Genomic DNA, 72089 nt, shown 5'->3' with positions numbered 1-72089 from the left:
GAAAGACCTTATGATTTTAAATTAGAGTTTCTCTTAAAAAGTACCAAATGTAAACTTTTATAGTAAAATTGTAAAATGTAATACTTTAGTGGTGAAAATGCGAAAACTAAAAAAATGATTGTAGCTAACAACTTCATCTTTTATATATATAATAATAATAATAATAATAATAAATAATTAATATTAAAGCTTTAACTGTGAAATTGATGGCGAATTTGATGAAGATTTGACCCAAAACTCCAAAAGAGTCAACAACTTTTTTACTTTCTAGAAGTATTCTCGTTAAAATATGCACCATTGTACCATCACGACAGGCCCTTCCAAAATTTGTGTATGTGATTGCCATGTTAAATATGAACTTATCATCATATTATTTAGTGGAAAGGTTTATTCACAACCAATAGAAAACAGATTTGTAGACCAAGAGACCCAACAACACCAATTGGTTTGTACCTATGGTCTATGAAACAGCAAAACTTATGGGGATGGTCGATGGTCAGAAATGGAGGTGGTGGCTGCAGACATTATGTTTATTCTATATAAAATTATGTTTATTCTAACAGATGTAATAAACGAGGTTTTTAAAGATATATTATTTTATTATTTAGTATATAAAATTAATTATTTAACCCGTGTAATAAACCAGGTTCTATCGTAGTATAATATATTTAAAACAATTTAATATATAAAATCAATTTATTTAACCCGTATAATACACGGAGTTTTAATAATCCATTTTAAAACATAGTGAATACGCTGTAATTATTATTATTATATATTATATATATATATATTTATATATATATATATATATATATATATATATATATATATATATATATATATATATATATATATATATATATATATATATATATAATAGATGAGATTCTTAGCTATGGTGCACCTTTTGTCCTTATGTGAATTTATTTTTCTTTTTCCTTTTTGTCTTTTTTTTTGGAAAATTGGTTTTTAATAAACTAACCTTTGTCCCGTTGGTAAATAATAATCTTACCTACGTAATTGGTATACAATAATCCTACCTATCAATATGTTGGTACTCAATGAACTTCCGTTAATTTTTTTTAACTGAAGTTAGTTTTTAAGTTTTATTTATTACACAAACAGTCCCTGTAGTTGTAATTTACTAGTTTTAACTATTTTAAAACTAGTAAATTACAATCCCTTGAAGGTTTTTTGTTTTATAAAATAGTTAAAACTAGTAAATTACAACTACAGGGACTTTTTTTGTAATAAATAAAACTTAAAAATTAACTTCAGTTAAAAAAAAATTAACGGAAGTTCATTGAGTACCAACATGTTGATAGGTAGGATTATTGTATACCAATTACGTAGGTAAGATTATTATTTACCAACGGGACAAAGGTTGGTTTATTAAAAACCAATTTTCCTTTTTTTTTTGGTTTTTGCTTTTTTTTTCTTTTTAATTTTTAACCGCATTCGGTATTGTACAAGTAACAAAACAAACCGGCTTGATACCAACCGAACAATATTAGAAATGGTATTGATTTTTGTTTTTATAATTTATGACCGAATTCGTGTCACGCATATTTACAGATTTTTTAAAGATTTAGTTTTTTATTATAATTAATTTTGAGTATGTATTTTTTTTTTCTTATAACTTATAATATATGATGTATTTTAAAATTATGAGTATGTCGATGCAACGTGCCTATTTTTATCTACGTCTCGATAAGCGCAAAAGTAAATATTATCTAAGTGACCTCGCATTATATTAGCATCGTTTTACTATCTTCGTTATTCTAATAATATACAAGATTTTATAAAGTTCCGAGTCAACCGTTGAGACGTGCTTAATTTTATGCATATATAATTTTCATTGATAAAGGAGTTTTATTCACGTTAGAGTATATTTTTATTGTAAGCCACAATCAGTGTTGATACGGTGCCCGTAGTGGTACCATGATGAGCCAAATTTATGTTAACGACTGAAAACATCGATATTGGTATTGGTATGTCAACCAAAAACATCAATTGTGGATACGTTTCAATTTAAAATTTGTTAAAAATAGGGTAATACCGTCGCAAAGTACGGGTGTAACCCACTAGTTGATATACTCACCTCACCAATAAATACATACATTTATATGTGAATTAAATAATTTGTTAATTAACATTTAGTGATTATTATTTAAACACACAACACATGTGTATATATTAACTAATTTATGATATTAGTTAAAATTATATATCTATTTTTTTAATATGAGATCATATTTGATCTTTATTTTGTAAGTGTAGTTTATAACAATATATACCCAATAAATTATAATATTATAACACCGTATATCTATATAGAACACGCCATTGATGGTTAACAGATTACTCATCTACAATCTCTACAATCTCTATACTAGAATAATGAATAAATGCTATTCAATCCATTATTTTTTTAATAAAACACTTTATTGATGGTTAACCTTTCAACATATTTTACTTTTGCATGTATACATACACACATGCATGTTGTAGTTTAGGCACTTATAAGTCAAACACACGCCATACACATAATCTTTTCTTATTTATTTATGTTTAACTTTGATGGTCAAACCACCACTTCACCGGTGGCTTTCTGGTCCCATTGCGGCAAACTCCGGCTGAAATACGACGCCACCACCCTTGAGTCCAGCAACTCCATTATCGGAGTATAGCTAACGCACCTTGGCACTTTATACTGGTTAATTGATGCCCCTCTTGACAATGCATGATCCATCAAACATTCAAATGTACCATTTTTCACCACCCGGAGCTCCAATGGCCCGATCGATTTGCACTCGACCCGACCCTGTCGGTACACTGAGTTCAGAGATTCCTCCATCACCAAACAACACTGCTCAAGCACCTCATCTGTTGGATAGTTTGTTGGATCCTTCACTAACAATTCCCAGAATATAACGTAATGCCCGGGTATGCTTCGGGTATCCGCATAGCTTGTGTACTCAACCACATTTGTGTCGAACCGGTTCAACAGTTTGGATGCATTGTCGATGGCAGATTGGAGTTCGGGTTCAGTTGTTTTGTCTGAATCGATGCTCAGCAACACGCCTTTCCGCCTCACGAAGTGAAACTTTGGGGCGGAGTTGTGGAACCCTGTGACACGAAGAATGTCACCTACGCGGTATCTGTATAACGCGTAGGTGGTGATCACAAGCTCATACTCCTTCCCTATTTCCACATTCACAAGGTCGACCAGAGAAACATTATTACTGGTCGACCCTGAATGTGGATCACAAGGAAGGAACTCGAAGTATGCCATATTTGGCATTATGGTGTACGAAACTTCAGACGGTTCGCACAACGGGTTCAGGTTGATACCAAAATAACACTCGGACGACGCATACATGGTGCACACTTTCGGTAACCCACCGCTATAATAATCAAGGGTGGGAATATATTGGGCCATTGCACCCGTTACGATTACTTCAAGATACTTGGCATTAGGCCAAATTCGGGTGATGATCCCTTCCCAGTTCTCCTTTGAGCATTCAGATTCTATTACGTTTGCAAGAGCGTGGTCCGGCCTCAGTATCCGGACCATGCAATGCTGGATATCCGGATCAGATACCCTCTTATCAAGGGTACCTGTGCGGATATCCTGACAAAGTTCCTTCCAATAAAGATGAAGGAACCGAATGGCTCGAAGAAGACCAGAAGCAAAGATGGCTCCGATACGGAGTACTTGCTCCCGATCATACAATCCACAAAGCATCTGAGCGTACATGCTCTGGAATGAGTCCGGACAGAGAATGGCCTCATTCGGGCTTGTGTAGACGTTATACGGGTCGTATGGTCGGGCCTTGAAGCGGTCACTCTTGTAGTAGCTTGTGAGAACGGGTCGGGCCAACAGCCCACCCGGAGTTTTTGTTTCGGATTTAACGAACAGAAAATACAAGCCTTTTCCCTTATCCAGACCCGGCATGTAGATGTTCATTACCGGCATCAGAAGACTGTAAAGCAGTTGACGTCGATCCAAATCTTCATTAATCGCCGGCATGAGTTTTCTTTCACCAGCAGAAGTCCCAGAACTGTACAAAAAAGCACAACCTAACGTCAAATTAAGCAATCAAATTAAATTGTTTGTTTGTTTTAAGTGTTAAAGTTAGTGAACTTTTTTTCTCATTGGGTTCTTCTTTTAAATTTTAGCTAGTAACTCTTGATAGTTTCTTTATTAGATAGTAAACTTAATTATCTTAGTTTATTATGTACTTTAGGATAAATTAAACTTATAATTATGCGTGTATGTAAGAATATTAGGGAAGGGTTACGTCGGTTGGCAGACACCGTTTCATAATGACGGTTATTCCCGCCAATTATAACCGTTCATCATGTATATAAGTGAGACCTCCTGTAACAATGGAGATCACCAAGATATTTTCAACATACAATATCCATTTTCATATTTTCTCTGTACGTATACATTCATATCAAACACACACGAACTCGGATATGATGTCGATTACGATGATGGCTTCCGCTAACATTCTTGTCTATCTTTGTTTGTTTTGTTTTTGCTCTATTTATTTTTCATTATATAAATGTTTGTTTTTGCTCTATTTATTTTTCATTATAATAAATGTTTTGTTTTTATTCTATATATTTTTCATTATAATAAAATTCTAGTCACGTTTTCTCTATACATGTTTATCGATTAAAATAAATACCTTGTGAGGAATTCGGAAATGGGGTGAGCTGAAAGAATTGGAGAACGATCGCCATTAGCGATGCGTTGAATAAAAGGCTCAAGATCTTCGTAAGTAACAACCGGTATTTTGGATTTGAAAGTTTCACGATCCGTAGCTCCGGCGAGATTGTACAGCTGGAGATACTCCGTTTCGGCGTTCCGCCGAAGTATCTCCGCCAACACGTTCGTCTGAACCGCGTCGGCGTTGGCCGTCACATCCTCAATGAACTGAATCACCGCCGCATCATTCTCGAACGCCGGCAAACACTTGTGAGCATCAGTCGCCATTTTGTTTTTGTTAACAAAGGTTTGTATGTTTTGAGGTGGTGAGAAATGGAGAGGGGGAGGGTTTATATAGAATGGATGGTGGGGCATAGAAGGATTTACATAGGATGGATGTGGGGTCCACAAGTGGTCACATGACATGTCACGGGTAGAGTGGCCCACATGGTATGGTGGTCAAAGTAGAATCGTTTGGGCCGGTTTAACTCTCGTGACCTCAACACGCCGCTCTTTCATGGTGAAATGTATTACCCATTTTGGATCGTGGAAGACTAATTGAGAACATGCGTAGTGGGTATTATTGGGCATTATTGAGCAATTAAAGACGTCTAATCAAGCCCCCTCCTCACACTCTGGGTATTATTGAGCAATCCCCCCCCCCCCCCCCCCAGGCGTTTTTTAAACAACGCCTTCTCCAAATTTCAACCACCAATCACATTTAATCTTCATTTTTCTTGGGCAATAGCTTTTTTTGTTGGTTTTTTAATTTTTATTTAATTCTCTACACTCTTTTAACATAATGCTCACATCCCCACTACACCCATTTTAGAAAAACGCCCAATAATGTCCCTTGCTGACTGTACTGCCACATGGCGGAAAACGCCCAATGATAGGGGCATTATTCACCCTTACCACTACGCATGGTCCGAGAAACTTGAAAAACATTTTTAAATTATACATTTTTCCTGTGTTTTTGGTAATCTACACATTTTTTCTAAGCTTATATTTTTTAAAAATAATATTGACCCGGTTTACATCAGAAAAGTATATATATTTTTTACAAAAGAAATAAGTTATCTAAACGTCTTAATTACAAAATAAAAAAATTACTATTTAAAAATTAAGCTTGATTACTTAAGTTTGTAATAGTTTGGGGTGCAAACGAGCCGAGCGCGAGCTTGATTAACTTATGAGAGCTCGGGCTCAAGCTCGACTCAATTCGAGCTTTGTTTTCAAAGCTCGAGCTCGGCACGTTGGTATTTTCTCAAGCTCGGCTCGGCTCGGGCTCGACTCGTTTATTATCTATAAATTAATATATTAAATAAAAATAATATACTTTTTATGCTCGCGAGCTCGATAAGTGAAGCTCGTGCTCGTTTACTAAATAAGCTTATTTTTAGGTTCGAGGTCGGCTTGTAAACAAGTTTAAAGCTCGGCTCAACTCGGCTCGTTTACAGTAGGGCTCGACGAGCCTAACGAGCTTCACATGTGAGGCTCGAGTTCGGGCTCGATAAACAAACGAGCTTTATTTTAGGCTCAAGCTCGGCTCGAGGTCGATAAGGCTCGGCTCGTTTCGAGCTTTTTCTCGAGCCTATCTCGAGTAGCTCGCGAGCCGCTCGGCTCGTTTGCACCCCTAGAAATAGTGAACTTTAAATCAATAAAAGCTTATGTTTAAATTTATATTTTTAACCCAATAACCATTAAAGTCTCATGTCTAATTGTTTATTTTTTCGTATATTCAAGTGATTTTATATTTTTATTATGTATTTTTTTTTCAATAACATTGTATTTTTATTATATGATTTGATTCGACCCTACCTCACAACCCGATCCAAAACATTTTGACTCCATGTTAGTATAAATGCGAGTATCGAAAAGAATAACACCACGGAAAAGATTTGTGCCCCGCCATTGCTAGCCTGTGGACTAGGTGGTTTTTCTCGTGGATGACATGGAATAGCCTCAAATTTAAAATGGCTGTGAATGATAATTGTGAATTTAAAACTTTGTTTTTATATGCCTCAAATTTAAAATGGCTGTGTGATAATTGTGAATTTAAAACTTTGTTTTTATATAACACTTGCAGTTATTTTTTATATAAATATATTTTATATACTTAATTGTTTTTTAAAGAAACTATATAATAAAATCAAGCATTTTATTCTTTTAAATTTAAGTATAGTGTTACTTTAATTTAAAATGGCTTTCTAAAGACATTGAATAATGCATATGTTCCACAGTCATAAACACGTGATTAATTATGTGGGGAACTTGTTTGTATGCTTCTCAAAGTAAAAACAACTTTACGTGTATATTTACATGTATATAGGATAAGAATCATTATAAAACACTAATGATTGTGAGAACAAAAATAACAACTCTAAATCATTAAATTTTAGAATTTAAGGTTTATATATATTTTTTAAATTTTATGTTTTTTACATTCATATGTGGGAGTAGGATCAAATACAAACCACGTTTCGCATACAAACTATAAGAACCATTTAAAAAGTGTCATGTGACATTTAAACAATTATAGAGAAATGGTAAAATAATATCACTTATATTGAATTCCCTATAATTATGCTAACAAACAATTAATTATTTATTTAGATATTTCTTTTGTTTTCAATGTGCTAATATAATTTTTTATAAAGAAAAGTGCTATATCATTCAGATATGTGCTAGAATCAATTATCTTGATTAATTTTCATGTACTAATATAATTCAAAAGTGTTACTTTTATGTATGTATTGTTTTAGTATTTGCTAATTTAACTTTTTTAAGTGCTAGTTATTGTCCTCACGGTTTGTAGGATAAATATGGTTTATACCGGAACTAACCCCTTCATATGTGTATGATATATACATAAAAACCATATATTTTACCTATACATAGCCTACATACATGTAGCTAATTTACCCTACACATAACCTACATATGTATATAAAAACAGAAAATTTTTCATATTTTATTTTGAATTCTAGTGTGAGAAACAATAAATCTTACATTTGTAACATTTTCATTTACTTTTTAGGCTTTAGGATTAAAGAAATGAGTGATTTATTTTGTTCTACATGTTCTCGCAATATTTAGTGTTTTGCATAGAACCTTCCCCTATATATATACACACACTCACATAAATATATGTATATATCTATATAGCTAAGGCATGTACAAAGGACCTCTTATCTACGAAGTGTTTTACACCCTTAGATCTGATTTTGGTTGAGATAACAATGGCAAAAATATAATTTGTCTTGTAATTTTTATATTTGTTTTGACTTGATAGGGGTATAAGTGTCAATAAACATTATTTAAATTAAGAAACTGTATAACTTTCATCCCTACAATCACGATCATCAAGAACAAATTCAAGGAGATTCTCTCTTCTCCACCCTACCCCGCCGTTAACCACTACCTCCAGCCATCGCAAAAAAAAAAAAAAAAAAAAAAACACACACACACACCTGTAAACCTCCTTGTAACGACATCGACGACTTCTTTCTTACCATGATAATACAGATGGAAAACACCATGTGTTAATGCAAGGTTTTAAGTCATGGTGTTTAAAACAACCTGGAAACACTATATTGTGATTCAAGATACAATGTTTTAAAATCTGGAATGAATGAATTACTATTCAAGTCATGGTGTTTAAACAATTGGAAGGATTGTATATGATTCAAGACATGGTGTTTTAACAAGTAGAAGGAATTGGAAGTCCATGGAATTGCAAGTTCCAAAGACATCAAGCTGAACCAACCCAATCATTTACGAGGATCTTCTACTGTGAATCACTCTTTAAAATACGTCAGCTTTCGTTGATAAATACAGTTAACATAAACAATTTATAAAACAATTAAATTATTCATGAGACCATTATCTTGATTTTGTTAGTTTTACTGCTCGTACATTTGGATTCAACGATATATTGGATATACCATCATACATATCACCAACAAATTACTGTGTATGCCTACATACTTTTGCATCGTGACCATTATCTTAATGTATATGACCAATACCGACATATATGTATAAGTAGGCTCAGATACTTTTTCACAACAAGCAAACGGAAGTAAAATTGAATTATCACATGTATGAACATTCACCGATTATTGTGATAAAACAACCAAGAGGGTTTATATTAGCATATGTTAGTGCAGTGTGTGTGTGTGTTAAATATTGTATAGTTTAGAATGTGAATAGGACCGAAGACTGATACGCAACACATGAGTCCTGCGTAACACAGAGTCGTGCTTGCGTATCAGTGGCATGCCAGCAGTGGTGCGTTGGTGTATCTATTAATAGGGTAGTCATGCGCTAGATGTCATAAGTTTGACATTTGTGGAGTTGGATCACTTGATTACTCGTGGAGCTTAAACGATGTATATTCTTTCGGTAGCTAAGAAATATATGTGTTGACTAAACGTTATGCTGCCGAAATTGTATTAGATGTCCAAACTTCTGTAACACCCCAAAAACGGGTTTGGTAATTTAGACCCGGTTACTATTAAGAAATGGGCAACGTACCGTTAATGAGAAAAGTTAACCTGAAAAAAATGAGGATTAGCTAGGAATAATTAACCTAGTTGAGTATTGGTCTCGTTAGTAGTAAGCGGAGAGTTGTAGCCTTATTTGATTTAAACGAAACATGAGGGACCAAAGTGGGCTAACTTGAAAGTTGTTATATTAAATGAAAATAACACACACACACACACACATTTTCGTGTGTTCTGTACGTGATCAGGGAAGGCTCTAGAGAGCCAAACCCTAGTTCATCATATATCAACCAATTGAAGCATGAATCGAGGCTCAAATTCAAGAAGGAACATGAATTAACGATCACCCAAGTTAGGGGATCATAAGGTATGTTGAATTTTGATGTTTAATGAAGTTGAGAAATCTTGATGAACATCACAAGTAGTGATTTATGTATGAATTGTTTAGGTTATGGCCAAATTGACAATGTATGCTTGCTTAGGAACGAACCATAAGTGAAGATTTTGAGTAAATTGCTATAAATTGAGTATTTTGATGATTTACTACACCTAGCTAAGTGGGTTTATGTCTAATTCATGAAAGGGTATGAAATTGATTGTGAAAATGTGTAGTATGTGATGTGTACATGCATATAGATTGAGTATGGTATATAATTGTATGATGTTTACTTGTATTGATGAATGGAAGTGATAACTAGGAAGGAGAACATGAAATACTTGTACATTATGCTTAGGAGGTAGTACGCACACCAAGTGTTTGATGAAATGTCTAAAAGACAATAACAAGTGAAATTGTATGCAAGTAATGGGTAAATAGATATAATTCATGTGAAGATTATCTAGGGATGATGTCGAGTATACCTTATGCTTGTTTAAATGAATTAATGATGAGGAGTATGCTTCAAGTGGGTTGTATGTTAGATGTGAATTTGATATGGTTGTTCATATGTATGAGCATATATGCTAATAAGAATGTGAATGTAATGACATGAGTGTATAGGAATCATGTCAAGATGGATGGGAGCTTTGAAGGCTAACGGGCTAAGAGGACTCAATCAAGTAAGCGAACGAGAATACGGACGCGCAAGGTAAGTGCACCCCGAACTTACTCTTTAGTTGTTAATGTATTTATGATATGTGATTATTGTTGAAGGCAATGTAAGAAGATATGGATTGATGCAAGTAGTAAGTTAAGTTTTTAATGGAATGGGTTAGAAGTGGTTAAGAAAAAGATTCGATTTGGTTTGGGTAAGAAAGGGAACTTACATAATGAAATTATGCTTGAATGAATAAGATGAGTTATGTATATTTGAGGACATGATCATGTGAATGGAAGCTAATGTACTAAACGCTTTTCTCTTGAGAATTAATGTGTAGTATAGGCAGGGTAACAAAGGATGTGAAGGTTGACTCCACAATCTGATGCGAGTAATCGAGTGGATGGATGAAGGGGCTAGTATAAGAAAAAGCATGAAATGTTGACACGCTATTATGCTTGTGTTAAGATTTTTGTATTATGTCACCGGTTGCTAATAATGTGTTTGAATGTGGTGACTGCAGGCTATACATGTTTGGATGTTTCATCTAGAAGCGTACGCGGTTGAAGATCGAGTCAAGACACGGATTGTATGTGGGTGTATACGTAGTCACTTAATTGAGTCAAGTATGTTAGTTTTTGCATTAAATTATAAAAGAGATTAATGTATTTAAATGAAAGAAAGAATATCATGAAGGAAATTTCTAGTTATGTAGTGTCCGCTGCGAATCTTAGGTTAAAAGCGTTTTAGGGCGTTACAACTTCCGTCTAAACACCGTGCGTAAAGTTTAAAAATCCTACACCGGGAATCTACAGTGGTATTAGAGATACGGTACCGATTCAGTCGATCTAATCGTTGATTGAATCATCTACGCTCATGATGTATGTGTATAAGACGTAAAACCACAGGCGCCGACACGTTAAACTCTAAATTAAAAATCAATCCATGGTCATAATGTCATATTGAAGATATAACTGTGTTTATAATTGATTTCGGCACCTGTCTGTGGTGGTTTCATCATCAAATTCGCAGAAATGAAGACTTTGGATTGAAAAATTGGAAACACCACGTGGTACGCACGCATGAACTGAGAGATAATGAAAGTAAACAAAATATGGTGATAGCAAATTCCGAAATAAGGAATTGAGAAAATATGTTTTTGTGATCGTATTGAGGAGACGGAGACGAACGTCCAGGAAAAATATAGTGACAGAATTTTTTTTTCGAAATTTCAGTGTGAAATACGGTTTAGTCGGGGACACGTCAGAGTTTTTAGAGAAAGCTGAGGATGATGAAATCACAGATGTTGTAATGATAGTGGGGTAGTCACAGAGATTAGAGTGAATGCAGTGACTATTATGGGCCAAACCAAAAAAGTCAAATATTCAGCAAGATGAGTACTGAGAGATGGTAAAGGTCAGAATTTGCAAAAAAATGAAGGAGAATAAAAATTTCAGTGTCATATATTAAAATTCCAAACAATTTATAAAATTCAAACAGAGAGCGACAAAGAGAGTATTGAAAAATATATAGGATAACATCCTTTTTTAGGATTTAAGACTTTGTATTGTAGTATGAATTATTAAAATTTTATAATTCTTCAATCTATGACTTTGGTTGAGCATGTTTACTAAGAAGTCTTATCCCATAAGTTAAGGGTTGCTAATGAACATCCATACTCTTGGTTTAAAACATGGAACACTTGCATCTATAAGGACTGACACGGTTACAAGTTAAAATGATTTAAGAGGTTAACGAATATCCTCACTCTTGAGGTAAAATATGTGACAGGTGAACACCCCATGGACTAAAATGGTTAAGAGGTCAAAATTAAATTTTTTTTTTTACCGTGACATATATTGGATGCGTTTGTAGTCAACTTGGAACAACTTAGTGCTACGAAGTTTCATGATATATATGTCATATGTCGATTTGTGACTCAATCAATCCCTTAAAGTATACTAGTCTAACAAATCATGGGAACACAATTGACAAATTCTTGGTTTTAAGATTGAGGTATCTATAACTGCTATTGGCATTGGATATACATCAACCATATTCGTTATCCAAGATAATCCACCTAAGAAACCTCCTTGTGAGGAATTTGAGAAAAAACAAATCTATAAACATTTATAGAAATATGCATAAAAGAAGGAACACATAAAGGTGGGAACATTCTTAAGAAATGGTATGAAGGCATGATGATTCTCAAGATATCTCCAAATCCAGTTATAAGCCACGCATTTTTATAACAAATTTCAAAAGTCTAAATTAAGTTATACTCAAATGCAAAAGTACAAAAAGTCTATAAGATAAAAGAGACGTATACTTAATCATTCAGTTATTTAATCATCACGACTCCACTAACGAGAACTAGTTTCACATTCTTCAACTTATCTACCTTTATTTTTTGATATGTTTGAGGAGGCCATAATAAAGGAACATAACGATACGAGAACAAAAACATAGTAAAAGTGTTGTAGATATTAAGACAGTTGTACTATATATTTTTAAGAGGATATTAAAGAAATATATACGAGAACAAAAACATAGTAAAAGTATTGTAGATATTAAGACAGTCATGGTTGCAAAAGTCGCTAGGTGCTCCCTAGTCGGTCGATCGGGGAGTACTCGGACATGTTAAATTATAAAGAAGTTAGTTTTCAGAAATTAAATATATGTCAAATAATATAAATTTACTAATACTTATAACAAAATACGTGAAAATGATATTCATTCTTTAATATGAAAGACATAAAAATTATGTTTTATTTTTTTAAATTAAACTCGACCCGAATTGACCTACCAGATCCGATTCTGGTCGGGGTTGACCGAGTTTGATCGATTCCGAGTAATTAGGCGGAGTTGAGAAAATTCGCCTTGGCAGATAACCTAGTAGCGACTACTCGGAGAGTACTCGGCCTTGGAGACCTTGTTTTACAACCATTAGATAGTTATAGTATTCATGTGAAGCTTCATATTGCATACATATCTACTTCGAAGTTATATTTACTAAGATAAAATAGATAACGTAATGTAATTTATTATCACACGAAGATATATCATGTAACACTTTTTTTTTAATATTTGACCTCTAATATTATAGATGAGTAAAAGTTGCTCTACAACCTGGGCATAACTAAAATTATAAAATTGTTAACATAAACATTAAAATATAATAAAACCAAGAAATTAGAGCTACTTTCTTGATTTTCTATATTATCCATCCTAAAATGCAAGTTGACTTGTTTCATTTTCGATTTTTAACTCCAACCGTGTTGACTAGTTGCCTTCTTTTATTGTTGAATCTTATAACATGCATAAGTCAAAAAGCAACGATGATACTTTCAATTATTGCTTCTTTGGGAGTCCGTTTTTATCAGTTTTTCTTTGTTAGGTCTCTATGGAAGATACATTTCTAACAAATTTGGAACAAACATGCAAGTGGGCCATGTTTTGTTTTTTATGGTACAAGTGTACAAATGAATATCACACACACGATTAAGTTAATAAGAAAATCAATAAAACATTACATAAAACATAAAAATAGAGAAAACTATTACTAACTAATCATAATCTTTTTACTTTTACTTTTTATTTATTTTAATTATAAGGCTAGTATTAAGCACAATACTAGCACAATCACGTATTCAACCTTTTTAAAAAGATAATAAATATGAGTTATCATAGGAAAAATCAAATTAAATAAAAACTAAATGGGATCATTGGAACATAAAAAATTTTAATATAATAACATAAAATGTTTATGTTACTATTATTAGGGTTCTAAGCTAATATATATTATTGTGTGCGTGATATGGCAGAAACTTGATTAGTAGCGGCTCGGTTCGTGACGGTATCGCTATGGTACCGACATACGATTTTAAAGTCAATGATATGCACAAAAGAATGTGTTTTACATTGAAAACTATAAAAAAGAATACCGATACTAATGTGCATAAAAAGCCATATAAATAAATACTGGTTCCGGTTTCCATATTAACAAAACAATATCGATACCAATGCTGGTATCAATTTAGTTTGTTAGTGTACTATTTTGAATACATTTTTCAACAAAGTTTATACAAGAATGCTGATAAAAAAACCTAGATACGATCGTGTATTAAACATTTTAAAGAGATAATGGACGCAAGTTAAAAATCAAATTAAATAATAACAAAATTGATTAAAAGTGTATACTATTTAAAGTATAAAGTGAAATCGAAAGAGTGAATTGCAAGTTTTGTCCTTTATCTTTAGGCCATTTTGCAAGTTTTGTCCTTTATGTTTAAATTTGATGAGTTTTGTCCTTTATGTTTGAAAATCAAGCACGTTTTACCCTTTGAGACAAAACGTGCTTGATTTTTAAGGACAAAACGTGCTTGATTTTTTAAACATAAAGGACAAAATGTGCTTGATTTTCAAACATAAAGGAAAAAACGTGCTTGATTTTTAAGGCCCAAAGGGTAAAACGTGCTTGATTTTTAAACATAAAGGACAAAACTCGTCAAATTTAAACATAAAGTACAAAACTTGCAAAATGGCCTAAAGATAAAGGATAAAACTTGCAATTCACTCGAAATCGAAATTAAAAAATAAAATAGTAACATAAGAAATTCGTTTAACTATTCATCAGAACTTTTAACTTACACTTATATAAAAATTTAATGTATACTTATATAAAATATATATAATAATATAATAATCTATTTTATATAAATAGTATATATCATTATTATTATTGTGATTAAACTAATTATATTGATATGCATGTTAAAAAGTTTTAGATCATGTAAAAAGAACATTTTTTCGTGAGAAGTGTGAGAATGCATAAGAATTGACATGTAGGTATCGTGTTTTGGATTTGGGCATAATATTTTGGGTTGTTTTAGCAAGAAAAACACCAAATATAACAATTTAAGACACAATGCAATGAATTCTAGTATTAAAACTTAAAACACCATCTGAAGAACGTTAAGTAGTGTGTTTTAAGTGTTAAGCAGTGTGTTTTAGTTGTGTTTTAAATTTCACGCCCATAATACGTTGCATTGTGTTTTAAATTGTTATATTTTGTGTTTTTCTTGGCAAACAACCCAAAACATCATGCCTAAGTCGAAAACATGATGCCTATATGTCAATTTCTATTCCTTCTCAAGTTCTCATGCTTCTCATGAAAAAGGTCCATTTTACAGAAACTCACCCTGTATGTTAATATATTATAAAACAATAATATAGTATAAAACAAGGTTGACCTATACTACCAATGTTATTACATTATTGTAAAACGTTTTACTTCTAATTTCTGGAATCATCGCATGAACTCCGATTTGAGGGGCGGACCCAAGGGCGGACCTAGTAAGAGACACGGGTTGGTAGGCGTATCCTTTTAAAAAAAAATTAGGGTATTTTATAAAGTAAAATTCTGCCCACACCTCTTGAAAATTTGGTTAAATCTCTCATCCGCACCTTTTGAAAATATTTTATGGGTCCGCCACTGGACGGACCTACCTCTTGACAAGGGGTAACCTCCGTTGCCCCTTAATGCTTCGACGGTAGTGTAAATTTTGGAAAAAATTGACGATTTTTTTTATTTCGTTACCTTTTTTTTGAAACGTTGCCCCTATAAAGTTTTTCTAGATCACCTACTGTCGGATGTAAAAATAAACTTAGTTTAATACATGAATAATTATTTATTTTATGATTAAATTCATATACTTTTTAATTACATAAATAACTTTTAGCTTTTAAAAAGACCAATTACCAAGAATGTTCAATATCTATCATTTACAAATACGTTATACATAACAAGTAACACTTATATCAATAGGCGACTCATTTCGAAGATATTAGTGATAAAATTAGGATATGTTTGTACAGGGTCATTATGGTTCAAAAAAGATATATTATTTTTTCTAACAATACGTTACTGTATTTGTAAGAGCATTTTTAGTGTTAGTATTAAGAGTTACATAATAGAATAACAAAACGAGAGAATATTTCGGAACATGGTGATACTAAAAATAAATTGCTCCCATGTATATAAAACTAAAACTCCTTAAAAACGGTAAGGGTCCAACATACATAGAATCAGATGTGGAAACGAGGTTGTGGTGGCAGACAAGTAAAAAGGGGAAAGGTGTCAATGTATTGGAGCGTGTATATATAGTGGAACAATTTGTTACTAGTCAGTCAGAAAATATTTCATGGTCGGCTCATATATATGGTGAGTTAACAATTAGGGTTTTTAACGTAGAAAGGTGAATAAAGGGTTTTTCACCTACGCTTTAAGGCTAAACAGTGTGAGTGTGAAGGTAGAAGATGCATGGAGTGGTTGTGAAGGTGATATAACCAATCACAAACCTCCACCACCTTTACACTTTCACCACACACGTGGATTCTTTCAAGCCCCATGGGACGCACACTTCACAACGCCACACACGGGGCGGTGTTGGCAGCGTGGATCGGTTTAAAATTTGTTTCGATCGTGTCCCTGCGGGGAACCTAAGCCACGACGATCGAATAGAGAGCGCAAAGATCGAGTGGAGGCACGACGGGAATCCAGAATTTAAGTGGGATTTAATATGTAGTCTTAGGATGTTATGTAATTTTGTTAGGATTTAATAAGTAGTCTTTTTTATGTTTTAGGATTTATTAAATACTGTTTTTTTTTTATTTTTTAGAATGTTATGTAATTTTTTTTTTAAAATAATATAAGTTTGATTTTATTTTATAAATCTCAACTATTTAAAAAAACATAAATAAAGTCAGCCAATATGGTTGCCCAATGCCGCTAACCCACGCCGCTTCCACACCCTACTTTTTTTGGGGTGGTTCGGTAAACCCTACTATCGCCACGTGTCGAGCAAACCTCCCAACCTAAGACTCCACTCCCCGCTGTCTTATAAAACGAAGAAGCGACAAAATTCCAAAAGAAAAAACATTTTTATATCATGTGCTTGGGTTGGGTTGGGTTGGGTATAAGTGGGCTCAGCACATTATTTAATTACTAATGGGCTCAATATTAGTAATGCCCATTCGCTAGTTCACTTCTCAATCCAATTTAAGAAATTAACGTTTCTTGTATCTTGATATACGCTCTTTCAGTTCTTCAAACGGGTAATGTATTATGTATGTCTACCGGGTCCATTGTGTTTAGAGGCCAAGAAGTGTGGACCATTGGGTTAATACATTGGATGAATGAGATTACAGTAATATCATTGAATTGTGGACCATTGGGTTAATACAAAAAAATTACATCGAAATGCTAATAAAAATAAGCACGGTACTAATTATTGCATATCATAACACGGAAATTTTAACACTAAAAATTAATATAAAAATAAGGGAAAAGATCAAATAGGAAGTTAATTTTCGCTAGGAAGGATAGGAAGCCACAGGATTATGACATGTCGCAAATTTTAAAACAAAGAGAAAGGGTATTTTAGTCAATCTCATCATTTCTTCTTCCTTCTTCTCCTCAGTTACTTCAAAACCCACCATTTTCAAAACCCATCATCTCCATCCTTTTCTTCACTTACTATCTCAATAATCACTACATTATAGTGTGACTTTCGTCATCAATCAATAATTCAACCACCCGATCAACGTGTTCTTCAGCTTTTTTTGAAAAAAACCCAGTTTAATTTCATTCAAAATCTCGTTTTTTCTGATGATTTTGAAGATAATCACTTGATTTGTTCGATTCAATCGCTGATAAGTGTTTCTATCATTCAAATTTCGTCAATTGATGAAGAAACCGGCTTCGATCCATGTAAGAAATTCTTTAATTTCATTTTCACGATCTGGGTTTTTATTTAGTCATTGCGTTTTACGATCTTGGCGGGGGTCCGGGGGCGGCAGCCCCTGGCGGGGTCCAAGGGGCAGAGCCCCTGGCAATTCAGACAGTTCACAGACAATTCAAAACAGTTCACAAACAGTTTTATGTGCCCATTGCGTTTTAGAAATAAGAGAGTTTTATGTGTTTTCTGGCTATTGCGTTTTAGAAAAAACACATTTTTAAGTATCTTTAGTCATTGCGTTTTAGGTAAAACACATTTTTGAAGTGTTTTTAGACATTGCGTTTTAGGTAAAACACATTTTTAGGTGTTTTCAGTCCATTGCGTTTTACAGAGAACACTTTCTTTTGTTTTTTTAGGTCATTGCGTTTTAGAAACGAGACATTTTTAAGTGTTTTCTGGCATTGCGTTTTACAAATAAAACATTTCTTTGTGTTTTCTGGCCATTGCGTTTTACAAATAAGACATTTCTTTGTGTTTGTTGTGCATTGCGTTTTAGGTAAAACACTTTTTATGTGTTTTCAGTCCATTGCGCTTTAGAAATAAGACATTTCTTTGTGTTTTCTGGCCATTGCGTTTTACAAATAAGTCATTTCTTTGTGTTTTTGGTGCATTGCGTTTTAGAAAAATGTCATTTTTTAGGTTTTTTTTTCATTGCGTTTTACGTAACTGGTGGTTTTTCTATTGCGTTTTACAGAACTGAGTTTAAATTTTTGAGTAAACTGCCATTTTGGTCCCTGTGGTTTGGTCACTTTAGCCACTTTAATCCAAAACTCAAACTTTTTGCATCTGGGTCCCTGTGGTTTCAGTTTTATTGCCATTTTGGTCCAAAAATGAAATCAGGTCATATTTGCCTTATAAAATCCTGCTATTTTGTCATTTTCCGCAGGGGCAAAATGATCATTTCTCTTTTATAAATAAATACCATATTTTATAAGACAAATATGACCTGACTTACCCCTGAGGAAAATGACAAAATTGCAGGATTTTATAAGACAAATATGATCTGATTTCATTTTTGGACCAAAATGGCAATAAAACTGAAACCACAGGGACCCGGATGCAAAAAGTTTGAGTTTTGGACTAAAGTGGCAAAAGTGACCAAACCAAAGGGACCAAAATGGCAGTTTACTCTAATTTTTTTTTAAATATAGCAATAGTATACTCGTTTTAAAGATAAAAAAACGCTCGTTTTTTTGGTGCAATTTTTATAAAAAAATAATGTCGTATGAAAGAGTTATTAACGTTTAAAAAATGGGGGCGAATTGGAGGAGAGAGAAACTATTGGCTTGAATTGACTAGAATGTCCTTGAACAAACTCACGCGCCTCTTTTCTTCCTTTCAATTTCCTTGATTTAATCTTAGCCCTTGATTAACTTAATGGATGGTCAAGATCATTTCCTAGTCTTCCTAGCCAAATAAACTACCTATTGTATCTCCACCCATAAAATTAATACATGTATAACAAAACAATAATAAACTCTTAATATAAAATTGGGTAAATTACTTTTTGAGTCCTTGTGTTTTATTGGTTTTAACTAGTTGAGTACAAAAGCAAAAAGTTTAACGACCTGAGTCCCTATAAGCATTTTCTTTAACCATTTGAGTCCAAATTTCTAACTCCGTTTAAATTTTCTGTTAGTTTTTCATTAAAAGACTAAAATGCCCTTTTATTATTATATTATTATTATTATTATTATATGATGGTGTTTTATTTGTAGTAACTACGTGGTGTTTTGTGTATGTTTTGCAGGTAATAGTTCATATATTACTATTTAGTCTACCAATCTATTTATAAATAAATCGATGAAGATAATAATGGAAGGTTGAGTAGGAGAAGTGTATCCTTGGACGATACTTGGTTTCTTATGTAAGCTATACTACTTACGATGAGTACACTGCCCATTGTGTATATCTAGTCTAAATAAAAATCATTTTTATAAATTTAAAACGAGATATTGTGTTCCAAAGTTATTAAACTAACTACAACCTAAACACACATCAAATTTTGGTCGTCATTGTTGTGGATACGTTTGATTTCAAAGAAGACCCAAGTTATAATTTTGACCATTTTATTTTCTCTCTTTTTATTTCTTTTTCACTTTACCTTCACTTTTATTTTTGATACTCGCATTCGTTTTCTTCTTTTGAAGATTTCTTTCAAGGATGACCACCGTGAAATTTGTCATAAAAAAATGACAAGGGGGAAACAAATACCAGTTTTTTTTTTTCTTGGAAATTTTTTTTCTCCAACCGTCTCCACTCTCACACATGATACAGATTACTTGCCAGGTACATATTACTCATCTTTTACACATTATACTTGCTCTTGAGCCTCTGTGCAGTCTGTTTCACCATATTCTAGTTTAGAACCCACTTTTTACTAAAATATTTGATTTCAAGCATTAAATAGTATGTTTTCAAAGGTCTCAAATTCGAATCCGATCCTAACCGAGTTTTACCACAGTGGTCATTCGGGTCGCGGGTTTCCCCGGAACTAGAGATGGTAGGCTTGGGCTACCCAACGCCATTTGCAGTCGCGGGCGTATGAGACCGTCTTTTGCTGTTAAAAAAGGGTGCTGGAATCATCCATCAAGATTCTATAGGAGCCATTTGGTAGTCAACCCTAAGTGGTGAGTCATAAATATGATACTAGCTGTAAACAACACTATTAGAGAGAAATCCACTCATTTAGGAATACAAACACGTTTATTAACTTCACAAAATCATTGTCTTTTGAGAATTCAACATTACATAACATATAAATACCACAGAATTATAGCTTTAGATTCAAATCAATCATATGTTGATCTGAAGGCTGAGAAGCTGTTTGAAGTTTATAGTAAAGACCTCCACGCCATTTCAATTGCACCGTTTCTTTCCCATCATAGGCCCTTACCAAGTTAACTCCAATGGCGCCATGATCACCAATCCTTTCAACAGTCGGTTCACCATATTGACTTGTTGTGTGAGCCAGTGAATGCGCTTGAACCTCCAGCGATTGGTTAACCACAAAGCTAAGTGCCAAACTAGTAGTGTTTGCTGCTGACAGGTATCTTCTAGCTGCATCTCTCTCCCTCTTGTGAGCATTTTGATGACCGCCTAATGCCTGTGAACTGTAGAACTTTCGCTTGCAGAAGATGCATGTGTATACCTTCATAGGTCTTGATGCTGAGTAGTTGGCTGCTGGATTGTTTCCTAGGCTAAGACTCAGCCACCCTTTGCTGTTTTCTTCATGACTTCTCCCTTCCCTTGTCTTCATACAAACCACCCAATATTTAAGAATATGATATCAAAGAGATGAGAAGAAGTATTTAAAAAAAACCATATATATATAAACAAATTTAAAGCATGAGAAGAGGGTGGCAACTGTTAAGTCGTAAGTGATTCTTCTCTCATACATACCACGATTGCAATAAAAGTAGAATGATGTCATATACACACAAACTATAGATGTCATATCTGTTTGATATGGCCATAAACTATATATTGCTCCATTCAATCCTCGTATTCTGTCACTGGCATATTGTCTGTCTAGTGCATTTTCTTCATCCTGCTCGCGAACTTTATATAGTTACCACCTTTACGGGTATCAACTAAAAAAGGATAGAATTGAAATAAAGGTATCTTTCCATTTGGGGTCTTGTCAAATATCTTCACATATATTTCTGCTGTCTGCCATTATTGAAGAAAAACAATCACTTATTTCATACTCATGCAAAATTGGTATCTATTATTATCTTTTTGAAAGGCATATTACAACCACGATTGCAATAAAAGTAGAACCATTGCCATTTTTCTTGTTTTTCTTATTGAAACTTGCAATGTGTGTTTCATTTTAAATTGCCGTGCATTTATATCTTGTTTTTTTTAGATTTAAATTTCATGACACGTATGCATGGCGTAGTTTGTTGTTGATCAAAGCTTACATATAAGTGGATCAAGTTGAGACTAGTTGTTGTCAAAAGCTAAGACCACACGGTGTGAACGGCGTTGTGCTTGGGGCTTGGGGATTTCCAACAGCGATACTACCAGAAAGGACAATTTCAATATTACCCATATGCAATCCTTTGTATAGACGTTGGGGCGAGCGGACGCTAAGATGGAATAGACCTGCTAATATGCCTAGTGGGGGCAAATATGGGGGTGAGGTGGAGGCTCTTGATTGTTGGGTGTAGTTTAGGTTTGTTTTGATTGTTTGGTGTTTATTTTCTTTTTAAATTTTTTTTATTCTCTTCCACGCCACTTTCCCGTGTTTTTTCTCCATGCCACCATGCTGCCGTGGTTGTCACATGTCGCTCCACGCCCTTCCTTCAAGCCCTTGCACACCGTGTAGTCTAATTGTGATTATATCGTTTATCTTTATTAGTCGGTAGGATATCCTAGTACGATGTCTTTTCCAAGAGGTACTCATGAACAGTATAAACAAACACGATCAAACCCCACCATTAGTAACAAGTAGTGTTCTCAATTATATGGTAGGGAACAATGGAACATATATATATTTGCAAAAGAAAGGAACTTTGTACAAAATATTCATTTTTTTTTTCCAAACTGTCAACGTATTGAATCAAAATTATAAAATAAGAAAGTGTTTGTTTGTATATTAGCGTGTACTTCAACTCTTCAAGCATGTTTTATAGGTGTATTTATGAACATCCTGTTTGCAACGAAAAAGGGCAAACTGCACAGAATATAAACTTTTTTTTTCCCATTTTAAGATCCAATTTTAAGTTTTGCAATTTATTGCTGATACTAGGAACCTGTTTCATTTTAACCCATTTACTTTTAAATTGCTATTTGTTAACCAGTCACATTCGATCATGAATACACTAAAAAGACAAATAATATCAAATGTCAGCAGTTTTTGAAAAATAATAAAAAATAAAATATATATAACACGTACACATACCTGTTAAATTGGATGTTAATATTGGAAAATAAAAAATTAGGACGCTAGTCTATTTTTGTCCAACTTAATTTGCCTTCATAAAAGAATTCACGGGAAACCTGTTCATATATACATGTTAGATTGAAGTAAAAAAAGGTGACACATCCGTAGTTTGTCCATTAGAAGTAGCATCAAGTTGATCTTATGATTTTGTTTAGAAACTAAGGGTCAAATATACAGGATCCATAATGAAAGCCACTTGTATCTTAACTTTGTTCCATTAGAAAAGCCATTTTCTTTTACAATATCGCTATCTCCTGATGGACCCTATGATCATATTTTAGAATGGCCCCATTTGAACTATGCTTTGTCCTATCTTAGAGAATAACTTATGATAGGGACTACTCTGATAACTGTTCTTTCTAAGGTTGCTTTGAGATCGCAAAAATATGTCGACAACAAGCTTTTACATAGGAAAGGATATCAACGCATAAAAAGATTTATAACGAGGGTGGTAATTCACCTTTTTTCCAACATCTCACCAAACATGATGTAAAAGTTAATTTCTATACATGTGTTAATTTCTATACCGAATGCATGTATCATACAAGTACTATGATGAACCTAACCGATACCGATCGAATGCCCGTGATAACGTACCGTCGCAATGTACGGGGAAACAACCTAGTGTAAAATATAATAAATTTCAACATAAACAGTTTTGTATCTCAGTATCTGTTCTCAATATTCATCAACTAGTTCATACTAAGGGGCGGTTGGTTCGCAAATTTCATGAATATTTAAAAGAATTGAAATTTAAACTTCAATCATTTATTGAAGAACGAATCCCTTCATATCCTAAGTCTAAGGGTTATTATGTAATTAGTAGATAGTTAGTTTGTATTGTAAATAGATTAGATAAATAAGTGCGAGGACCGAAAGCGACTAAACGAAAGATTGTAACCTACACTAAAGGAATCGACACATCCTTGGAGACGGATCGATTCACAATTGTCGACAACACCACAGACTTCATGGGACACATCGATTCAAGGAGAGATGCATCCATTCAATCGCACTTCTTCAATTAGTATAAATAGGCTTTAGATTTCTCTATGTAATCATATTCATGTACTAAAAATGTTCAAATTAAATACAAGTTATTTATTTTTTCTAGAGATCAAATATCAAGTCTAGCACCAATTGATATCCGAGCATAGGCTCTAGACATCGGAAGCACACAAGGCATAGGAAGATTGCAGGAATCGTTCGATATCATAGGTTCTATTTCGTTTTATTAGTGATCAGGTTTTTGGGTTCTAGGATCGGACCAGGTTATTCGAAATTAAGGGTTTTGATTTCGGGATATAGCACAAGTTAGATAATTAAATTTTCGGTATTACGTGATTTGGTTTATTCGCGGGTTAAAGATTAGAAAGTTTATTAAGTTCAAGGAAATTGAATTTTAGCAGTACAATGGTTCGTATTGGTGGTCAGGAATTTTTAGAAACAAGAAAGTAAAGATTGTTTGATTACAAGTTTTTAGTTAAAGTGAAAATCGTTTGTTCAGAAGGAAGGAACTTCTCTTTCCCAATTTCAAAGCCTAATTTTGAAACCTACAAATTACACACCGTTTGGGCAATTTGCATAAAAACAATACTAGAAGAATTTGGACTTTGTGAAACGATTGAACTGTTAGAAAATACTAGGGGTGTGCAAAGTCGGTTAACTGTGGGTTTGGTTAACCAAGGGTCCGGTTAATTGAAAAATATTAACCATAACCATAACCGATGGTCGGTTAACCGTTGTTCGGTTAACCATTGGTTATGGATCGGCTTCGGTTAATTTTCTAATAAATATACAACTTGTAAAATATAAACTCGTGAATATAAAACTTGCAAAAAAATTTATATAGATGCCACATGCATACTGGTAATGCTCCTATGTACATAATAAAACAAACACTAATGGATCCTTAATTGGAATAAAAAAGTTTAAAAATATAGTGAGTCATGAACTTATATAAATAATATAACATTACAGAGAGTTTTGTTTCGATTCGATTATATTAGGTTTTAGATATATAATTAACCGGAACTGAAAAAATCAGTTATTCAAAAAACAAAAACCAAACCATCTGTTATTGCTTCAGTTTGGTTATTCGGTTTCGGTTAATTCAGTTTTAAACACACCTCTAGAAAATACACAACCAGATGTAAAAAAAAAAAAGACAAGTTAGCAATCACATATTGGTTCCAAGCAATACCAAAAGTTGTAAAACTGCAAAGGAAATTTGGAACACGTTGAAAACAACACACGTTGCCGTTGATCGGGTACAAAAGGCCTGTTTGCATACACTCATGTCAGAATTCGAGTTATTGCAAATGAAGGAAGACGACATTGTGATTTCTTTCTCTGCAAACTTCTAAATGTTGTACCAGATAGATTCAGTGTTTCAATCGAATCTTGTATGTAAACTTCTAAATGTTGTACCAGATAGATTCACTCAGATTGTCACCTCTATAGAATAATACTCCGATCTGGATACAATGGCGCTAGAAGAAGCAATCGAAAGACAAAAGACTTATGATCAAGAGAGACTTAGGTTAAAGAAAGGAAGCCTAGGAGATAGCCAAGACAGATTGATGTTTACACTTGAAGACAACAATTCTGGTAGAGGAAGACAAGTTCGAAAACTGCTACCATGTCTCCTTGAACAGTAACAGTTCAAGATGTGTTGCATTCAATTTCGATACAGAAATAATTATTCGTTTATTTATGAACGAATTGAGGAAACTAAATCTTTGTATCGAATACATTTATGATATGCTTAAGGATCCTATAACTGAATGACTATTACCCATAAGTCTTATTAATAGAGCTCATAAAAGAGACGAGTTTTAATTGATGGTCGTGCGCAACTGCATATCGTACTATGAATGGCTAACTATTAATGACATATAGACAAATATAATTACAAATCAAACAAAGGGCTTATGCGTATTTTGATCATAATTGTTAGGTTTTAAATTGAGGTTGTAGTATGATTAATGGGGGTCCTGGGTCGCATAATGATTCAACGGCTGTATTTCTCTGCTACGGTTCTTAGTTTAAAGCTAAAATGAGTGTTAACTCCTTATCAGGCTTATCTAATACTCATGATAAATGATTAATGGGTTAAGTGGGAGAATGTAAGATTAAATATATTATTATTGTAATATTTAATCTTGTAGCCATATAATCATTTATATTATATAGATCAAAATATATTAACAACCTATTTTATAATTAGTTGGTAATTGTTGATGGACCATATTACCCTTATTAACTAATTAGGTTTCCTTTTGTGTGTATATATAAGGAGATAACTAGAGAGCTAAAGGTTACACAACTTGGACTACCATAACATCACTAAATTCGTCCCCATCTCTCTCTCTCTCCATGATCAATCCGAATCCACCATTGATTCGGTTATCACCATCATAACTTTACACCCTATGGGTCTGTTTGGTATGGGGTAATGTAATAGACGAAAGAATGGAATGAACGAGGTAATGGAATGGACGAGGGAATGCAAAGGAGCATTACCATTCCATGTCTTGTTTGGTTACCATGTTTGAATGGAATGAATTACTATTGTGTATTGTTTAGTAGAAAGAAAAACAAAGGAATAAAATTAGCGGTGAGTGATGGTGGTGGTGGTCGGTGGTAGTGATTGTGGGTGGTTATAGATGGCGGCGGCGACGATGGGTGGTGGTGATGGGGGCGAGTGGCGGTGCAGCGGCGACGACGAGTGGCGGTGGCGGCGATGGCGGTCGTTGGTGGTGGTGGCAGTGGTGGTAGTGACATCGACGATGGTGGTGGGTGGCGACGGCGAGTGGCGTTGGCGGTTGGTGGTAATGGTGGCGGCGGCGGCGGCGGTGACTATTGAGGTGGCAGGTTGCGGCGATTGTGTCAGTGGTGGGTAGTGGTAGTGGTGGTGGGTGGTGGTGTTGTTGATGAATGGTGCAAGAGGGGATGGAATAAAAAAACATGGGGGTGGATGAAATGATTTAGAGAGAATTGAATGCCTTTTTCAATGGGTGATTCCATTCCATTGACCAACCAAACACATTTTTCTTCATTCCCTCGTAATCATCCATTCTATTCCGCCTCTCATTTCTGCATACCAAACACTACCTAAGGAGGAACCAGATCAAGCTGACAATGTAAAACTCTATGGCTGCGTCTCTGACTGGATTCTCTGCTGGCCTGTCTGCTATCAGGTATTATTTACATGTTTTCCATCATTTTTGAACAGAACTGATTAACACTTACTCTATATACAAAAACTAACTCTGAGAACAACAGCTGTTCATTTTGTGTTTAACCTATCTGTTACATGCCTATAGATTCTATCTTACTTAACTTTTCTTTTTCTGGTATGTTTGGAAGAGCATAGTGTTTTTAGTCGCTGTTCTCTGGTTCGATTCTCCTTAGGGTTTCGGTTTCTTTCATGGACGCGCGGCAGACATTACCCTTCTACACTTTGGTCGTGTCATCAAAACGCGGACATTTGTTGAATAAAAGTTGCGTTGTCATTCAAAGAAAAAAATGTATGGACATATACCAAAGTATGGTTTTTTTTTATGCAACCAGAAAAGAAAATTAACAATTGAAGTTTAACCAGTTTTCAGCCAACCATTCAATCTATTTTCGTAATTGATGTTTATATCCCAAAGTTTAGTTTGTTTATAATAGTTTTTATTTTTATTTTATCACAATCGTGACTGTTTTACTTTGTGGTTTGTACTTGCTTTAACATAGTTCATATTTATTGTGTAGTAAATATATATATAATTAGTGTAATTCTGTGGTTAATCAATGCTTCATTTTTGCACAGATTTCTTCATACATGTACATCTCTTTGTTTATATACATCTTATCCAAGTATCGTTTAATATCCAAAGACTCAAAAGGGAACACGTGTAACATAATCAATAAAAAGCACCTTCATTGTTGATAACTAGGCGGGAAATCTCATCTTCAACTCAAAAATATAACTAACTAAAGCAAATAAAAACATGCACACCAGCTTCTGTTTTTATATAACCCAAAGAATGTGTCTAAAAGTTCCATACGCTATAACAATAACCATGTGTAAATCATCCACCTTTTACCTTTACAACCCACACTTTACTAATAGGTGTGAGTCCCCAAAAATCAATTTGTCTACCGGAAGCTCTACATGTACATCCAACCGCGAATAGCATAATCATACTCACACTCCATAACGTGCGCTCGAAGCTCACTTCGAAATGGTCGGTCAAGGCACCCATATGTTTTGTTGATACATTCAATGGGAGATTCTTCCAGCATGTTTTCAACCATTGTGTTGCGGTGCAAGTTGGGGCCGATAGGGAATTCGCAGAAGAGACACTTATTTTCCCACATCTCACAGCATATGGAGCAAACGGAATGGCCGTGAACGCACTGCAAAAAGAAATAAGACAATGTAACTGTCGAGTCCCTATATTCCGGTGAGAGATCAACAAGGTTCGTCAACGTTGCAATGGATCGATCTTGTCTCCCTACAAAAAGAAGCACCGTTAGCCTCACCACGGAGGGTCCGGGGGGGGGGGATCCGTGACCAAGCTCTAGCGTGAGAATAAGTAAACTTGCCAGAGAATAAGGAGCTTATTCCGATGAGTGTATGATCGCCGGAATATCCTTGTCGGTGTGAACCCTAGGCTCTGAGCCTTAAATGTGACCCAAAGAATGTTTGGAGTAAATGTGTTGTGAGTGTGTATTTAATGAAATTGGTATTGAATGATTGCCTTAAACGATTGTGGACTTCTCTTATATAATGAGGATGGCTTATCTCCTTGGAGAAAGCTTCGATGTCATCTAACGGTTTCGTTGGACCTTTGGGAGACTCAGACACGTGTCTGATCCCCACCGGTCTGATGCTCCGATCATTAAATGAGGCCAACTACATCCTCGTACTTTTTCGGCGATAACTTCTTTCTCATGTGCAGATAATTAATGTTGCCTGTTAAGGACATGTCACGTCCCCCGACGACACCCTAGATGGAAGCCGTGAAGAGTTAATTGGTACCGGTGGTTATTTTGAAAATATTGTAGCGGAAAATTTCATCAGGACCGTGAGTTAGGAAAATACCGGAGTTCAGAAAACACCGGATTTTTATTTATTAAACAGATAAGAATAACCCATGTTTTACAAAGGTAACTTTAATATGGGATAAACCCGATTATATAAAACAACGTTTCTTAATTTAGTTTAATTGATAAAATAAGCCACTTCTTTAAGCTTTTCGGTGCCGTATCACAACTCTTATTCCAATCTACTGTAATCACCTAATACCCGTTTGAAAAACATTTGGTTAGCAGGAAATACTGGTGAGTTCATTGAGTTTTACAAAAACACATTTGTTATAATTTACAGTATTAAGGGTGATTACATTGTTTATATCAACCAATTACCCCAAATCGGTATTTGTCACTCGACCGGATCTTTGACTATGGTCATATCACAGATTGGCTAACTCGTTGTCCAATCGTGAAGCTTATCAAGTAGTGTATACAAAACCCCACATACCGACAGTGATTGTAGAATACAAAGACTTAATCACTGTAATTACAACTTTGAAAACAAGTAGGGTTTTGAAAGCATTTTGATAAAAAAAAATGACTCACCTTGTTAGCATATAGTCTTGATTAAACAAGCCTTCTGATTCTAAGTCTTCTGATCACTAAGCATCTACTTTTGTAGTTCTGAATCTTCTGATGATTAAACATCTTGTTTGATAGTAAGGTTATAGTTTTGAGCTTTTGGATAGTTAAATATATAGTTTAATAGAGTAGAATACGTATTAGTGTAAAACCAGATCAAACCAAACGATGGTCACGAGATCAGAACCATAACGTAAGTCAACAAAGTATAGTCTTATTTAGGGATGAGATCGGTACGATACCGTAAATATCGTTACCGAAATTGAGAAAATGTGGATACCGATTACCGTACCGTATTTATAGATTCGGTACTGGTATCGGTACTGGTATTTCGGTACTTTACCACCTTGGTACCGCTTTGGTGTCATCCATTGTTTTACAAAAAAAAAAAAATTCATGTGCAACCTATCCATCCATTATTAACTGAAGTAGAGTAATATATAGTGGAATACAAACAAAAGGTAAACATATTAAGTAGTAAAAAAAATCAAAAGATAAACTTTTAAAATCCATGGGTTCACTTTTTAACATCCAAATTCCAGCATGTCTAAAAAATTATCATAATTGATTAAAAATAACCAAACAAAAGAAATTTGATATTGGTTTTTGTAAAACAATGTTCAAGAAAATATAACTTCATAGTGGGATCTAAGATAATAGCAAAATACATAAAGTCATTATTAAATTAGGTATTAATACCGGTATTTACCGAAAAATACCGGTACCGATACCGTTTTTTGCCGATGCCGAATTTCGAAAAATCTATTACCGTTACCGGTACCGTTTATGATCGATACGGTACGGCATCGGTATGGTACAAGTACGGTACCAGTATTTCGTTAAAAAAATTTCCCTAGTCTTATTCAGACAGCACTTTAGCATTCGTTAGTTAGTTCTCGGATCGATCGGACAGAATATCGTATCGGTGATTATTGGTTAGAACACCAACATATAGAGAGAAGAAGAGAAGAAATGAGCAATGAAGAATGAAGTCATGTCCACCTATTTATAGGTAAGGAGTATGCATTTCTAGAAAGTTTCCTATGTAATTTTTAGGGAATTACATATATTTTTATAGAAGTTTCCTATACATTTTCTAGAAATTTACATATATACCTTCCCCAGATAAAACATTCCTTAGATATTATATACCTCATATATACCTTCCTTATATGTTATCTACTCCACACACACACACACACACACACACACACACATATATATATATATATATATATATCTTAGTTGTTTAACTAATTAATTTACTTTAATTAAGTAACTTACTTAACTGGTTAATAAAATAACTTACTTAACTGTTTAACTGATTAACTTACTGAAAATCTTATTAAATTGAAACAAGAACAAACACGATAGTTGGCCCGATTTGAGAGGGGCTAGTCTCCTAAATTCTGATCAGAGATCACAATACAAACAAAGTATCCAAGACACCTTATTCTCACCTTAAACAACTTATTTAAAGACACAAGATACTAAGTAACTGTCCTTTAACACGGCCCCACATTACATCAGTTTCCCCTTGATTAAAGTTGCAGTTAATTGGGTCTTTTGACCGGGTCAGAACTGTAATTAATTGAGCCATTTGACTGCAATTAGTTGGGTCATTTGACTGGGTCATGGGTCTAGGATTATCAACATGAAATGGGTTAATTTGACCTGTTAGGTCAGTTGGATATGTATCAATACATCCCGCCTAGAAAATCGACTTGTCCTCAAGTCGATTTGACGAAAATTGATCCGTCCAAATCATTAGTTGTTCCTTGAACGGTTCGATGGAGAGATGGTGGCAAGTAGCAAAGTTGTGAGCTTCTTGTTGGCCGGTGTCGAAAACAAAACTTTATGCCATCCCATATTGATTTGGCAGGTCATTGCGACACCTGATTGAAGTTGGTGATGATCCGTTTGGTGATATAGGAGCTGTTGGAAAGTATGTCCCTTGTATGGGCGTGGTTGTAAAAAACATGGGAAAGGGTAATCGTAGAACCGGTGTGATTGTTGGTGATGGTTGATGTTTGTTTGAGGGCACAGCGAGGTACGGAGGGTCATCCTCGGGTTCCTTGGTTAACTGTGTTTGTCTTGCTAGCCAAGCTTCCCTAATCACTGTAATATCATTCTTCAGAGATAACAAGGAATCGAGTTTTTCTGAAATGATCTCCAATTGCGCAGCGATTGAATCATAAAAAAATTTGCTGCCTCCAATCTGGTTGCTCCGGGTCTGCACCATCAGGTTTCCCGGCAATGGAACCAAATGATAGATACTGAAAATCTTATTAAATTGAAACAAGAACAAACTCGATAGTAGGCCAGATTCGAGAGGGTCTAGTCTCCTAATTTCTGTTCAAAGATCACAATACAAACAAAATATCCAAGACACCTTATTCTCACCTTAAACAACTTATTTAAAAACACAAGATAGATGGGTCAGACTCGGTTCTTCATATTTTTATAGCTTGCACAGTTGCGAGGTTTGGTGGAGAGTTGGATCTTGGTGTAAGATGCCTCCCATTTATGCGTCTAATATAGGCGAGTTGTTGGAGGTATACAAAGGAGTGGATAGTGGAAAAAAAGGGAAACGTGTTATTCAAGGTATCATCATTGTTGCGTTATGGTGCATATGGCTAGCTCGGAACTAGAAGATTTTTAATAAGAGGACGACGAAGCCGTCGGAGATAGTTTATAACATAAAGTCGAGGTCATTTTTATGGTATAAACACCGGTTTGGTTATACTAGTCTTATTTGGGATGAGTGGTGCAAAAACCCTCTGTGTATGATGCAATCGGTGTGGTTGTGGTCCATGTTTCGTGGTCCGTACGTTGTTTTTAATGAAGTTGATCTTTCAAGAAAAAAAAAACTTAGCTGTTAAGTTTCTTTTCCTGTTAAGTTTTCTTAGCTACTAAGTTTTCTCAACCACTAAGTTTTCTTAACCGCTAAGTTTTCTTAACCATTAAGTTTTGTTAACCGACAAGTTTTCTTAACCATTAAGTTTTCCTAACAGCTAAGTTTACTTAATCATTAAGTTTTCTTGGCCACTAAGTTTACTTAATTGCTAAGTATTCTGGTTTAGCAGCCCCCTAGTTATGAGTTCTAATTTCTAGATACAATGGAACTCGTATTAGCGTATTAACCCAATTCAACTTTAACAAAAATCACGAGATCAAACACACGGCGAATGATAAAGTATAGCCGGGTACCGGCAACACTTAATGTAACGACCCTTGTTAAAACTATTATTTATTGTATTCTTACATCCAATAGGAAACCCTAATTAAGATCCCCAGGTGATTCTGCACAAACCCTGAAAGTTTCAGAGCAATTGGAATAAGGATCAGGGCCCCTAAAACTCAAGGGGGGCAAAACCTAGTTGACGATTATCTTAATAAATCGTTGTTTGAATTCTATTTGCCAAAACTGTTGACTCAGCAAGCCTAGTCCCACGCGTGGCCACCCTATGGTCGGTTCACAGCCCTTACGGACCGTAAGGGATATGGCTTACGGTCCGTAAGCAGGAGCAAATTCGTGTATAAATAGCAGGCTTCGGGACTTGCTTCTGGGCACAAAAACGACTCTCAAATTCCAAATTGACGTCGAATTATACTTCTTCTACTACCTAAACACACACAAACCTCGAAACGCTGCCGCAATTAGGGTAATAACTCGATCGCTATTACGATTCAACGTCCGATCGATTGTAACTATCCAACGATTGTCCGAGTGCTGCTCAAATTGAGCTTATACTTTGTTATTCATCGTGATTTCGACTTGAATATATGAGTGCTGTTCGAATTCGGACTATGCTCTGTTATTCGTTGTGAATCCGTTGAGTTGTTAAATATTGCACTTGTTAAATCGTTGTGAGGGTTTAATCTCGTGAATTGTCGTAACTGCTGTATTAGTTACAACCCCGTTTGTGTGAATTGTTATTAGGTTAATCAAGGCAAATCAGTAGGCTAGACTCTGCTCAAATTGAATCGGCAATATATCAAGGCTTATCTGTAGACTAAACTTTGCCCGTAGAAATCTGCAATGTGAGTTCATTTCTCTTTTCTCACCGTTTGTGAGTCCATTCTCTTTTCTCACTGTTTTATCACCTTTTTGTGATATAATTATATTTACAAATGTTTTCCAAAATCATAAAGGGTTACCTGTTATACTTACAGCAATTAAATTTCTATGAATAAATTGCTGGTATAGGAATTTTTATATATTATTTGATCCTCGTTACTATTAGCCAGAAAGATAGCTAATAAAAGCATGACCACAATCACAGTAAGAATTATACCCCAGTATCCATAACCTATAACTGTTTCAACATTAAATCGTTAATAAATTTATGTTTGAAATAAATCCAAAAGTATATACCATAATAAAATAATCAAGTATAAAGGTATCCTACCCTACGAAGATTATATTGTTAATCACGTTAATATATCAAATATTGGTAGAATTAACATATCATATTTGATAAGTAATAATAGTTTGACATAAATTAATATATGTCATTTTATGGATTGAATGGTTTTAAGCCATAAGTAATATATTTGACAAAGTAAATATCATCGAACACAGCTAAGTTCGGAGTCACTAGTTGAGAGAATGATCAACAGTGACATGACCAAAAGCACTAGTTGAAAGAATGATCAACAGTGCCATGAATAGAATCGCTAGTTGAAAGAATGATCAACAGTGATATGACCAGAGTTACTAGTTGAGAGAATGATCAACAGTAACATAACTAAAAGCACTAGTTGAAAGAATGATCAACAGTGTATAACTAGAATCACTAGTTGAAAGAATGATCAACATTAATATAATCACTGTCACAGGAATCGCCTAGTGACAGATAAATTGAATAATAGTACAAATATAATTACTTGATAAAATTCACTATTGGACGAAAGTAAGCCAATAAGTGATATGATGATTGTTACAATCGGAACTACCCCAGGTGACAAATACCAATTGAGTTGGGTAAATATAAATAAATATAAAAATCTTGATACTGTAAAGTATAACAATATTTTTCATAAAATGGAATGAATTCACCAGTAATTATTACTGATAAAAATGTTTTTAAAACACTTTTCAGGTAATTACAGTAGATTGGAGTAAAAGATGGATACGGCACAGAAAGGCATCAAGATGTGGCTTATTTTATTAATTAAATCAACTTAAGAAATATTATTTTTGGGTTTATCCCGTATTAAAAGCTACCTTTGTAAAACATGGAATTTATTCCATCTATTTAACTAAAAATCCGGTGTTTCCAAACTCTGATATTTTTCCTAACTCACGGTCCTGATGAAAATTCCGCTGCAATGTTTTTCAAAAATAATCACCGGTACCACTGGACTGCTCACGGCACCCGATTCCGTCCAGGGTGGGTCGGGGGTCGTGACAGAAGGTGGTATCAGAGCCACTGATCAAGCCACTACTTTGAGCCTATAAGTGTTGTGACAATTATACTTAAACTTAAATAAAAGAGTTAGGAGATTGCTATTAACTGGTAGCATATCTGACTTGAACATAAGAAAAGATGCCTTAGTATAAGCTAAGCCACTTGTTTAAGCTATTTAGGTGTTCTTTCAATACCTAAACAATAAAATTAGGAAACTAATACAAATTAACATATGTGTTATACATGAATATATATATGTTAATATGCACATATAATATCCTGGAGGTATTATTTTGTTTTAATTATTCTGTGATATTAATAAGTGAAAATATTTGCAATTCAGATGTCGAATGAAATATCACATGATCCAGAAGCTCATGCTAATAATGAAAATCCTTTGGATAAAAATGCTATAGAAAATCTAATAGCTCAAGGAATAGCTAATGCTTTACCTTTAATAATTAAAGCTGTTAAAAATCCCGTAGAACCCACCAAAGCTGTGAGTAGCAAGCATACCCGTGACGATAGTTTTAACCATAGTATCAATAGTGATAATGATGATATTAACAAAACCCCATTTCCCAAGAAGAAGAAGGCGATGACTCTCGGATGCACCTACAAAGAATTTCTAGCCTGTAAACCAACTGAGTTCGCAGGAAGTGAAGGTGCCACGTCTGCCCTGCGATGGTTGGAAAAGACAGAAGCTGTTCTTACAATCAGTAAATGTGCCGAAGAAGATAAGGTGGTGTATGCATCTAACCTCTTTAAGGAAGAAGCCTTAGAATGGTGGAATACAATTCTTCAGGCAAAAGGAAGTGACATGGCTTATGCCATGAACTGGGAAAAATTTAAGGAAATGGTAGAAAGAAAATTTTGTCCTCCTTATGAAAAGGAACGAATGGCTAACAAGTTCCTAAATCATAAAATGATAGATGTGAATTGTCATGAATATACGACAACGTTCTTCGAATATACAAGAATGGTACCAACTCTGGCTTCGCCAGAACCCGTACTAATTTCTCGTTATATTTGGGGATTAGTTAGCGAAATCCGAGACATAGTTAAAGCCGCTAGACCACAGACTATCGAAGAAGCAGTTGAACTAGCTAATATGTTGACAGATGGACTAATCCGCACAAGAGAAGAAAATAAGAAGAAATAATTAGCCCAGAAAATTTTCCAAGAACTCAAGAAGAAAGAAACTGAACCATCATTGGAGCAACCTATCTGCAGAAACTGTAACAAAAAGCATTCAGGACGATGTCGTTTTAGGAAAACACCCTACTGTGACTTCTGCAAGATGATCGGGCATATAGAGGAAGAGTGTAGAAGGAAAACTAACGTCTGTTACAATTGCGGAGAAACAGGACACATCAAACCATATTGCCCAAAACTAACCAAAGCATTTAACAACAGGGCTAGAACAACAGATGGAGCTAAGAACACGCGAGCATTTGTACTTACTACGCAAGAAGCAGAAATGATTCCAGACGTAATCGCTGATATATAAGTTAAGTTATTATTTAACCCTAATATAAGTAGAAGTTTTTAAATAAATAAATTTTGTCAAGTACTTCATCTATTCAAAACCATAACCGATTTGGGTGATCTTCACTTCCATTGAATCATTTATGTGACAACTCGAAATTTCCAAGATTTCTATTTTGCATTTATTGCACGTTCTTGTATTATTTAGTTGGTTGATTTCACAATTAGATGCTATGGAATTGTATATGTGTTGATACAATGAAGTGTGTTGTGAGATGTTGCATCATTATGTGTTAATTGTGATAAACTTGTCAAATGTGTAAACTTGGTGGTGGAACTATGAAATGGTTATGAGATGGTGTGCATGTGTAAAATATAATACTTAGGGATGTAGATGGTAATTAGTGAAATCCTAGATACTTAACCCTAACCTCATTTCTCTAATGATTTGCACACAAAACTAAATCACGTACTTGCAACTCTCTAATCCTCCTAGCAATCATCACCAAATCATTTGCAAGGCATCACAAGTTTGATTACTCTCTTCCTCTAGAATCAACACAAGGTAATTGTTAATGATTGTTCGTTGGTTATTGGATTGATATCAATTCTTGATTCTTGATTATGTATGCATGAAGAACCCTAGTTTCACATGTGATGTTTCTGCGTTTAGGGATTTCCGATTGTTGAGAAACGAATATGAATAGTTGCATGCTTGATTAGATTGTTCTTGTAACGATTAATTGATGATCATAGGTGGATTATTATGATGATGCCGTCAATATGAATAGAACTAGGGTTTGTTCGTATGCGTAACTGTTGAATGTTCACGTGTAACTGTTTCAATCGCCATTTGATTGTCTGAGTTTTTGATAATATATGTTAGTCAGGAGATAGTCTGAGTTTAACGAGTAACATATGTCTGAGTTTAATGATCTACATGTGTCCGAGTTTCTTGATTGAACCCTTGCCTGAGTATATTAACGAAAATCAAATGGTCCGACTTTAATGTATATCACTATTGGTCCGAGTTTAATCCTTTAATGCTTGACCGAGTTTATTGAATGTTTGATGGCCGAGTTTACTTGTCAATTGATGGCCGAGTTTGAGAAACCCCATGGTCCGAGTTTATTCACAACCCTTGTCCGAGTTTATTATAGAATTTAGTTGATGTCCGACTTTGTGTAAATATAAGATGGTCCGAGTTTAACCCCATCATGTTGTCCGAGTTTAATTCACTCCCCATGTCCGAGATTAATGAAATTGATTCGGTCCGAGCTTAATGAAGGTACATTGGTCCGAGTTTAATGTTGTGGACCGAGTTTATTATAGAATGTATATTGGACCGACTTTAATGATGATATATGGTCCGAGTTTAATGGATTATATATATTGTCCGAGTTTAATGGACTAACTACTGGACCGAGTTTAATGGACTATCTATTGGACCGAGTTTAACAAGATCATCCATGTCCTATGTCATGTGTCATCCGAGTTTCAAACAGGGGAAACCCCCCCCCCCACACACACTTGTCTGATATTGTGTAACTGTATGATGCTGTGTAATTGCCAAACTGAAACAATTAGCTGCATGATATATTATGTTAGTCCTGTTGAGCCTGTATGACGTATGATTCTATGTGCATAATTGTGTGCAACGGTATGATTCTGCATGTGTGAACATTATATGTAATATCGTCGTGTACACAATAAACACACAAAGCACCGTTGTCTGAATATCGAGGATTTGTAAACCCTAATGGAACGAATTATGTGCAATGTATCCTAGGTCGTGTGTAACGGACTTAGAGATTAATAAACCCTAGAAGCAATAACATACCGAGCAAACCAAGGTGAGTTCACACCCCTACTAAGGCATGGGAATTCCCAGGGCACGGGAATTGGGATTGAAGGATTGAGATTGATTAAGACTGTTCCTATACTGTTACTAGACTACCATACCACTGTCCTCGGTTGTGCAGGACACCTATTTATGCTATTCATTGTCCTCGGTTGTGCAGGACACATACTTACCCTCTACGTAGATTTATACTTAATACTATCCTCGGTTGTGAAGGATACCTTTACTTATTACTATCCTCGGATGTGAAGGATACCTATACTTATTACTATCCTCGGATGTGAAGGATACCTATACTTATTACTATCCTCGGATGTGAAGGATACTTATACTCATTACTATCCTCGGATGTGAAGGATACTTATACTCATTACTATCCTCGGATGTGAAGGATACTTATGCTTATTACTATCCTCGGTTGTGAAGGATACCTATGGTTACGAGTAGTCTAGTAGTTATACAACGTGGGAAACCCCCACCAATAGATCGTACTAACGGCCCAGTAGAGCCACCTGTTACAAACGAACTTACTATTACGCATTTACTTTCTGTGAACTCGCTCAACTAGTTGTTGATCCTCTGTTACATGCCTTGCAGGTCGTTAGATATATGGAGCTTGCACACGGAGGAGCTGGTCGTTGTGGGGCTTGGATCTTGATCATCTTGTTAAACACTTTTGATATCTGATACTTATTTACTATGGGTTTTACAATAATACGCTTCCGCTAAACAATGATAACTTCCTTGTGATTTGGAACACCTTTCGTATGGAATTGATTTGGATTATTTTGCAGTTACTTTTATTATACGTATTGTTCTGTATGATTGGTGGCTTGATCCTGGTCAGTCACGCTCCCAAGCGGTGATACTCCGCAGGTGGATTTTGGGGGTGTGACAATTTATTTGGTCACGACCACCTTGTGGTGACGTTTTCATAAATTTGAAGCTTGTGCTAATCTCGTTGCACCTCTTACATACGGGTTTAATTATTTATTTATGTTGAATCCGCTTTGATTTATTCTATTAAATCAATCTTAACACAATCGTGTGCTAAAATAATGATACACAAATTCATTTCATATTTCCGTGTATCTATCGAGCGCTTCGTGATCTTTATTGCTTTATCATCTTTGATCATTTCAATTTCAATCCAAAATCCTACTGGATTTATTTGAAACATTCGGATTTACTTCATTTGATTTACATCATGGTGAAACTCGCTTCATTCACCACTACTATTTCAATCACTATGACACCTTGTGGCGTCATAATAAATTTGTAGCTTGAGCTATTTTCAATTCCACTCCTAATGTAAGAATTTTAATGTTTGGTTCATATTCTTAATCAATCTTAATACAACTATGTGTTAAGATAAAAGTACGCAAATTCGTATCATATTCCAGTGTACTTCTTAAACGTTTCTTTCATCATTTATCGAAAATTCTATAGTACTTTATTTGATCTTTTCATTATCAATTGAAAATCCTATTCGAAACAAATATCCAAATTCACTTCATTTAAGCTTTCAGTTAATTACACGGTGAAATTATTCGGTCGCCGTAACTATTGAATTATTTCGATCATTTCGACACCTTGCGGAGTCGTTATAAACTTGTAGCTTGGGCTAATCCTAATCATACGAACCATTCAAACCCACGTATGTATTTCGGTTGACTCATCATTTGAAAGTAGTCTTGATACAATTGTGTATTAAGACAATGATACACTAAACTCTATTTCATTTCGGTGTATCCTTGCAATCTAATAAATGTCAACACATTGATTTTTCTCTTGTAATGGTTCGGTAGTTGACAATCATCTCCATACTTCTATGCCATTTCGAACTTATTGATTCTGAGTCTTCCTCCGTTGCCAATCAAATCACATTGGGAATTATATCATTTCATCTCATCCATTTGACATCAATTTCTTGAACTAATTCAGTTGAACCACTGAGTCCTATTTATTGTATAACTTGTATTCACAAAATTTGATATTTACTTTCGTGACATTTGTTGACTAAATTATGACATAAATCTAACAGAAATATCATAACCCAAATCTCGAGGACGAGATTTTTATTAAGGTGGGGAGGATGTAACGACCCTCGTCAAAACTATTATTTATTGTATTCTTACATCCAATAGAAAACCCTAATTAAGATCCCCAGGTGATTCTGCACAAACCCTGAAAGTTTCAGAGCAATTGGAATCAGGATCAGGGCCCCTAAAACTCAAGGGGGGCAAAACCTAGTTGATGATTATCTTAATAAATCGTTGTTTGAATTCTATTTGCCAAAACTGTTGACTCAGCAAGCCTAGTCCCACGCGTGGCCACCCTATGGTCGGTTTACAGCCCTTACGGACCGTAAGGGATATGGCTTACGGTCCGTAAGCAGGAGCAAATTCGTGTATAAATAGCAGGCTTCGGGACTTGCTTCTGGGCACAAAAACGACTCTCAAATTCCAAATTGACGTCGAATTATACTTCTTCTACTACCTAAACACACACAAACCTCGAAACGCTGCCGCAATTAGGGTAATAACTCGATCGCTATTACGATTCAACGTCCGATCGATTGTAACTATCCAACGATTGTCCGAGTGCTGCTCAAATTGAGCTTATACTTTGTTATTCATCGTGATTTCGACTTGAATATATGAGTGCTGTTCGAATTCGGACTATGCTCTGTTATTCGTTGTGAATCCGTTGAGTTGTTAAGTATTGCACTTGTTAAATCGTTGTGAGGGTTTAATCTCGTGAATTGTCGTAACTGCTGTATTAGTTACAACCCCGTTTGTGTGAATTGTTATTAGGTTAATCAAGGCAAATCAGTAGGCTAGACTCTGCTCAAATTGAATCGGCAATTTATCAAGGCTTATCTGTAGACTAAACTTTGCCCGTAGAAATCTGCAATGTGAGTTCATTTCTCTTTTCTCACCGTTTGTGAGTCCATTCTTTTTTCTCACTGTTTTATCACCTTTTTGTGATATAATTATATTTACAAATGTTTTCCAAAATCATAAAGGGTTACCTGTTATACTTACAGCAATTAAATTTCTATGAATAAATTGCTGGTATAGGAAGTTTTATATATTATTTGATCCTCGTTACTATTAGCCAGAAAGATAGCTAATAAAAGCATGACCACAATCACAGTAAGAATTATACCCCAGTATCCATAACCTATAACTGTTTCAACATTAAATCGTTAATAAATTTATGTTTGAAATAAATCCAAAAGTATATACCATAATAAAATAATCAAGTATAAAGGTATCCTACCCTACGAAGATTATATTGTTAATCACGTTAATATATCAAATATTGGTAGAATTAACATATCATATTTGATAAGTAATAATAGTTTGACATAAATTGATATATGTCATTTTATGGATTGAATGGTTTTAAGCCATAAGTAATATATTTGACAAAGTAAATATCATCGAACACAGCTAAGTTCGGAGTCACTAGTTGAGAGAATGATCAACAGTGACATGACCAAAAGCACTAGTTGAAAGAATGATCAACAGTGCCATGAATAGAATCGCTAGTTGAAAGAATGATCAACAGTGATATGACCAGAGTTACTAGTTGAGAGAATGTGTCACGGCTCCCCGACCCACCCTGGACGGAGTCGGGGGACCGCGAGACAGTTCCCGTGGTATTTAATTATTACGGCAGCGGAAGTCTTTTTATAACAGGATCTTTTATCCGTGAAATATGCTCGTTTAATATATTACACAAAGTTTAAGGGATAAATCCCATAATTTACAATACGTTGATTTCACACAGAAATCTTTATTTCTCAAAACATGTTTTATTCATTTATTTACACTGAGCCACTTTCCTGAGCTTGATAGTGCTTTACTGCACTTTTTCTGGATCACACAGATCACCTGAAACATGTTTGAAAAAGATTTTGTCAGCGGGAAATACTGAGTGAATCATTCTGTTTTCTAAAACGACCCGTTAGTTATAATTTACAGTATTAAGAGCGATTACAATGTTTCTATCAACCAATTATCAAGAATGGGTATTTGTCACTCGATTCATTTTTGTGACTGTGGTCATACCACTATTGGGTCCCGTTGCCCAAATAGTGACGGTGTACTCACACAGAGTAATAATAACTCACATAGAGTAATATTCACTCACATAGAGTGATAATAACAGTAATGTGCACAATACCCCACATACCAGCTGTAATTTGGTGATTACAAAGACTTAATCCCTGTAACTATAACCTTGAAAATAATTTGAGGTATTGTAATATTTACTCACAAACGGTGAGAAAACAGTTTAAAAAGAAGAATGACTCACATTGCAGATTAACGAGCAATAGATATAAGCCTACTGATTAGCCTTGCTTAAACCTAATTTAACACAATGCACACACACAGGTTAGTAACTAATACAGCAGTTACGTCAATTCACGAGATTAAACTTTCACAACGATTAATCAGTGCAATACTCGATAATTCAATCGGATTCACAACGAATAACAGAGCATAGTCCGAATTCGAACAGCACTCTAATATTCAAGTCGAAATCACGACGAATAATCAAAGTACAAGCTCAATTGAGCAGCACCCGGACTATCGTTGGATAGTTAGAATCGATCGGACGTTGAATCGTAATAGCGATCGAGTTATTACCCTGATTGCGGCAGCACTTCGTGATCGGTGTGTGTTTTGTGTGAACGATATTCGTTATAACTTAGAGCTCAATTCGAAATTGAACGTCAAAGTAAAGCACAGAACTAAGTCCCACTGCCTTCTATTTATAGCTGGAATTTGGCCTCCCTCGCGCCACGCGAAGAAGACCTGTGGACCTGTCGCGTGGCGCGACGGGTCTATTTCGTAGCCTAGGTTGTTTCGTGTCCCTATTAGCCTTGGTGAGTAAGTTAAACGAATCAATTTCGTTTCTACAGCAATTTAGAGGATAAACATTGCTAAGGTTTAACCCCCCCTGAGTTTTAGGGGCCCTGATCCTGATTCCGATTGTTATGAAAATTTTAGGGTTTATTCGGAATCACTTGGGTTTCTTAACTAGGGTTTCCTTATTACCTAATTACCATCCTAATTATGGATTTTCGTGACAGTTGTTACATCCTCCCCACCTTTAAGAAAAATCTCGTCCTCGAGATTTACTGGAATAGATGAGGGTACTTTCGCTTCATTTCCGATTCCAGTTCCCAAGTGTATTCTGGTCCTCTCCTTGAATTCCATTTGACTTTGACCAGTACTAGTCGTTTGTGCTTGAGAAACTTGACTTTTCTGTCCTCGATCTGTAGTGGTTTCTCTATAAACTTCAACTTTTCGTTCACCTCTACATCTTGAAGAGGTACTACCAGGGATTCATCTGCTAAACATTTCTTGAGATTGGATACATGAAATACATCATGTACTCCAGCCAATTCTTCTGGTAGTTGCAAACGATAAGCAACTGGTCCGATTCGTTGAATCACTGGGAATGGTCCAACATATCTCGGACTTAGCTTTCCTTTCTTTCCGAATCGTACTACTCCTTTCCAAGGAGAAACTTTTAAAAGTACCTTATCTCTTATTTGGAATTCGAGTGGCTTGCGACGATTGTCTGCATAGCTCTTCTGACGATCTCGAGCCATTTTTAATCTTTCCTTGATCTGAGTTATTTTGTCAGTAGTTTCTTGTACAATTTCAGGACCTGATAATTGACTTTCTCCGATTTCTGCCCAACATACTGGGGTTCTGCACTTACGTCCGTACAATGCTTCTAATGGTGCAGCTTCGATGCTTGAATGATAACTATTGTTATAGGAGAATTCAATTAATGGCAAATGGCTATCCCAATTACCACCAAAGTCAATTACACATGCTCGGAGCATGTCTTCTAGCGTTTGTATTGTCCTTTCACTCTGTCCGTCTGTTTGTGGATGATAAGCAGTACTTAGATTTAGTCGAGTTCCCATTGCTTTCTGAAAACTTTTCCAGAAATGCGAAGTAAATCGACTATCTCTATCCGATACAATGGAGAGCGGGACTCCATGTAGGGATACTACTTCGTCCACGTAGAGTTGTGCTAACCTTTCCATACTAAAGGTTTCTTTCATTGGTAGGAAATGAGCTGACTTGGTTAATCGGTCTACGATTACCCAAATCGCATCATTACCTCTTTTGGTTTTGGGTAACTTTGTAACAAAATCCATTGTTATGAGTTCCCATTTCCATACAGGCATTTCTAACTGTTGTAGTAATCCTGAAGGTTTCTGGTGTTCAGCTTTAACTTGTGAACAAGTTAAGCATTTGGATACGTATTCGGCTATATCCTTTTTCATTCCTATCCACCAGAAATTATTTCTTAAATCTTGGTACATCTTATTGTTTCCTGGGTGCATAGTATACCTAGATTTATGAGCTTCTTCTAAAATCTTATTTCTTAACTCTCCTTGCTTAGGTACCCAAATTCGTTTCTTATGGAATTTCCAAATTCCATCATTTCCTTGTTCTAGTTCTTTTAGGTAACCTTTCATTCCTTCAGCATCATCTTGGATTGCTGTTTTCTGAACTTCTTTGATTTGTGCCATTAAATCTACTTGTAGATTTAACCTCAGAGCACGGACTCGTTTCTGTTTCTCATGATACTTACGACTTAAGGCATCTGCAACTACATTTGCCTTTCCTTCGTGATATTGAATATCACAGTCGTAATCGCTTAGCATCTCCATCCATCTTCTTTGCCTCATGTTTAATTCTTTTTGCCCAAATATATATCTTAAACTTTTATGATCGGTATAGACAGTAAACTTACTTCCATACAGATAATGTCTCCATATCTTAAGGGCAAAGATTATGGCTCCTAATTCTAGATCATGAGTCGTATAATTTTATTCGTGCTTTTTCAATTGTCTAGAAGCATACGCAATCACCTTCTTACGTTGCATTAACACACATCCGTATCCTAATTTTGAAGCATCACAGTATACCTCAAAATCTTCTGTTCCTTCAGGTAAAGTTAAGATTGGTGCATTCGTCAACCTATGCTTTAAAATCTTAAAGGCTTCTTCTTGTCTAGGTCCCCATTCAAACTTAGCAGCTTTACAGGTTAACTTAGTTAATGGTACGGCTATCTTAGAAAAATCTTTGATAAATCGTCTATAGTATCCAGCTAAGCCTAGAAAACTTCTTATCTCCATTGCTGTTTGTGGAACTTTCCACTTCGTAATTGCTTCTATCTTAGCAGGATCTACATGGATACCTTCGTGATTTACCACATGACCTAAGAATTGTACTTCTTGTAGCCAAAATTCACATTTCGAGAATTTGGCATAAAGCCTTTCGTTTCTTAACAAAGTTAAGAGAACATGTAAATGCTCACCATGTTCTTTTTGGCTTTTTGGAGTAAATAAGTATATCATCGATAAAAACGATCACAAATTTATCCAAGTATGGTTTACAGATTCGATTCATCATGTCCATGAATGCTGCTGGGGCATTCGTTAATCCGAAGGGCATGACTGTAAACTCATAATGACCATACCTAGTTCTGAAAGCAGTTTTAGGTATGTCTTCTTTTTGTACTTTCAACTGATGGTATCCGGATCTTAAATCTATCTTAGAGAAATACCTAGCTCCTTGCAATTGGTCAAAAAGATCATCAATCCTAGGTAGTGGGTATCGATTCTTAATCGTAACCTTATTCAATTCTCTATAATCGATACACATTCTCATCGATCCATCTTTCTTTTTCACAAACAATACCGGTGCACCCCAAGGGGATGAACTAGGTTGTATAAATCCTTTGCTTAATAATTCATCTAATTGCTTTTTCAATTCTAGCATTTCGGTAGGTGCTAATCTATATGGTGCTTTAGCTATTGGTGCAGTACCTGGAATTAAATGAATTCTAAACTCTACTTCCCTATCAGGTGGTAATCCCGGTAATTCTTCTGGAAAAACGTCTGGGTATTCTGACACTACCGGAATATCCTGAAGTTCCTTATCCTTAGTGTTAATGGTTACTGAAATCATATACACCATTTCCTGTTTTCTTGAATAACTAGCCAATTTCATTACTGAGATGAATTTTAGTGGCTTTCGAGGTCTATCTCCGGTAATTAAAATTACTTCTCCTGTAGGTGTTTGAATTTCTACGGCATTTTTGTCACATAGGATTCGTGCATGGTTGGCTATTAACCAATCCATTCCTAATACTACATCGAATCCTGCTAAATTCATTGGTAACAAATTTGCAGAAAACTTATGGCCTAATAGTTCTATTTTTCCTTCTTGCCAGATTTTATCTATTTTCACAGAATTTCCTTCTGCGGTTTCTACTGTGAAGATTTGCCTAAGAGTGGTTAAAGGTAACTTAAGATCTTGGCAAAATAAAGTATTTATAAAACTTTGGTTCGCACCAGAGTCAAATAATACTTTTGCAAATATGTTGTGAACTAAGAACGTACCAGCTATCACATCTGGAATGAGTTCGGCCTCTTGAGTGGTCAGCTGGAATGCTCGCGCATTTCTCTTGGTTGCTCCTTCAGCTGGTTTGGTTTGGTTAACTATAGGTTTAGCTAACTTAGGACATTCAGATTGAAAGTGTCCCCTCTCTCTGCAATTATAACAAACTTTTGTTTTCTTCCTGCAGTCTTCTTCCCGATGTCCTTTCATTTTGCAAAAATTGCAAACCATGTTGCATTGTCCATAATGCTTCTTTTTGCAAATTTTGCAGAAAGGAGATGATGAGGATTGTCCGGTTCCTCTCTTCTTGGCATTACCCACACGAAATCCTTGGGTAATCTTGTGAGCTAATTCCTTCTTGCGATCTTCCTCTCTTGTGCGTACCAATTCATCTGTTAGGGTATTAGCTAATTCTACAGCATCGTCAATAGTACGAGGTCTCGCAGCTTTAACGATGTTTCGGATTTCACTAATTAACCCCCAGATGTAACGAGAGATAAGTACCGGTTCTGGCGAAGCCAGTGATGGCACTACCCTTGCGTATTCAAAGAATGTCGAAGTATATCCCCGACAATCTACTCCTAGCATACGATGATTTAGGAACTTATTTGCCATTTGTTCCTTCTCGTATTCGGGACAGAATTTTCTTTCTACAAGACTCTTAAATTCTTCCCAACTCATTGCATAGGCTATCCTTCTTCCTTTTGCCTGGAGGACCGTGTTCCACCATTCGAGTGCTCTTTCTTTGAACAGATTTGATGCATACATCACTTGATCCTCTGTGGCACATTTGCTTATTGCAATTACTGCTTCGGTTTTCTCTAACCAACGCAGTGTTGCAGTTGCCCCTTCGTTACCTGCAAATTCAGCGGGTTTGCAAGCAAGAAATTCTTTGTAAGTGCAACCAGGCGTTGCAGCTTTCATTCTTTTAGGGAGTGGGGCCTGCTGCGGATCATGATCGTCATGATTACCGCCTCCATTTATGCTATTACTGCCGTTATCTTCTGGAATACGTTTACTAGGAATTAATTGTGGTTCGGCAGGTTTTCGAACAGCAGCTACAATTTCTGGAATAGCATGAGCTATCCCTTGGGCGATAAAATGCTCGATATCTTGTCGAGTTATATATTGATCTTCCTGTTCTTGCTCAGATTGATTTACTTCATTAATTGGTTCATTGTTAGCGTTTTCCATCTGCTAATTGGTAAAATTATTAGTGTCTAACTTATCAATGACAAAATTCACATAGATATACATAGATTATCACAACATACGAATATAACCAAAATTGTCGATTTCTCGACTTTTACTTTGTTAGTATATTGTATATGCATCCATACACACCTGTATTTTACAGAGTTTTATTGCCCATTTTACAGAATTTTAAGTTACTATTATACAATACGGCTTTCTGTGGTTTAACTGACAGTTCTAGTAATGATGCTCCCTCTCATCGTACTTCCAAGTTATATGCTCTCCCATTTCCCTGATCCTATTACCTGTACCTATCAGTTCTTCACCGAACTGACGGAGTTCAGCTAGGTTTTCATTACTCATGGGAGGATTTGGGAGTGGTTCTGGGTCAAATTGTGGAAGGAAACTATAAGGACTGTTAACTATATTTTGGAATTGCCAGTCGTTGGTCCACCATTCCTCCATTTGGCCTAATGGTCTGGTATGAACTAGTGGGTCTGGAATAACTGGTCCTAGATTTAGTGGGAATTGAACTGTAGCCGGGTAAGAAAAGAGATTATCGTTGATAGGTTCTAAAACATCACAGTTCTCTAATAGGCGATCTATTTCGTCCTGGAACGTGATTTCCTCAGACTGTTTAGAGCTTTCGCCAATCTCTATTCCCTTTTGCTTCAGATCTATTCCTATTTCTTTTTCAGGTGATTTCGAACCTTCTCCAGTTTCTATTTCCTTTCCCTTGTTCATGATCACAGGATTTTCTATTTTAGGGAGTTTCCTAGTGGCAGTTTTCCTACGGCGCACTTTCCTCCACCCTACATATCTTCTCTTCTTTTTTAGGTTTGGCTTTTTCCAGCGGTGGAGCTTGGAATTCCACAGGTTCTTCTATGTCAGCAATGTAACCAGTAAAGTCGTGAGAGACTTCGATAGGCACTGGATATAAGTTGAGATTCTGGAATGTTTCCGACATCTCATTCATGCTGCATAGCATATATGTAAAATGCAATGTTAAAACTTTGGAACAAAGTTTAACAAACAAAATACTGAAGTTTTATTGCATACTAATTTATACAAAGAACAACAGAAATAAACACACTTAGGACTTTATTTATTTACGGGATTGTGATTTCTCTTACTAGACCCAACTTATCGGATATTTAGAGATTAGCATTTTCTGCTACAGTAGCTAGCATATAGAGATTTGCCCATTTCCCGTCTATTTTATCTTCCCAAGGTGTATTATTACCCAACTCTTGAACTTCTGGGTTAAACCTAACTCTCTTGGTTCGGGGTTTCTTTGTCTCCTGACTCTTTTTAAGTATCGAATCCCTTTTCTCTGGGGAAAGTGGATTCTCATAGTTTGCCTTGCGGACAAAGATTCCTTCTTCTAAATTTACTGGATTTTTAGAAGAAGATGCCACATCTAGTTTGTGGTAGATAGCAGACAACTTTTGTTTACCCATACTGTAACTAAAAATAGCCAGTTAATAAAACAAATAATCACAGAATAACAATTAGTAAAATTAAGCACTGTGGTCCAAAATGCTTAATTTAGGCTTAATCAGTGGCTCGATCAGTGGCTCAATTTAATTATTAGCTCTGATACCACCTTCGCTGTCACGGCTCCCCGACCCACCCTGGACGGAGTCGGGGGACCGCGAGACAGTTCCCGTGGTATTTAATTATTACGGCAGCGGAAGTCTTTTTATAACAGGATCTTTTATCCGTGAAATATGCTCGTTTAATATATTACACAAAGTTTAAGGGATAAATCCCATAATTTACAATACGTTGATTTCACACAGAAATCTTTATTTCTCAAAACATGTTTTATTCATTTATTTACACTGAGCCACTTTCCTGAGCTTGATAGTGCTTTACTGCACTTTTTCTGGATCACACAGATCACCTGAAACATGTTTGAAAAAGATTTTGTCAGCGGGAAATACTGAGTGAATCATTCTGTTTTCTAAAACGACCCGTTAGTTATAATTTACAGTATTAAGAGCGATTACAATGTTTCTATCAACCAATTATCAAGAATGGGTATTTGTCACTCGATTCATTTCTGTGACTGTGGTCATACCACTATTGGGTCCCGTTGCCCAAATAGTGACGGTGTACTCACACAGAGTAATAATAACTCACATAGAGTAATATTCACTCACATAGAGTGATAATAACAGTAATGTGCACAATACCCCACATACCAGCTGTAATTTGGTGATTACAAAGACTTAATCCCTGTAACTATAACCTTGAAAATAATTTGAGGTATTGTAATATTTACTCACAAACGGTGAGAAAACAGTTTAAAAAGAAGAATGACTCACATTGCAGATTAACGAGCAATAGATATAAGCCTACTGATTAGCCTTGCTTAAACCTAATTTAACACAATGCACACACACAGGTTAGTAACTAATACAGCAGTTACGTCAATTCACGAGATTAAACTTTCACAACGATTAATCAGTGCAATACTCGATAATTCAATCGGATTCACAACGAATAACAGAGCGTAGTCCGAATTCGAACAGCACTCTAATATTCAAGTCGAAATCACGACGAATAATCAAAGTACAAGCTCAATTGAGCAGCACCCGGACTATCGTTGGATAGTTAGAATCGATCGGACGTTGAATCGTAATAGCGATCGAGTTATTACCCTGATTGCGGCAGCACTTCGTGATCGGTGTGTGTTTTGTGTGAACGATATTCGTTATAACTCAGAGCTCAATTCGAAATTGAACGTCAAAGTAAAGCACAGAACTAAGTCCCACTGCCTTCTATTTATAGCTGGAATTTGGCCTCCCTCGCGCCACGCGAAGAAGACCTGTGGACCTGTCGCGTGGCGCGACGGGTCTATTTCGTAGCCTAGGTTGTTTCGTGTCCCTATTAGCCTTGGTGAGTAAGTTAAACGAATCAATTTCGTTTCTACAGCAATTTAGAGGATAAACATTGCTAAGGTTTAACCCCCCCCTGAGTTTTAGGGGCCCTGATCCTGATTCCGATTGTTACGAAAATTTTAGGGTTTATGCGGAATCACTTGGGTTTCTTAACTAGGGTTTCCTTATTACCTAATTACCATCCTAATTATGGATTTTCGTGACAGTTGTTACAGAATGATCAACAGTAACATAACTAAAAGCACTAGTTGAAAGAATGATCAACAGTGTATAACTAGAATCACTAGTTGAAAGAATGATCAACAGTAATATAATCACTGTCACAGGAATCGCCTAGTGACAGATAAATTGAATAATAGTACAAATATAATTACTTGATAAAATTCACTATTGGACGAAAGTAAGCCTATAAGTGATATGATGATTGTTACAATCGGAACTACCCCAGGTGACAAATACCAATTGAGTTGGGTAAATATAAATAAATATAAAAATCTTGATGCTGTAAAGTATAACAATATTTTTCATAAAATGGAATGAATTCACCAGTAATTATTACTGATAAAAATGTTTTTAAAACACTTTTCAGGTAATTACAGTAGATTGGAGTAAAAGATGGATACGGCACAGAAAGGCATCAAGATGTGGCTTATTTTATTAATTAAGTCAACTTAAGAAATATTATTTTTGGGTTTATCCCGTATTAAAAGCTACCTTTGTAAAACATGGAATTTATTCCATCTATTTAACTAAAAATCCGGTGTTTCCAAACTCTGATATTTTTCCTAACTCACGGTCCTGATGAAAATTCCGCTGCAATGTTTTTCAAAAATAATCACCGGTACCACTGGAATGCTCACGGCACCCGATTCCGTCCAGGGTGGGTCGGGGGTCGTGACACTTAAACATTCATTGGATTGGTTTCAATCAATCGGATATAGTACTGTGTTAGTGATTAGAGTTATTACCCTGATAACGAGACAGCGTTTCAGGGTTTTAGGGACGATGATTTAAACGATCGAACTGAGCAAAATGAGCAAGTCCCACACTGCTGAATATATACACACATTGGACACTTCCCACGCGTCGTGCACGGTTCCCTTCTCCCTTCCGCGTGTCCTGGGGATGGTTGACCTGGCATAGGTCTGACACGTGTCTAGGTAGGTTGTACACGTGGCCCCTTGATGTGACACATGTCCTCAGCCGCCTTTTTCAACCAATCACGTGTTTTCCCGATTTTTCATGCCGATATTATCACGAATGCTCGCGTCTTGATCCCAATTGGTTCGATTTTTAATTGCGAATCTAATAAAGGTACTTTTGTGCAGGTTGGTTCATCAACCGTCAGGTTTTCAAGTTTTATCATGCACACATCGGATTTTGTTTATCGATTTTTCCGAGGGTTGTTACAGGACAAGACGTCTCTTTTCCCGCCATTTCTACAGTCCTCTTTTCAGAAGAGGCAAAAGTTATCTTAGTAAGTAATGAACTCACCTTAGTCTTGCTCGGTATGTTATGTTACTTGTTCAAATTGGTCAATCAAAGCCTATGATGTTTACACACACACATAATCAGCTTGTATACTAGTAAATCACATAGCCATACATGTATTCTAATCACTAATACACAAGTAAACATGTTTCGTGTTTCACATAAATGGACAGAAATTCAGCCGCACACTCTTATATGCGACCCATTAACGTATGGCACATAACGAGTGTGCGACCGATTAACGTATGGCACATAACGAGTGTACGGTCCATACTTCAAGTGTGCGACCTGGTTATAGTGTGTGGTCATGTGCGACCCATGTATGGCTCGGCCCAACATCATTATATGGCCAATGATAGTGTGCGACAGGTTAAGTGTGTGCGATCATCATAGAAGTGTGCGACTACGTGTGCGGTTCAACAACAGTGTGCGCGCTTGCATTGTACAGTTGTACGATTGTGTTTCCTTGAGGGGTACGGAGCTATGGTGTGCGGCTGGTGAGGTGTGCGACTCACGTATGCCGGTTACAGTTTTCCTTGATTCATGGTTGAGCAGTTATAATCAAAACAACTTTTCACATAGACAAGTAACCTTAATTATGATCAACCATTAATAAAATTTATCACTGTAGTCAGTTTTCGTACGAATCTAAATCACAACCATCTGTGACTCATGAAACCTAACAATTGCTTCATGATTCACCTTCAAACCAAATAACATAATTGTTTCAACAACTATTCATCCCCATTTAACCCTAATCACCAATTGATTTTTATAATAATCTCTAAATCACAGCAACCCTCGTATATCAACGTGAATACTTGTGTTCAGTTTCGTGTCACCGGTTTATTGTAATTACCATTATCAGAACCCTTATTAATTTACAATATTAGTTACAATACATCATTCATGACATCGACCCATGTTGATCAAACCATGCACTTAGTCTTATAACATTAAATACCATATCAATCATCGAACCTAACTGTAACAATACGGATATCGAAAGATTAACAGGACCATTTGTGACACCCCAGGCAATCCCACATCGGTCGTGGCCAGGAGAGATCCTCGGTTCTTAAGTAATGCCCTGCCTCTTAAATCACCAACGCGTTTTGGGCTTAGTTGGTTGTGGAGCACATGAAAACTCCATAGTTAAGCGTGCTCAGGTTGAAGTAGTACCAGGATGGGTGACCTCCTGGGAAGTCTCCACAGAAGCAACCAAAAACAAATTCGTGAGTTCCTGGAGGGGCAACCCATGGGGGCAGAGCGGACAATATTGGTGATGAGAGGGTTCGGATGTTACAGAATGGTATCAGAGCCACTCCTGTGTCGTTCGGGATGATGGGGCAAACCTCATCGAGGACGATGAGTCCCTAAGGGGGGTGTCACACCCCAACCGATGGCGGAAACATCGGGATGAGACGAAGTGTGTAGATTGCTCAAAACGTCATAACACTATGTGGCAATAATTAATGTAAATTCAAATTTTATTTCAAAACTAAAAGTCATACATGATTCAAAAGGAAATAACAACATTGTTTCAACAAGTAACATAACAAACAAAAGATAGAATATTCTAGGCGTGTATCTAGTCCACCCTAACTTGTTTCATCATTCATCCATACTTCATTAATCAACCTGCAACATGTATTAAAATAGAGTTCAATGCAAAAGCAAAGAGCGAGTATACAAGTTTGTTTACATAGCATATTAGAATAAAACTCATATCCAACATGAACATAATAGAATAGTTTCAACGTGCTAGTTTACGTAGTCCAAATGATAGCCCAAGTTTCCAATGCGTTAAGTGCCTTTCCCAAAGTTTAACGGGAGGTTGATATGTCTCCTCCTAACAATACCCCAAAGACTAACGGGGAGGTGCATTACTCCTATAGCGCTACCATTGTTAAGGCGGAACTACACACAAGGATTAAACGTTCACATAGCATAAAAGTCTCAAGTATCACAAGTTTCATGTTTCATGTTTAAATGGATAGAGTATGTTTCAAATAATTTTCAAGTGTCAAGTGTCAAGTGTTTTTGATATAGAATACATGTTGCATCCCAAAAGTGTTTAAAACAAAAAGGGATCGAGTATACTCACGGTTTACAAGTGGTGACTTGAAGTTCCGAGAGCAAGTTTGTAGATGAATTAGTTCGGAGCACCTTGTCCTTCTACTCAAGGAAACGTAGGTGTGTGAGTTTGGCGTATAACGGAAGATTATAGATTCGGAGTTTTTAAAATATATAGAAAGTAACATAGGTGAAAATAATCATCTTGTACACATAACTCTTGTTCTTGACACTATTGAAACTCAAAAGAGTTGGTATGATTTCATGGATTCTAAGATCCATTAGAGTCGTAACAAGGGCATGGTCATAGATGATGTAACGTCCACTTAACCAATAACTATTAAGTCATCATCAAGTCTTGGTTACTTAGATGTATACATATAGAATAACTTAGATATTATATAGTTTACAAGTCTTATGATTCAAGCATGAGGTAGGAGATTAATGTCTCCATTTAGATACCTCTTTGTGTCATAGAATACATACATGAGGTAGGAAGAACAAGCTTCCATTTAGGCACCTCTATTGTTCACCACTACACTCGTTGTTATAAACAACAAGGAGGGTCATGAACGTACAAGTATCAAGGTATTAACAACAACTAATCTATAGCAAAACATCAAGTAATGAGTGGATTCTTATGAAGGATAGCCCAAGCTAGTCCAACCATCACACATTCATCAAGCTTCATGCTTGAACACTACTTGTGGGTAAAACCCTAACTAAAAACAGAAAGTTTATGAGGTTTCAACCTCTGATTTAGATGTCTCAACCATGTTTTTAAGCCTAACCAACCATAAGAGAGGTTGTAAGCATTAGGACATTGGTTTGAGATGTGTTTCACACAAGTTGGATGAAGTTTGCATAAGTTTGAAACAAAACAGAAAGTTTTTGGTCAATTTCGAAGCAATTCCAGGTCTGATTTCTCCAAGGAGAAGTCAAGGAATCAAACTACATGATTAACCAAGCAAGTAGGAAAAAGAATGAGCAAAAACGGACAAGAAACGAGTGAGATATGCTCACTTTTGTGAAGTAGGATGAATCTGCTCGAACACAAATTTGCAGCTACGTTTTTGGATGATTTGGGAGAGATTTAGATGAGTTTGTAAAGTGTTTAGGACTTGGATTAGTGTGGTATTTATAGGGAGTGATTAGGTTAGGTTTTGGTGAAGTAATAAATGCTAAAACAAGTTTAAAACTCAAAAAAACATCAAAAACCCGCTCAAACAGCGAGCTGAAAGGTTTATTTGCGCTGAACAGGCCATTTTAAGGAGTGCTTAAATGGAATTAGGGTCGAGTTTTGTTCAATGTGATGACCCAGCTCAGTTGGTTGTGCGTGCAGTTGCTGAAACTGGTGACCCGGGTTCGAGTCCCGTGGTCAGCAGTTTTTGTTTATTTATTTTCCTTTTCCTTTCTTTTATACCTTATACTTTCAGCAATTACCCAAACAGTCCCTGTAAGTTTAAAGTTTCAGAAAATAACTCTAACACCCCTTGACTTTAATTAAAACTCAAGTTATGTTATTTTTAAAGGAACTAACTTCTTAGTTTAAACTAACTAGGTTAGTTTGTATATACTAACTTTAAAAATTAATGAGACTAACTAGATTATTAATAAAATAAACTTTTTTTTTATAATAATTTTAATTAATTTAAATAAATTAGAATCGATAAACAACGAATTTAAATTAGGATAAAAACCTTAGAATGATTATTTATTTCACGAAGCTTCCGAAGCTCATTATTTTAAGAGTTTTAACTAGTTTAACGAGTATCAAGTGTCGATAAATAAAGAATCCTTGAATAATATATAGTTCAAACGAGAATTTCATTGGGATTCAGGTCTCGGATTCTACAAGGTTACATCGAAGCAACGATTAGAAGAACGCACATTTTTCCAAGAATAGGATTATAAACAAAGGTTTCCAAATATAGAAGGTACGAAATAGCAGGGCGTTACAGGGGGTGATTGTAACAATATGGATACTGACTATCGAAAGATTAACAGGACCATTTGTGACACTCTAGGCAATCCCACATCGACCGTGGCCAGGAGAGATCCTCAGTTCTTAAGTAATGCCCTGCCTCTTAAATCACCAACGCGTTTTGGGCTTAGTTGGCTGTGGAGTACATGAAAACTCCACAGTTAAGCGTGCTCAGGTTGAAGTAGTACCAGGATGGGTTACCTCCTGGGAAGTCTCCACAGGAGCAACCAAAAATAAATTCGTGAGTTCCTGGAGGGGCAACCCATGGGGGCAGAGCGGACAATATTGGTGATGAGAGGGGTCGGATGTTACACTAACCTATGCTAACAGAACTAATCCTTCTAACAACCTTGTTTATACACACATCTCTTGATTGTCAAATCAATCGGACAAAACACATTTCCACGCAAATCAAGGAAATTCGATCATTACAATGAAGGTGCACTAACCGGATTATGAGATGCTAGTGATGGTGCTACAACTGAAGAGGGGACTTCGAAAGAGATGGGGGTTGTCGTCGAAGGGAGAGAAGAGAGAAGAAGAGTAGGGTTTGCTATCCTTGTGTTTATGGAACAATGAAAACTATCCACCCTTGGTGTGTGTATGCGATCGGGTTTATGTGAGCCGGACCTAGTTTAGGCTCCGTTTTTGGGCTCGAAAAGACTGGGTCGTGAACAATTTAAATGACATATGGGGAAAAGATGTTTGGTCCGTACAAGGAGTGTGCGACTCGGACGTGGATGTGTGACTAAGGTTTCTCAACTAATTAATTCATATACCAACCAAACAATTCACATACATTCAGTAATAGTCTCGTATGTTGTTGATAAATGAAACTTAAACAAAGGCGTGGAATCAGGAAATACTAACCTTGAAAGTTCGGGTTGGCACAATTTAGATTAGGATGATTTGTGCTCTGTATTTTAAGGTGGGAATTTAATGGCGCTTTATTCATGAGTTTGGCGTTTTGCGTGGAGAAGTCAAAAGACCTTTTTACCCTTAATGAAGCGCGTCCACTTAATAGAATTGATGTTATTTACGAAAACGTCGCCGCGTCATCTAGTCCATAGATTGTTTTGATCTGACGATCCATATGCATTCTCACTGTTCTCACACTTTTCACCATTTTCCGTAAATCCTAACCCTATATATATATATATATATATATATATATATATATATATATATATGATTGATCGTTAATTAAATCACAACCATAAGTTAGATAGAATTTACTAACTATATAAAACTAATTTAAACTCAAAAGTGTATATTTATTAATTCTCAAACCTTCTATAGCTAAATTCAGCAATCATTTATATTTATATTGTGTGTATGATGTAGTGAAAAGTACATGTGTTTATAGTGTATATTTTGGTCAGTTTTCAGTCGTTTTGAGTCTGTTTTAGGTTAGAACTATGATACTGCTGACGTTAAGCTTTGATTTCAGGTCCCGTAGCTTAAAGTGTTGAAAAACGAGTAAAAACGAGCAGTTCGGAAGAAAAACGGGATTCGTACGCGCGTCGGAGAAGCTGGAAATCGGAAACTAATAAAAAAATCAAGAAATTAAGTTTGGAGGTGTGACAACCCGAAATCTAGAACTTTTCGTTGTGTCGTGATGTAACTTGTTTGTACATTATGTGACTAGTGACTGACTAAACTTAATGATAACGTGAATCCTTATGTGATATGTGCTTTGTTATGTGTGCATTGGTATGTATATATGTATGTGTTATATGTGAGCCGAGAACCCAACCCGAGAACAAGGAACCCGACTCGAGACCATGAGGTCTCGAGTGATTTGTGACCATGACTCGCAACCGGGCGGTTGCGAGTGGGCCTTTGGGCCGTAACCGGTTTGGGCCGAAACCCCAAGCCCAACCCGAAACATCCCTTGGTATATATACCCCATCTTTCCCCACTTTCCCTCATTTCATACACAACACACAAACACACTTCTCCTATTTCTCTCTCAACTAGAACACCCCAAAACAACATCCCAACCTTCTCCAACTTTCGGATTCAAGCAAGGGATCTCGGTCAAGAAAGCTCGGATCACTCGGACACTTCATCTTCTCTCATTTTCTTCCTTTCTTTCGGCTCATCCTCCTTCTTCACAACCGGTTAGTGTTGTTACTATGTGCATGAGATTTATGTATGCTTATGAACTAAGAAATGCTTGGATAGTAGTTTTTGTATAATTTTTAGGATGAATTGTGGAACTTGACTATATGTGAAAACCCTTGTGAACAAAGCTTGATAACATGTTTAAATGACTAACAAATGGTAGTTCAAGAATGATTATGACTAACCATACTATGCCTCTTTATTCCTTGCAAATAATGATGTTAAACTTAAGATTCGGATATATAATGTATGTTTTGCATGTTGATCTTGCTAAAACATGTGATTTTGGTTCATAAATATATGATTATGTTGATATGAAAACCCTAGAAAATGATGAACATAAGATGAACTTGTTTGAATATGACTTGAAGATGTAAAAATGGCAAAGTTTGATCTATTTTCATTGCTGGTCAGTTTAGGAAAAGTGTTAGTGAAACATTATTGGTTGTTTCCTAATCTGGGTCTGAATACATGGTACAATTTCGGACTGTTGCATCTGCATCATCACGTGTACGTGAAAGGGACAGCTTACGACTCGCAACCGCGTCGTTGCGACTCGCAACCAAGGCAAGACAACTCGAGACCACGTAGTTGCGACTCGCAACCACAGCATGACTACTCGAAACCGCGAGATTGCGACTCGAAATCACGTCGTTGCGACTCGCAACCAAAACATGATGACTCGAGACCACGGTTACGACTCGCAACCACAGCGTGACAAGCCGAGACCACCTGGTTGCGACTCGAGACCAGCTGGTTGCGAGTGGGCTGTCCATTCTGGTTATTGGGCCATTCTGTGTTAACTTGGGCTATCTGTTAAATGAACTATGTGTTGCTGTTGACTGCTTAATTATTTAGGCCGGCCCATTAACCCACTGTTTACTTATATGCTTGATACGTGTTAGTTATGTGTAAGTTTTACGTGAATGCTTGTATACCGAACCTGACCTATACCGGTAACCATGTTAGGACGTGGTGACCAACGTGATTGACAAGTAACCTAAACCTACCGAGCAACCCAAGGTGAGTTCACAACTTAAAAGCATGCGTCCCGGTGGTTTGGGACACGAGACTAACAACCCTATCCCCTGGTAAAAGGGGATACCATTTACATACTTTCCCTGGTTATTGGGAACAAAACTTACTTTTCCTTCCCTGGTATTGGGAAACCTTTTGGACAATCCTATCCCCTGGTAAAAGGGGATACCATTTACATACTTTCCCTGGTTATTGGGAACACAACTTACTTTTCCTTCCCGGGTATTGGGAAACCTTTTGGTTAATTACTGTTTATACGGATTGCAACTAACGGCACTAAACGAAACTCTATCACTCAAGTCCCTACTACAAATACCGATTAGTCGCCGGGTTAGGCGAGCGGGTTATTAGTTGATAGCGCTATTTAGGTGTTTACCAGCCTCACACCGTGCCCTGGTTTGGGACGGTCGTGAACTAATGTACTCAGAAATCCGTCAATGATGATAGAACATTGACATCGGGGCATCCTGCGGATACGCAACGGTTACCTAGTGTTCGGTATTGGAAAAACAGTTTAGTCGCTAACTTTTGGGGTAGCTCCCCAGGGCATGTATAAACGGATAAATTAACCGGTGAAACAAAGTTTTTGGTAATTAAAACTGGACAACTAGTGAACTCACTCAGCATTATTGTTGACTCCTTACTGCATGCTTTGCAGGTAACCAATGATTCAGGAGCTGCTACTTGGGGAAGTGTAGTGTTCGTCAAACCCGTGTGTTGGGATAACTGTTTTGATCAATGAACTGTCTTTAAAACTATTTTGGTTTATGCTTCCGCTGTTTTGTTAAACTAATTACCGAATCTAAACTCTAATGTTGTTAATTACTTCGGATTTTAAATATTTCTACTATTAATTAAATGCTCAGTATAATTGGTGGCTGGATCCTGGTCAGTCACGCCCTCGAAGCGGGTGTTATCCGCAGGTGGATTTTGGGGGTGTGACAGATTGGTATCAGAACCATTGGTTATAGTGAACTTGGTTTTAAAAAGGGGTAAATCTTTTTGGAGAAAACCAGACTATAACCCGTGACTCGTGACGACACTACACTCCAAGTACAAGGCTCAACACTTTTGACCTCATAGCTCGGACCAGTGTTTACTTGTTTGCTTACTTTATGTTTCCTGTTTCGCTATACGTACTAGTATGCCTAACTAGTGAACGCCCACATACGATATTGCATGTGATTGCACGTTAGCACGCCAATATGAATTCATGAACACTTTCTCGTATCATGTGATTGATAGGGTGGTAATTCCCTAAACCTCCGTGACTTACACTACTTAATACTCTTTGAAATCTACTCGAGTGTGGGGAACCATTTGACATGAGTTAAGAGGAGCTGAGATGAACATGCAAATCACAATATTATTGTGGGTGCACACATAATAATATAGTGGGGTGGATGTAAGTCCCAGTGAGGCTTAACAAGTGAAAAAGGGGTTCCGTTTCGTTATCTGTATGTGAGAAAACACAACAGTCCATAGGAGCCGTAGCAGTGATTGTCTCCTACTCGAACACGATCTTTTCACTTCTCACTGCACCCCTTTCGAACCTCGATGCTATCGAGTATTACCTGAACACCCATATGAACGCCTAGCGAACTGTGTAGAACATTAGGTGCTTGTACGAGCATCCCCGGGATGGGTGTTGAAACGACAATGATTGGTCTATATCCTTCTCACCTTTCTTCGCTTACTGGAACTTAACGTGTTGACGTCTTAAATCCCGAAGTGCGATCACTTCTGCAACACTATCTCAACATACCGTGTAGTACTCAGTCAAGAGGGTAGACGTAGTACCTTACTGGCTTCAGCATTTGAACGACCCTAGTCACCGACAACGAGCATCAGCGAATTGACTCCAATCGAACCCTTAACCCTAGCCAGCGGCTCATAGGAGCCAGCTCTTACGAATCAGTCGGGCCATAAGCGATGACAATCGACAATGGTGCGGAAATGCGTAACGGCCAGCTCAATAAGTACACCTTGGGACGCGGCACGGAAACGCGACAAGATGGACTTGTCAGTAAAGGATCGTAGCGCACCATTTCAAGCAACGACGTCAGAAACAACAGTCGCGACAACATCAAGGTCAACAACCAGGGGAATGATGATAGTAATGGGAGTCCTCGCAACCGTAACAACAACATTGGAAATGATGCTCGTGGAAGGGCATTTAGGATTGGCGCAGGCGACGCCAGACATAGTATGAGTAGTTGTTTGCTTCATCTCTATTCTGCTTGACCCTGATACTTCTTGAAACCGAACCAGATGTGGAATCGACTGATGGCAAGTCAAATAGAATCTCAAAAGTTCGTTAGGATGTAAACCCGACCTTGTGGGACGAGTGTCCGATGTCGACCTTCCTTCTACCACACTCGATGGTTACAACGCAGTAGTTAGTGTGAATTGGTTACCCAGGAATCACGCGAATATACCCAGTGAGGAGAAAACTTTGTGTGGAGAATCGGCATTTGTTCTAAAGCATCAGAGTAGTTCAATAGTTAGCGCCATTTCAGCTGTGAAGGCCAGAAGTGTCTACAGAGGGATTACTCCGCTGTGTTAGCAACCGCTACGGATGTTAAGGCTAAGGAAAAGTGGATCGAGGATCCACCAGTTGTTCGTTGTTTCTCTCGGCATGCTATCCGAGGAACATTCAGTTTTTCTTCCGAAAATTTGTTAAGCGGAATCTCAGTTTGATCTCACGTCTGAGGCAGCCCTGATTACATGTACTTTTACCATTTTGCGCCAGGAAGGTCGCAAGATCTATCAAAGCAACTACAGGAACCGTTGGACAGGAGTTTTGTAAGGTCTAGTTCTTCGCTTTGGGGGAGCCCCACTTATCCTAGGGAAGATGGGCCTTTTCGTGTGTATACTGACTATTAAGAACTCATCAAGGTGACAGCCCATAACCATTTGTCTCGATCCCGTATTGACAACCTGTTGACCAGTTACATGGGTCATGCTCCTATGTGAAGATTGAGTAGCGAACGAACTAACATCAGATGGAAGTCCAAAGGGAGGATGTTCCTAAAACGGCATAGTGAACGCAATGAGGCCATTTCCAGGAGACACCGGATGAATTATTCCATGACCTTTTGGGATGAACAACCCACCAGCTGCTTTATGGATCACACTGCAACTGTGTTTATCTAGTACATTTTGAATCACTTCTAGGAGAAAGGGGCACCTTGAACAACACTTGTATTCCATTGTAGAGCTTCTAGGGAGGAGCGTCTACGTGCGAAGTCTACCTAAGTATGACTTCAGGATTCGGGAAGTACACATTTTCTTTTTATCAAACAACGAAGTGGGAATACACATGGATCTCGCTAAGATCCATTTTGTTAGGAACTGATCAACATCAAAGATCCCTTCGAGGATACAGGAGTTTCTTGGTCCCACTAGATACTATCGCAGCTTAATCACAAGATTTTCGGAGGTCGCACAGCTTAAGTCTCGTTGGCACAGCAGGGTGTTGTGTTCGTGAAAGACCAAAACAGGAGGACGTCTTTTCAGCTTTCGAATCCCAAACTTTGTAATGCACTGAGCATCATCTTCACCCTAGGGTACGGGTAATCTAGCGGTATACCATGATGCTTCGAATTAGGATCCCAGTTACACACGGATGCAACGCGAGAAGGTTATTGCTTACGCCTCTCGACAACTTAGGACGCACGAAAGGAACTACACAACGCTTGGTTTGGAACTGGGAGCAGTGATCTTCGCACTTAAGCTATGACGGCATTACCTATACGGAACCAAGTGTGCCACCTACACCGACCACAGAAGTTTAGAACACATATTCAAGCAGAAGGAACTGAATATGCGACAGCGACGATGGGGCGAACTGCTGAATGATTACGAGTGCTCCATCAGGTATCACCCGGGCAAGGCCAATGTAGTGGCAGACGCCCTCAGTCGGAAGGACACTACGCCTAAGCGCGTAAGAGCTTTACAACTCACGATCCATTCTAGTCTACCTTCGCAAATACGAGCTGCTCAGATGGAAGCACTGAAACCAGAGAACGTTAGAGCTGAAGCCCTATGCGGGTCAAGGCAACGCTTAGAACAGAAGGAAGACGGTGCTTATTATGTAACGGGACGCATTTGGGTCCCACTCTATGGCGACTTACGAGAACTTACGATGGATGAAGCGCACAAACCTCGCTACTCAGTACACCCTGGTTCGGATAAGATGTACCACGATATTAAGACTACGTATTGGTGGCCTAGCATGAAGGCCCACATAGCAACTTACGTCAGCAAGTGTTTGACTTGTGCGCGAGTCAAGACGGAATATCAGAAACCCTCAGGCCTACTCCAACAACCAGAGATACCACAATGGAAATGGGAGCAAATTTCCATGGATTTCGTTACTGGCCTACCTAGATCACAGCGCGGAAACGATACTATCTGGGTGATCGTGGATCGACTCACGAAATCCGCACACTTCTTGGCGATCAAAGACAACAGATAAATTCTCCACTCTGGCGAAGATATACCTCAAGGAAGTTGTTTCGAGGCACGGGGTGCCCACCTCTATCATCTCTGATCGAGATGCACGTTTTACTTCGGAACTGTGGCAAGCAATGCACAAGTCTTTTGGCTCACGTTTAGATATGAGCACAGCATATCACCCACAGACGGACGGGCAGTCCGAACGCACTATTCAAACATTAAAAGACATGCTTCGCGCTTGTGTAAACGACTTTGGCAACAGCTGGGAAAACAGCTACCACAACAGCATTAAAGCTGCTCCGTTTGAGGCATTGTACGGACGTAAATGCCGGTCACCTCTTTGTTGGGCAGAGGTGGGGGATAGTCAAATCACTGGTCCAGAACATGTGGTAGACACTACTGAGCGGATTGCTCAAATACGACAACGCATGGCGGCCGCTCGTGACCGTCAGAAGGCTTACGCCGATAAGGGCAGGAAACCACTTGAGCTCCAGGTTGGGGAGCGGGTATTACTCAAAGTTTCACCCTGGAAGGGTGTGGTTCGTTTTGGTAAACGAGGCAAACTCAACCCACGGTACGTTGGACCTTTCGAAATCTTTGAGAAAATAGGCAAGGTGGCCTACAGACTGAACTTACCAGCAGAACTCGGTGCAGTTCACAACGTTTTCCATGTGTCGGATCTGAAGAAGTGTCTGTCAGATGAGACGCACGTAGTTCCTCTGAAGGAACTCACGATCGACGAACAGTTGAAATTCGTCGAAGAACCTGTCGAAATCACGGACCGGGATGTTAAGGTCCTCAAGAGCACTAGAATACCTCTTGTTCGAGTTCGTTGGAACTCACGTCGCGGCCCAGAGTTCACCTGGGAGCGCGAAGAATCGGATGAAACAAAAATATCCCCAACTGTTTGAGAACAGTACAAACGCTACTGAGGCTGAAGCTACGGAATTTCGGGACGAAATTCCAGATCAACGGGGGGTGGATGTGACACCCCAGGATAACCGGGAAAACCTTATAACTTGACTAGCTTCCTCAGTGAGTGCCATCAAATTTCGGGACGAAATTTCTTTCAACTTGGGGATGATGTGACAACCCGAAATCTAGAACTTTTCGTTGTGTCGTGATGTAACTTGTTTGTACATTATGTGACTAGTGACTGACTAAACTTAATGATAACGTGAATCCTTATGTGATATGTGCTTTGTTATGTGTGCATTGGTATGTATATATGTATGTGTTATATGTGAGCCGAGAACCCAACCCGAGAACAAGGAACCCGACTCGAGACCATGAGGTCTCGAGTGATTTGTGACCATGACTCGCAACCGGGCGGTTGCGAGTGGGCCTTTGGGCCGTAACCGGTTTGGGCCGAAACCCCAAGCCCAACCCGAAACATCCCTTGGTATATATACCCCATCTTTCCCCACTTTCCCTCATTTCATACACAACACACAAACACACTTCTCCTATTTCTCTCTCAACTAGAACACCCCAAAACAACATCCCAACCTTCTCCAACTTTCGGATTCAAGCAAGGGATCTCGGTCAAGAAAGCTCGGATCACTCGGACACTTCATCTTCTCTCATTTTCTTCCTTTCTTTCGGCTCATCCTCCTTCTTCACAACCGGTTAGTGTTGTTACTATGTGCATGAGATTTATGTATGCTTATGAACTAAGAAATGCTTGGATAGTAGTTTTTGTATAATTTTTAGGATGAATTGTGGAACTTGACTATATGTGAAAACCCTTGTGAACAAAGCTTGATAACATGTTTAAATGACTAACAAATGGTAGTTCAAGAATGATTATGACTAACCATACTATGCTTCTTTATTCCTTGCAAATAATGATGTTAAACTTAAGATTCGGATATATAATGTATGTTTTGCATGTTGATCTTGCTAAAACATGTGATTTTGGTTCATAAATATATGATTATGTTGATATGAAAACCCTAGAAAATGATGAACATAAGATGAACTTGTTTGAATATGACTTGAAGATGTAAAAATGGCAAAGTTTGATCTATTTTCATTGCTGGTCAGTTTAGGAAAAGTGTTAGTGAAACATTATTGGTTGTTTCCTAATCTGGGTCTGAATACATGGTACAATTTCGGACTGTTGCATCTGCATCATCACGTGTACGTGAAAGGGACAGCTTACGACTCGCAACCGCGTCGTTGCGACTCGCAACCAAGGCAAGACAACTCGAGACCACGTAGTTGCGACTCGCAACCACAGCATGACTACTCGAAACCGCGAGATTGCGACTCGAAATCACGTCGTTGCGACTCGCAACCAAAACATGATGACTCGAGACCACGGTTACGACTCGCAACCACAGCGTGACAAGCCGAGACCACCTGGTTGCGACTCGAGACCAGCTGGTTGCGAGTGGGCTGTCCATTCTGGTTATTGGGCCATTCTGTGTTAACTTGGGCTATCTGTTAAATGAACTATGTGTTGCTGTTGACTGCTTAATTATTTAGGCCGGCCCATTAACCCACTGTTTACTTATATGCTTGATACGTGTTAGTTATGTGTAAGTTTTACGTGAATGCTTGTATACCGAACCTGACCTATACCGGTAACCATGTTAGGACGTGGTGACCAACGTGATTGACAAGTAACCTAAACCTACCGAGCAACCCAAGGTGAGTTCACAACTTAAAAGCATGCGTCCCGGTGGTTTGGGACACGAGACTAACAACCCTATCCCCTGGTAAAAGGGGATACCATTTACATACTTTCCCTGGTTATTGGGAACAAAACTTACTTTTCCTTCCCTGGTATTGGGAAACCTTTTGGACAATCCTATCCCCTGGTAAAAGGGGATACCATTTACATACTTTCCCTGGTTATTGGGAACACAACTTACTTTTCCTTCCCGGGTATTGGGAAACCTTTTGGTTAATTACTGTTTATACGGATTGCAACTAACGGCACTAAACGAAACTCTATCACTCAAGTCCCTACTACAAATACCGATTAGTCGCCGGGTTAGGCGAGCGGGTTATTAGTTGATAGCGCTATTTAGGTGTTTACCAGCCTCACACCGTGCCCTGGTTTGGGACGGTCGTGAACTAATGTACTCAGAAATCCGTCAATGATGATAGAACATTGACATCGGGGCATCCTGCGGATACGCAACGGTTACCTAGTGTTCGGTATTGGAAAAACAGTTTAGTCGCTAACTTTTGGGGTAGCTCCCCAGGGCATGTATAAACGGATAAATTAACCGGTGAAACAAAGTTTTTGGTAATTAAAACTGGACAACTAGTGAACTCACTCAGCATTATTGTTGACTCCTTACTGCATGCTTTGCAGGTAACCAATGATTCAGGAGCTGCTACTTGGGGAAGTGTAGTGTTCGTCAAACCCGTGTGTTGGGATAACTGTTTTGATCAATGAACTGTCTTTAAAACTATTTTGGTTTATGCTTCCGCTGTTTTGTTAAACTAATTACCGAATCTAAACTCTAATGTTGTTAATTACTTCGGATTTTAAATATTTCTACTATTAATTAAATGCTCAGTATAATTGGTGGCTGGATCCTGGTCAGTCACGCCCTCGAAGCGGGTGTTATCCGCAGGTGGATTTTGGGGGTGTGACAGGAGGCGCCGCGTGACGCCATGCCACCCTCGCGTCACGCGAGGGTCCTTATTTTGACCGATTTTGACTTCTGAGTTAGGGTTTGACTTTTACTTACCAAGAAACTGAACAGAAACCCTAGTTACGAATTTTGGAGACTTGGAAGCATTCGGAGAGCATTCTTTGAAGGCAATTGGAGATTCGAAGGCAAGGGAATCATTGGTACGAGTCGAGATTGAAGAATCGAAGAATCAATCGGGTTTTCTAATCCCTTGTTTTATCGATTACTTTTGTTGAACTCTGTTACAATGAATTCTGTTTTAGACATCTTTGTTTTGTTTTCATTTACTGAGATGCTTGGCTAATTTCATAAACCACCTAGACTATGATGAATGGATTAGTATAAAGATTTTACCTTTTTCGTTATTTGCACGATTGTTATGGGTGATTGTGTTTAGTAAGAAGTTTGATTTAATGATTTGATGTGTATGCGTGCTTTGATTCGGTTTATTATTGTTATTTGCTTCGTATGATTCTTAGTGACGGTCTATATCACAACATAGAGTCATGCTAGGGTTTAGATCTTGGTGAGTGTCTATATCACGTAATAGATCTTAATTCTTTAGGGAAAATCGGCCGATCATCTCTAGAAGTAACTAATAATAATCTGCTAGGTCTTAGTGTTCTACTAGTCCTAATAACTGGGAAGTGAGGGGCTATTGGTAGGTCTTACCCGGCGAATTGCTTTAGATAGGCCTTGGGAAAGGTTATGTCTTGGTTTACCTGTCGGTCTTATTAGTCTGTCAAGTCAAATCTATTACTTCAAACTACCCTAGATCTAGGATTGGGAAAGAATAGGTCAACATTAGGGTACTAACACAATAATTAGACAACCTGGGAAGGAATCTAATAACCGGTAAGATTAACAGCCTAGGTAGCTCTACAGGTTTCTCCTTGAGAAGGGTCGAGGGGCCTCGTTGGTTCTTAATAGGTTTAGTATTTTAAGATCCCGGTTCCATAACTCGTGCATTTAACTTAATTGGTAATCTCTTAAAAACAATCCAGGATTCTTGTCTAGGTGGTCATGTTCTCATATAAGAAAAGTTCTCAGTCTTTATTCGTCTCTAGTCTAATTCTAGTTAATTTAGTAGTTTAATATAGATTTCATTAGTTTTCAGTAACCCCCCCCCCCCAAACAATTAAAACAAGTTAAGTCGTGTCTGTCAGAGTCTAATTTGCGTGATACATAGAGTCCTGTGGTTCGATACTCGGACTTACTTAGGCTATACTACATTGACCGGTACACTTGCCGGTTGTGTGGTTTAGGTTGTAGAGAGTCTGTTTTTATAAATTTAAAGCTTTGTAGTGTCTAGCTTAGAGAGTCTAACTTAGTTAATTTTTATAGTCTGTTTAGCACACATCAGTGTATATATGTATTAATAAAATAAGAGTTAAATGCCATTTTAGTCCCTTTGGTTTGGGCTATTTTTCCAGTTTGGTCTAAAGGTTTGAAACGTTGCCATTTTAGTCCAAATAGTTTCAAACGTTGCCATTTTAGTCCATTAGGTTAACTTCATCCATTTTTTTTGTTAACTAAAAGGGCAATTCAGTCATTTTTTATGTAATTCTACTAACTAGAAGGGCAATTCGGCCATATAAAATAACTGAATTACCCTTCTCGTTAACAGAAAAATAGGATGAAGTTAACTCAGTGGATTAAACTGGCAACGTTTCAAGCTATTTGAACTATAACAATAACGTTTCAAACCTTTGGACTAAACTGGAAAATGGCACAAACCACAAGGACTAAAATGGCCTTTAACTCATAAAATAATATTAGACTCGTGTGAAGTAGAACAATATCATAATGTTATATATTATTTAACTAGATTAGTTACCCGTGTATTACACGGGTTGAATACAAAACAAAATATGAAATAAAAAAAAGTGTGTACAATACGACATTAGGCCAAATATAGGAGCTGAAAATAGCTTACAGTAAATTAAACCAATAACGATAGTAATAATAACAAAAGAGTACATCCCACCTCTAATTAATTAGAGGAATAGCTTATTGAACCAAGATTTGACATAACGTTGAGGTGACAACATACACCGTTAATTCAAGTTAAAATGGAGATATACTATAGTCAAGTTTGTAGTTGTTGAGGTATAATATGTGGGGTTGTAACCAATGCAATCAATAGATCAGAAACCATTACTCTTGCAGCCTCAAGTCAAGACTCACATTGAAGCTTCTTAACATGGTTGCAATGTGTGAGTATCCAAGCAATGCAATTTCAATGTAGTTTAGTATTTCTGTCAATTCTACGTCCTATATATATATATCAGCAAATATTATGATTTAAAATGAGTATTAAATATTAAAATAAGTGCCATATGTTCACTTACAGAAGTGGCGAAAAAGTAACACCGGCTGTAAATAGTGTCAAATCATAATCTGAGTTGATTTTTGAAAAGTAAAGTGTGTGAAAAAGAAGGTGGAAGTCACCGGTAAAGACATAAAAAGTGGGCCAGTTTTTGTAGTCGCGTGTTTAAAATCCTATTGCTAATAGAGAGCCACGTGTCATAATTTAGGCTGAAAACGTAATGTACATGGACTGAACACCAGCCACGTGTACATCATTTTTATTTATATGTATAATAATAAAGATTTTTTATTTTTAGAGTAAATTACGATTTTAGCCCATGTGGTTATATCACTTTTACCCTTTTTCCCCAAAAGAAATCTTTTAACATCTGAGCCTTGAATGTTTTTTTTCTAGCCCTTTTGGCCCCTAACACTAACCCTATCTATTTACTTTTAGGGGCCCAAATGGTTAGAAAAAAAGACGTTGCGGGCTCAAATGTTAAAAGATTCCTTTTTGAGCTAAAAGGGTAAATGTGATATAACCATAGATGTCATAATCATAATTTACTCTTATTTTTATTTTGGTTTCTTAATACATTTGATCTATATACCACCCATTGATTTATTTAAACATACTTCTAATATGAACTTGGCTTTCTTTACAACCGTAAGACGAAACCTTTCTTAACTAAAACATATATGTTAAAAAGGTAAAAAAAGAAAAATCGAAACATTGGTGTAGGTTTGTTTTTTCTCCCATGGCCGAATCAACTAATTATCACTATCATATTTTTTATTTATAAACAGATATGTTAAAGAAAGTAAATAAAAAAACTCAAAACATTGATGTTTGGTTTGTTTTCTTTCCCCATGGGCAAATTAACTAATCATCACTATCGTATTATTTTTTTTATGTATGTATATCTGATTTGAAAATTTCAAAGAACTCACCTTTGATATATCTGATTTGAAAATTTTCAAAGAACTCACCTTTGATTATATTTTATGTGCGTATGCCTATTTTAAGTTAATCCAAATAAACTAACTATTTTTTTTTAAAATACAAATATTTGATAATTTAAATTAAATAATAATTATCTACAAATAAGGATGGTCTAGAATAATGACAAGTGTCCCTCCATTGGTTTTTTTTATTATAGAGTATAGAAGATTAATAATATTACTATTATTATAGCAAAATCCTTTATGTTATTGTATTATATTAACAATAATAATTAATAACAAACGAGCTACATTAAAGAAAAATGTCACATGAAATTTAGTGGAATCTTTTATTAGTATACAGGTCGAATATCGAAAAAAAGAAATCGTAAATTTGTATATAATCATCATGAGTGACTTATCATCTAAAATGTCAACAAAAAGACAAGGTACATCTTCAATTATCTAAATGTATATCTTGATACTTCCCTTAGAGTCACTATAATAATCCATCTTCTGAGTTTTCACTTCCATTTAGAGTTACTATAATCCATCATATTATATTTATCTGTAAAACAGTAACAATAAAACATAAAAATAATGATGATAAGACTGCAAGTGTTTTAAAAAAAATAAATTGTAAGTACAAAGTTATGATAAATGATTTGTAATTAAGTTATACTATGTATATTAATGATACTAGCTTACAACCCCGTGTATTACACGGGTTGAATGACGAAAAATGTAAATTATAAACTTGTATATAATCCTTATTAATGAAATTACTTATTTAGATAAATTAGTAAAACAAAACAACAGTTATATTTTCGTTACTTGTACATGTGATTTGATACTTTATTAGTGATTATTGTTTATATCCAAATAATATATTTTATCTTGACAAATATATATGGTCAGGGTAAAATGAAAATTTCTACGAGTTGTAAGAACTTAGAGAACTCAATCTTACAAAAGGTTTTTTGAATTTTTTACAGAGGGCGTGACTCAAG

The 72089-nt window shown here is 36.5% G+C and overlaps 2 protein-coding genes and 2 long non-coding RNA genes across 4 annotated transcripts; 1 reads left to right on the top strand and 3 right to left on the bottom strand.

Moving 5' to 3' along the window:
- Positions 1-2462: 2462 nt before the first annotated feature.
- Positions 2463-5035, bottom strand: LOC110935372 (probable indole-3-acetic acid-amido synthetase GH3.1). Its single transcript, XM_022177766.2, has 2 exons — positions 4704-5035; positions 2463-4067 (listed from the first exon to the last, which is right to left on the bottom strand). The coding sequence occupies exons 1-2, from the start codon at positions 5009-5011 to the stop codon at positions 2588-2590; spliced, it is 1788 nt and encodes a 595-aa protein (XP_022033458.1). The 5' UTR covers positions 5012-5035; the 3' UTR covers positions 2463-2587.
- Positions 5036-9458: 4423 nt separating this feature from the next.
- LOC110935371 lies at positions 9459-10985 on the top strand. The gene is made up of 3 exons (XR_002589084.2): positions 9459-9598; positions 10232-10319; positions 10792-10985. It is a non-coding gene; the product is annotated as an uncharacterized LOC110935371 (long non-coding RNA).
- Positions 10986-20840: 9855 nt separating this feature from the next.
- Positions 20841-21326, bottom strand: LOC110934258 (zinc finger protein 7). The gene has a single exon (XM_022177437.1). It carries the CDS (start codon positions 21324-21326, stop codon positions 20841-20843), a length of 486 nt encoding a protein of 161 aa, XP_022033129.1.
- Positions 21327-27928: 6602 nt separating this feature from the next.
- LOC110935370 lies at positions 27929-30626 on the bottom strand. Its single transcript, XR_002589083.1, has 2 exons — positions 29652-30626; positions 27929-28525 (listed from the first exon to the last, which is right to left on the bottom strand). It is a non-coding gene; the product is annotated as an uncharacterized LOC110935370 (long non-coding RNA).
- Between the last annotated feature and the right edge of the window lie 41463 nt (positions 30627-72089).

Source organism: Helianthus annuus, chromosome 4 (genome assembly GCF_002127325.2).
Source record: "Helianthus annuus cultivar XRQ/B chromosome 4, HanXRQr2.0-SUNRISE, whole genome shotgun sequence".
Taxonomy (NCBI): Eukaryota; Viridiplantae; Streptophyta; class Magnoliopsida; order Asterales; family Asteraceae; genus Helianthus; species Helianthus annuus.
This window is presented reverse-complemented; position numbering and strand designations above follow the sequence as displayed.

Coding starts and splice junctions, on each gene's coding strand:
- LOC110935372 (XM_022177766.2), bottom strand. CDS start 5,011: ATGGCGACTGATGCTCACAAGTGTTTGCCGGCGTTCGAGAATGATGCG. Junction 4,068..4,703: donor ATTTCCGAATTCCTCACAAG/GTATTTATTTTA, acceptor TTTTTTGTACAG/TTCTGGGACTTCTGCTGGTG.
- LOC110934258 (XM_022177437.1), bottom strand. CDS start 21,326: ATGAAGACAAGGGAAGGGAGAAGTCATGAAGAAAACAGCAAAGGGTGG.